The sequence below is a fragment of the Elgaria multicarinata genome, chromosome 15 (genome assembly GCF_023053635.1).
Source record: "Elgaria multicarinata webbii isolate HBS135686 ecotype San Diego chromosome 15, rElgMul1.1.pri, whole genome shotgun sequence".
Lineage (NCBI taxonomy): Eukaryota > Metazoa > Chordata > Lepidosauria > Squamata > Anguidae > Elgaria > Elgaria multicarinata.
The window spans coordinates 23,555,227-23,624,804 of record NC_086185.1 but is presented as its reverse complement, the minus strand read 5'-3'; the positions used below and the strand labels follow the sequence as shown (position 1 = coordinate 23,624,804).

The window sequence follows — 69,578 nt, the reverse complement described above, 5'->3', positions numbered from 1 at the left end:
TTGGGTCTGGAGCTACATTCCAGCCCAAGGCCTTCTGGCAGCTGCCCACATCTCTTTCAAGTGGCCTTGCTGGGTGAGCCTTGCACTTCCGTGGTGCTCTTTGCATTCTCCCCATCGAGAAGAGGATCTCTTCTCGATCCTCCCAGAGTGCAGGACACGGAATAATGGGCTCAAGTTAAAGGAAGCCAGATTCCAGCTGGACATCAGGAAAAACTTCCTGACTGTTAGAGCAGTACGACAATGGAATCAGTTACCTAGGGAGGTTGTGGGCTCTCCCACACTAGAGGCCTTCAAGAGGAAGCTGGACAACCATCTGTCAGGGATGCTTTAGGGTGGATTCCTGCACTGAGCAGGGGGTTGGACTCGATGGCCTTGTAGGCCCCTTCCAACTCTGCTATTCTATGATTCTATGATTCTTCCAGTCTTCCATGCCTCTTCTCCTAAATCCTCACCCTCCCTGGGGTCCTCCCCCATCTGGGTGGCCCAGACATAGTCTCAATGATTGTGCAAAGTAGCCATGCCTTTTAGAAAGGACTGGATGGAGAACAGGTGTGTAAGGAGGAGTTCCTTCTGGTGTTCCCCCCGTCTGTCTGGCTGCTGACCCGCCCTCTTCCTCCCTGCCAGTCTGCATCCTGGCTGAGACAGATGACATTAAGGCCCTCTTGCAGAAGGAGGACATTGAAGTGGAGACGGTGGCAGATGTCTACCCCATCCGTGTGCAGCCAGCAAGAATCCTCAGCCACATCTATGCCCGACTAGGTGAGGTGGGGTGGGATACGGGAGAGGCGTCAGTGCAACCATCCAAAGGAGATGCATCAAGACCTTCCAGAGGCAGCATCGCTGGGTCTGACGAGGCGTTGATGGCCTCTGGGCTGGGAGCCATATTTGCTTCCATAGGACCCGCGTTGGGTCACCTGCTAGGCAGGTCTCTCCTCCCCCCATGAGATCTGTTGGTGCAAGATGGATGGAAAGGTGTGTGTGGCCAAGCTGGTTCCAGGACCCCAGCTGGCCCCAAGATTCTCCACTGAGGGGAGGGGTCTTAAGCCTGCGTCCTGAGCAGTTTGCAAGGACATCATGGAAAGCGACATAGCTCAGTGGTGGAGCCCATCCCAGGAGCCCATCCCAGGTTCAATCTCCAGCAGCATTTACAGGTAATATTGGAAAAACTCCTGGCTGAAGTCCTAGCGAGCTGCTGCTGCCAGTCAGTATTGACAATATTGGGCTACATGGACCAAGAGAGAAGTCTGACTCGATATAAGGCCATGTCCTACGGATGCTGCCGGGAGGGAAGGATTTGTGAACTGGCCAGAGAGCTTTGGCTCTTGGGCGGTATAGAAATGAAAATCAATCAATCCATAATTTGGGGGTTTCCCTCCCTCTCCCCTAGATTTTACCTCTGAGTTCTACAACAAGAGGACAGTGTGCAGAGTGGGTCTGGCCCCCTCTCATCTCTTGAGGCAAAGCATTGGTTTCTGCAGCGCTGTCTAACCCGTCTCTTCCCTGGCAGGCCGTAACAAACGCATGAGCCTGAGCGGGCGGCCCTTCCGCTACATGGGCGTCCTTGGGACCTCCAAGTTCTACGACATCAGGGACAATATCTTTGCCTTCACACCACAGGTGGGTACAGCAAGAGGTACCCTCGGGCCACAATTCCCAGGAGCACAGAGTCTCCCATGGGTGACCACAAGGGGAGAGAAGCAGCAAAAGGCCCTTCCGTGAAGGGAAAATTGATCTGAGAGGCTCTCAGTATGTTGGCTGTTGAGCGCATGGGGCAGGGCGGGGAGGTGTTCACGCTGCTCTTTGAAATGAGACTCTTGGCTTGGAGCTTCGTCACGAGAGCCAGTGTGGTGTAGTGGCTAAGGTGTTTGACTGGGAGTCAGGAGATCCGGGTTCTAGTCCCCACTCGGACATGACAACCCACTGGGTGACTTTGGGCCAGTCACAGACTCTCAGCGCAACCTACCTCACAGGGTTGTCGTTGTGAGGATAACATGGAGAGGAGGAGGATTATGTATGCCGCCATGCGTTCCTTGGAGGAAAAAAGGTGGGATGTAAATGTAATAATTAAATAAATAAACTTGGTCGGGGGAACAAGGAAGGAGTGGTCTGATCCAGCCATGCCTCCTCTTTTGCACACATAATTAAGCTCTCACAAGGCCAACATAATAAAGCCTTCTTACTAGTTAAACCTTTAAGAGATATAGAGGACATACTGTATGTAAGATCATCTACATATATGACACAATCTGACCTCCCTCCCTCCTCTTGCCCCAATTTTACAAACCACAACCAGCAACCTAGATTGGCTTGCCAATTGTACTTGCACACTCCTTAATCACCGATTTGTGAGCGTAGCTTAAAGGTTTTAAAGGGCAGCTAATCCGGCTGGCTTCTTTCCCCTTCTGGGCTCCTTGGCTAACCCCTGCTTTCTCCCATCATTTTCTCCCCCCACACACCTTTTTGAAACTCCATCGCACAGGTATAACGCAGGTATATTCCTCTACACTGGGACTGTTTGGCTTAGGAATATATGAGAAAGGGGAGACCGTTTTCTCTCTCTCTCTCTCATAATACTAGAACCCAATGGGGCCACATCCCAGAAAGCTGATTGGTGGGAGATTCAGGACAGACAAAAGGCAGGACTTCTTCACACAGCACAGAGTTAAATGATGGAATTTGCTACCATAGAATGTAGCGATGGCCACTAATTTGGATGGCTTTAAAAAGGGGTTAGGCAAATTCCTGGAGGAGAAGGCTATCAATGGCTACTAGTCCTGATGCCTCGATGCCTCTCCATCAAAGGCAGTATGACTATGTACACCAGTTGCTGGGGAACATGAGTGGTGTGTGTGTGTGTGTGTGTGTGTGTGCTGTTGCACTTGTGGGTTCCCAGTCAACAGCTGGTTGGCTGCTGAGTGAACAGAATGCTGGACTAGATGGACCCTTGGTCTGATCTAGCATCAAGTCTCTTCTTGTGTCCTTCTGTGCCTTACCTGCAGTTCGTAGACCAGCAGCAGTTTTACCTGGCGCTTGACAACAAGATGATAGTGGAGATGCTGCGAACGGACCTTTCCTACCTGTGCAGCCGCTGGAGGATGACGGGGCGCCCAACCATCACCTTCCCCATCTCCCATACGATGCTCGGTGGGTTTCTTATTAGGTCTCTCCAAGGAAGCAGGCGGTGGAGAATATTGACAGCTGCAAAACGTGGCTGAGCTGTTTCCTTCCTCTTGCACTGTTATCATCTCTTGTGGTTTTTTCTCTCCATGTTAAAAGATGAAACTGGGACCAGCATCCATCCAGCTGTCCTGGCCACACTGCGGAAGCTGCAGGACGGGTATTTTGGAGGGGCAAGGTAAGCAGCGGTGGCTTATCCCTCGGAGTGTGGACCTCCAACGCAGGGCAACCAAAAGTGTATGTGGGGGGGGGTGTGATCCTCTCATCTAGCCCTCCATGGGCTAAAGGATGGGGCATGCTTATGATCCCTAACATCAACAGGGTGTGGCTATGCCCTCTGATGTCACTGGGTCATGTCCTGCCCCCTGGAAGAATCCTAGAAGCCTTTACAGGCTGGAGGGGCAACCTCTGTGGGTTGGGTTAGGCCGGAAATGGCCCTCCTTGCTCTGATGCTACCAGATGGTAGCATTTGTGGACTCTTGTCTGCGCATCAGGAATGATGCATACAGCACTTCAGGAACGGTGGAGTGCTTTACAATGAGCTTTTGAAGAGGAGTAGGACAGAGCCAGGTGTGGAGTGGGAGTTTTGGACATTCTGGAAAGATGCATTTTCCAGAGCCAGATGTGTGGCCGGCACTTGGGCTTCCTTGATTTGTCCTCGCGAACCAGAAGGGATAGGTGTTCGCGGTGGCGGAATTCCAGCTGCTCCTGTTTCCTCACCCTGCCCCTTCCGATTCCCACAGGATCCAGACTGGTAGGTTGTCAGACTTTCTCACCACTTCATGCCGCACCCACCTCAGCTTCATGGACGCTGGGCCGGAGGGTAAGCTGTATGCTGATGACTATGGGCTCAGCCTTGACAGCTTCAGCGAGTTAGACCCTGAGGACTGGCTGCATGGCTTTCAGTTGGCAGAAGATGGTAAGGAGATGGTCACCCCCACCCCTTCTTGCACTTGGAGAATGCTGTGGTCAGGAATGCCGGATTTCTTAATCCAGCCCGTAACGCCACAGCCCTCTCATCTGCGCCTCACTCCTCTCATTTAACCACTTATCTTAATTTCTGTCCTCCTTCTCTCTAACCTCCTTCTCTCTAACGCTCACTGAGGGGTTAGTAAGACAGAATTGCAAAATTGGGCAAGTCACAGCATTGGCTGCTAACAGAAGCAGCAAGGATGCCTCTCCTAGAACCCTTTTTTGAGTGGGGATCTTTTCCCAAAGGTGGACGTGTTGTTCACTGTTCAGCTAAGTAGCATTTTTGTAGTTCAGAAAGGTTCCATCTCTCTGTAGCTCTTGCACACTTGGCTCTCTGCACTTAAATCTCAGTGCAGGTCAATGCTTAGGAGCCAGCCGGCTGACAAAGCTTGTAAGGCCAGACTAGAGAAGGAGAAGGAAGGGGCTTCATCAAGGGGCTGGTGACAAACCTCTGAAGGCTTGTGTCACGACACAGGCCTCACACACCAGGCCTTGTCGCACACAAACCCTCCTCAAGCCAAGCGCCACCACTTGAACGACCTGAGGGTTGGATAAAACACAACCTTTCCCTCATATGAGAGGGTAAAGGCTAGAACCTGAAAAGGTTTTACTGTGTATGTAATAAGCTGAAAGTTATACATAAGGTGTTTACGATAGTAACTGTAGAGCAGGTGATAAAGCCAAGCAGACATGTGGTTTGAGGTAACAAAACAAAATAAAACATTTATTTTTGTTGAACAGATCTTAGTTACTTCAAATTCAAGTTAACCTGCTTAATCTACTAGTTCTAATAATGACCATAATCTCAAGTCTCTTAAAATCTTATCTCCTTTCACTCTCCACACCACTGACAATCCTAACTGACACTCCCCACTCCCAACCAACTAACCCACCCACCCCAAGCTCTAGACTCCTCCATTTATACTCCTCCCCTTTCACAGCATCATCAGCCACGCCCACTCAGTCCAACATTCTGCACTCACTAGACATACAAAGGCAGGCATACCTAAAGAATAGAACTGTGGGGGTAATGCCACAGCTTGTCTTTTGCTCCCAAGAGTGTTCCCTCTACCCCCCGCCCCAGGATAGTATGTGCTGAACTGGGGCCTTAGTCAAAACAGTTGCCAGAGAGCAATGCTCTGGCCACCCTTAGGGTCAACTGGGATAGACATCTGTGGCCATGGTTGTCCCAGAGATGGATACGGCAGTGTCTCTTATAGGGCTGACCAGAGCAGTGAGCTGCACAGGAGACTTTGTTAGGCGGAATGGAAAGAGAGCAACATGCAGCAGTACATAATGAGCCATGTTTACGCAAACAAATACAGATGTGCTATGGATTACCATACCTTCCTTGGACGACAACACAGTCTGGTTAAAGTGTTCTCCCCACACACACACTTAGCTCCCTTTCTATTCTGCATGAAGAAGAGTTTCATGTATTTTGAAAGAGAATTTCTTCTCACACCAATGAGAGCATAAGAAAAGCCCTGCTGGATCAGACCAAGGGTCCATCTAGTCCGGCATTCTGTTCACACAGGGGCCAACCAGATGCCCACGGGATGCCCAAAAGTACGACAGGAGTGCAATAGCATCCTCCTGCCCATATTCCCCAGCAAATGGTACACATAGATATACAGCCTCTGATACTGGAGGTAGCATATATAGCCATCAGGACTAGTGACCATTGATAGCCTTCTTCTCCAGGAATTTGTCTAATCCCCATTAAAGCCATCCAAATTGGTGGCCATCACTATATCTTGTGACAGCACGTAGTTACACTATGGAATTTGCTATGTGAAGAAGTGAAGAGATGCTGTGTCTAGTTTATATTCTCTACAGCCATGGGCTAGAAGGTGTGTCCACTCCAGTGTAGAAGGATAGAGACCTCTCTTCTTCCTCCATCCTGGGTCCTGACTCTCCTCCCTGGAGCTGTCCTTCACCGTGTCCTTGGTCCCCTGCTTCCCTGCCTACTCATACCTTCTCCTTAACTCTCAGTCCCTTCGTTCCATTAACGGTCTCTGTAACCGGCTTGTGGTCGCACCCTCCCTACCACCTCAGAACACTGGTATGGATTTCGTGTGTTTGCAGTGTCTTTGCTGTGTGCTCAACCCACCCCTTGAGTTGGTGGTGCATGAGTGGTTCATCCAGGTTACTCGTTGCCCCCAGCAGCTGCTGTCCATGTCCAGGGGTTGAGCAGGTACCCTGCTCGGCCTGCCGATCGCTTGAATGTTTTTGGAGTGGTGCACCAGAAATGCCTGCCAGGCTCCGGGGGCTACCTGGGAGCAGCTGCTCTGGGCAGGTTGCCCCTTTTGGCATGGAAAGATTCTTCCAAGCTCTGGCCGACGTGCTGCTCATTTTGGAGGGTGGATGGCCTCCGGCGATGCAAGATTGAGCATGGTCTGGGTGGCGGCTGGTGTGGGCACTGGTGGGAGCAAGCGCTGCCAAGCGAGGGGGGACCTTGTGGTGACTTGCCGCTCTATGGCTCTCGGGCTTGCGCACCTTCCTCCGCCTCTACCAGGAACGTGGAACTGATGGCCTGCAGCCACAGATACTCCTAGTCCTGAAATGAGATGTGACTCCTATTCCAGGGATTGAGTTATCTGCATGGCCAGTCATTGTAGGTGTCTGCCAGTTTGCCTAGCAAGCAGGGGATCGCTGTTCTCTCTCTGTCTTCCTTCACCTCCCTGCTTTGTATAGTTTGTAAAGCAGGAGTAAGTGCATCCCAGGTGTTTTGGACTCCAATTATCCCAGATCATTGGCTATCATGGATAGGGCTGTTTGGAGCTGGAGTCCAAAGCAGCTGGAGGGCACCAAATTGCATGCCCCTGCAGTGTGAAAATGCCCTCTGTATCAAATGTGTTACAAGCAGTGCTGAAGACAGGGATTATTTTATTTATTTAAGCATTTTTATGCCGCCATTCAGCCAAAAAAGGCTCTCACGGCGGCTTACAAAAGTATTTCTTGACAGTCCCTGCCCACAGGCTTACAATCTAAAAGACATGACACAAAAGGAAAGGGGATTGGGAGGGAGGAGGAGGGGGAAAAGGAAAGCAAATTCAGGCACTACAATCTTAGTTGCAAAGTTCAGCAGTGACGGTTGGTAGGAGGAGGGAGGGGGGCTGTCAGCTGGAGCTGGACCCAGGCACGATGGAGAGGTGCCTGGCTGCTGCTTCCTCCCTCACTGGTGGCCTCTGCAGAGACAGTTGGTAGCAGGAGGAAGGGGGGCTCTCAGCTGGAGCTGGACCCAGGCACAATGGAGAGGTGCCTGGCTGCTGCTTCCTCCCTCACTGGTGGCATTTTGTTGGGTGAAAGTGGCCCTGCCATTGCTCTGTCCCTTTCGCAGTCTGGTGCCGGAGAGAGCGCAAGCGTGGGCAGGCCATGCCGTGTCTCTCCCCCCACCCCCAGGGCTGGCCTCCTCTCTGGGAATTGTGGGTGCAAAGTAACACGAGGCTCTTTTCCCCCTTGCTGCTCTTCCAGCCGACATTTGCGACGAAGTGGCTCAGTACTTGGAACACCTTTTGCAGAGCACGGCTCCCAAGAGCAACCTCCCCCCCGTGGCTCCGAAGGGCGGGCTGGATCGCTTCCGTGCCGCGGTGCACAGCACCAAGGACCTCATGTCTCTGGTGTCCAAGGCCAAAGAGCTGCACGTTGAAAGTGAGTGGGAACCTACGTATCAGCGTGGTGGGCTGCCATTGCCTGTTCTCTGCTGTCTTCAGGCTTCCTTCTGTGTCCTGGGGTGAAATGGTTTTCTGAATGCCCCTCTGGGCCTGGGCCTGACAGCTCTACAGGGGTAATGAGTTCATTTCCTGGTGCAGTGAATGCCTACTTCTGTTTCTTCATAGAATCATAGCATCATAGAATAGCAGAGTTGGAAGGGCCATCGAGTCCAACCCCCTGCTCAATGCAGGAATCCACCCTAAAGCATCCCTGACAGATGGCTGTCCAGCTGCCTCTTGAAGGCCTCTAGTGTGGGAGAGCCCACCACCTCCCTAGGAGGTTCAACCTCAAAGAGGAGGGGGGGTCTTGGATCCCACAGCAGCTGCATGCCCAGCCCTGGAACCCCCTTCTGCCCCAGAGACACAGTCCTGATAAGGGAAATGCAAAGCCAGGATGGTGCCGGGGCCTTGCTTGAAAGGCGACACGCTGCGATTCCCGAACCCTTTGTTCTCTGTCTGTCTGTCTTGCAGATATCAACATGTACATCCCCTCCAAGCTTTTCCAGGACTCTCAGCCGTCCGTTAACTTGCTGGGCTCGGCACAAATGCCAGAGACCAAGGTGAGTTTCCTGGACTGCACTTCTGGACTCCCTGCCTTGTCTGAGACATGGCTGCTGTCAGAGTTGAGGAGTCTCAAGGCACAGAAACAGCTGAATACCAGTGGGCTTCTGGAGCTCTCCCCTTTCCTGTTGGGTGGGATCTTAGTTCAGGAGAAGGGAACAGGCAGGGGCCGTTCGGGATGACTGGCTGTCTATACGCCCTAGCATTTTAAGAACATAAGAAGAGCCCTGATGCTGGATCAGACCAAGAGTCCACCTAGTCCAGCACTCTGTTCGCACAGTGGCCAACCAGCCATCGGCCAGGGATGAACAAGCAGGGCATGGTACAATAGCACCCTCCTGCCCATGTTCCCCAGCAAGTGGTGCACACAGGCTTATTGCCTCGAATACTGGAGAGAGCACACAACCATCAGGGCTAGTAGCCGTTGATAGCCTTTGCCTCCAGGAACTTATCCAACCCCCTTTTGAAGCCATCTAGATTGGTGGCCATCACTACATCGTGTGGTAGTGAGTTCCATAATTTAACTATGTGCTGTGTGAAGAAGTCCTTCCTTTTATTTGTCCTGGATCTCCCACCACTCAGCTTCATGAGATGACCCCATTGGGTTCTAGTATTTTGAGAGAGGGAGAAAAATGTCTCCCTGTCCACATTCTCCACACCATGCATCATTTTGTACACCTCTATCATGTCTCCCCTTAGCCTCCTTTTTTCCCCAAGGTGAGCAATCCCAGTTGATGTAATCTTCCCTCATAGGGGAGATGCTCCAGCCCCTGAATCATTTGTACCCACTTCTAAAGGAACCCTGGATAATGACATCTCTGGTACTTTTACTGTGGGGTAGAGAGGGAAGGCATATTTGATTGTAGCAGAATTGAAATGATGTGGAATCTAGACAGCAGATTTGGTGAGAGGCAGGTCTTCCTAGCTGACAGTTTAATCACCAAGCCTTGCAGTCCAAAACTATCTGTAATTTGTTCAAGTGGCTGCATCTTCTGTTCTTAAGCGCCTAAGCAGAAATTGACATGTGTCTGCTTGGAAGGACTGCCTGCCTGCTGTGGAGAGCTGGGTCGGGAGGTGGCTCCTCTAGCTAGGAAACCCTTTGCAGCTCTTAGCTTTGTCAAACTCTGGCCTTGGTTGAAGCCTGTGAATTCTCAATGGAAGCTCTCCGGACTCCAGCCAGGAGACAACCTTGGCAGGAGTCTGCATCCCTGGGGCAGTTTAGCCACGTAAGGCATGTGGGGAGGGGTTCAGGGGGAGGTGTGCACAGGGACTTTGGCACAGATATGCCCTCTCTGAAGGCTGCCTGTCCTCCTTTTCTTAAGAAGCCAACCCCCCCTGCTGAACTGAAACTCCCCAAGGATGTGGACGGCAACGTGGACTGCCGGGCCCTGGTGGATGAGCTCCGCAAGTGTCCAACCCTGCAGGACCAGGCCAACTACCTCTACATGCTCCACACTCTCAAGTAGGAACACAGGAGGGAGGGGGGGTCCTTTTTCTTGCTTTTTAAATGCAGCTTCTATAGGAGTCCCACTGGGAGACAGGAGGGCTTCTCTGCTTGTTGGACGTTTCTTTCGGTATCTGCAAAACACAGCCTCAGTTAGCTGGCTGCCTCCCCTTCCAGTTCCGAGAGAGCTCCATGTTTGAGGCTGCCGTTGATCCCTCTGGGCGTAGACGAAGGCAGGTGAACCTCTGCCTCGTTCCAGGAGGGCTCAGAGCAAAATTAAAATGGAAGAGGGGAGTTGCTAGAGATAAACCCAATCTCCACACATCTGCAAGGCAAATGTGAGGAAGCTTCGGCCCTCCAGATGTTGGATTCCAACTTCTATCAGCCCCAGCCAGCATGGTCAACAGTCAGGGATGGTGGGAATTGTAGTCCTACAACTTCTGAAGGTTCCTCTGCTTTAAGGTCACGCCAGCTTCCCAGGCTTACAAGAGCATCTGCTGACTCCGCCAACACCTGTCTCATGGGTGGCACCATCTTGGATTGCTCTCGATGGCCAATACCCAAACGTCTACTCCATTGGCTCATATGGTGGTGCCAATGTCGAAAAGGGCAGTTGCCATCTTGGAAGTGGCAGTGAGGAGAATGCCAGGCGTGGGGAGCTCGTCTGGAGTCTAGTCGTGGGAGTCAGGAGCCCTCAGTTGCCTGAAGATCTTAGCTGGGCTGGAAATGGGAGGCACCTGAGCGGCTCCTTTCCTGATGAGCAGGTGCGGTGGTGGTTCTGTTGTTTTAGGGGGCCGGACTGGGACACGAAGATATATGGTGAACCAGGGACTACAGTCAGCAGTCTCCTCATGGAGCTCTACGGAAAAGTTGGGGCAACGCGCCAGTGGGCTTTAATCCGCTACATCTCTGGGATCCTGAAGAAGAAGGTGGAAGCTCTTGACGAGGTAATGGCTCCTCCAGTGGGGACGTGGCGGTCTCTGAATTTCCTTGGGGGGGGTGCGCACGTGGATTGACTTGACTGATTGAATTGAATTGCCTTTGGGGAATCGATTGATGATTGGATTGCCTGATGGAATGGAATTGCCTTTCGGGGTAGGCAGACTGAATTGGTTCCAGATTGAGAGTGGCAGAGAGAACCTAGGAAGCTGCTTAGAGTGTGACCCATCCAGCCTAGCATGGTCAACCCCGAAAGGGTTCCTGGCAGATTTTCCAGCCCTACCTGGAGATGCTGGGGTTCAGTCCTGAGATCTTCTGCCTGCAAAGCAGAGGCGCTACCCTTGAGCTCCTTCCTAAGGCCTTCTTCCCTGCCGTTCCTGTGATGACAACGATGGGCTTCATCCCACGTACCCGTTTTCCTCGAATTATCCCCATAGTGTAAAGCTGTTGTTGTTGCTAGCTAAATCACACTCCGGGCGGCAGCACTCCTAAGATCCTTTGCATACCAGGAAAGGGTTTAAGGGGGAGAAATGTAAAAAATCATTCAAAAATCAAGGGATGGCCCAATCCGATTCAAATTTGGTATGCTTAAAGCCCTCCTGGCGCAGAGCGGTAAAGCAGCAGTTTCTGCAGCTGAAACTCTCCCCACGGCCTGAGTTCGATCCCAGCAGAAGCTGGTTTCAGGCAGCCGGCTCAGGTCGACTCAGCCTTCCATCCTCCCGAGGTCAGTAAAATGAGTACCCAGTTAGCTGGGGGAAAGGTAATAACGACCAGGGAAGGCAACGGCAAACCACCCCGCTATAAGGCCTGCCAAGAAAACTTCAGTGAAAGCTGGCGTCCCTCCAAGAGTCAGTAATGACTCAGTGCTTGCACGAGAGCTTCCTTTCCTTTCCTAATACTGTTCCAATTTTGATGACTTTGTCTTTAAAACTTACGCAGATGTAAGCATTTGTTTAATTTGTACTTTAAACATATCAAATCATTCTCCTGCGCCCCCAGTGGCCGCTCGGAGAACAGCAAAAGATTTGCTCCTAAAGAGGTAGTTAAACAGGTCAGTTCTTTTATATATGAAGCACGATTAAAGCCGGATGCATGGGAGTACTTCACAGTCAAAGCAGATTATAAAACTGGAAAACTTCGGCGTCCTTTGCAACGCAATTCGCAGTGATTGCACAGTATAACCCTGGTGTGATGAAGCTGGATAATGGCTCTGGGATTAAGAACTGGAGAACTCCCCCTAAAGGTAGGCTGACTTGGCTTTGCATTGTTGACAGTAGCTTCTTCCCCTGTGTAGGCCTGCACTGACCTGCTGTCCCACCAGAAGCACCTGACTGTGGGGCTTCCCCCAGAGCCTCGTGAGAAGACCATCTCCGCGTGAGTCTCCCCCCCTGCCTGGGCTGCTTTGGAGGACGAGTGTGTGCACACCTATAGGCATCACTTTGGTCTTGGGCCAAGCCGCTGGGTTGGTGTGGGGTGCATGTGGGCCTCTCTGAAAGCTGGTGGAACATGTCTGGGGAAACTCTCTGTGTGTCATCCTGTGTGGCAATTGCCTTTGCCTGTGTAATAGTAATAAAGAAGTTTATTTGTGTAGCCAGAGCCATTACAAACATATATAACCAAATAATAATAATAAAAAACCAGAATAGTCAAATATATTACAAATATATAAGATTACATTACATTCTGGGCTCCACAATTCAAGAAGGATGCAGACAAGCTGGAGCGTGTTCAGAGGAGGGCAACCAGGATGATCAGGGGTCTGGAAACAAAGCCCTATGAGGAGAGACTGAAAGAACTGGGCATGTTTAGCCTGGAGAAGAGAAGATTGAGGGGAGACATGATGGCACTCTTCAAATACTTAAAAGGTTGTCACACAGAGGAGGGCCAGGATCTCTTCTCGATCCTCCCAGAGTGCAGGACACGGAATAACGGGCTCAGGTTAAAGGAAGCCAGATTCCAGCTGGACATCAGGAAAAACTTCCTGACTGTTAGAGCAGTACGACAATGGAATCAGTTACCTAGGGAGGTTGTGGGCTCTCCCACACTAGAGTCCTTCAAGAGGCAGCTGGACAACTATCTGTCAGGGATGCTTTAGGGTGGATTCCTGCATTGAGCAGGGGGTTGGACTCAATGGCCTTGTAGGCCCCTTCCAACTCTGCTATTCTATGATTCTATGATAAGACTAAAATCATCCAAAAACATTGTTCTATAGACTCTATTCAGTCACAACTTAAAACCTGATCGTCATCATTAGAAAACTTCCTCCTTAAAATTGATGCTTTCAAAGCAAAACAGGCTACTTTTTCAGAAATGGATGGAGTAATATCCCCCAATAAAAATTTAATCAAGTATGGATGAGATCTATTAGGTCTTTAAACAAAGCTATCTTACATCTTTATAAATTGGGCAGACAAGCAGGTAGTGAGTTAAATCTTCAACTATATTAGATCCACATGGACAAACTCTTTCCTCCCTGGGGATCCGTTGGTAGCGTCCCTGAATCACTGCTGAGTTCATTGACTGGCACCGAAGAGCTGTAAATGCATATCTCCACTTAGAATTAGTTATGCTATTTAAATATTGAGGGTAAGGCATATGAATAGGCAATTTAGCATACCAGAGGACAAGTTTTGACAAGCAGGCAGAAGTGTGGTCAGCTTGGAAATAATATTTTAGGATATGAGACTTCAAATAATGTGCTGCTCTCTCAAAACTTAGAGCACCTAAAGAATCCAGAGAAAGACCATACAAATCAATAAGATGCAGAATTTCCTGATTCCAAGGCGGATTTATCTTATAATTGTATCTCGACATTTCTTCAAAGGCAGCCAAAACTAAAGCTGAGCCTATTCCTTTTCTCAATTTCAACCAGTATTTAATGGCATGTATATGAAGTATAGCCTTTGCCTGTGAGAATGCCCAGACCGAGGGGTGCACCATGGAGGAGAGCAGGTTTTGCCTGTAGGTGCTTTCTCCACCTCAGTGAGTTTTCGGAGAGGCGACTGGCACGCCCCACGTGCCAGCTGAGGTGAGGCCTTCTGTGTGTCTCCCAGAAGCCAGGAAGATCCTCGTCCTCTGCCCAACACATCTCTCTCTCACTCAGCATGGTGGGTCAGGCAGAGGGCACGCTTGTGGAGGCTTCACAAATGAGCCCAAATCTGGCACCCTGGAAACCCAAATTCTGTGCAAAGAATGCATGGCATATAGGCTCTGTGCAATTTTGTTTTGAAATCGAGATTTGCAAGAAACGTTTCGCCCCAAAATTATATATGCAAGAATCTGGTGGCAGAGGGCAAGTGGGGGAAGGGAAGGTTGTGAGGAAAGAACTTGGGAGTATGCCTTGCAGTGGGGTGAGGAGAGTATAGGCTTGCAAAATCTACTTCCCTCCCCGCTAGATTCCAGAGATCCACCAACCAGAGCCTGGCTTAAAAGACACACACTTAGAATTAAAGAGTTCTGAGTCCAGGATTGAACTGAACTCTCTCTCCTTCCACGCACAAATTCAGGCCTGCTCACATCCTGCTTCCTTAGTTCCAGGAGTATAATTTGAATAATTTGATGTGTGTTAGGGGGTGCAATTTGTTGTCATCTTTGCTAAACAATTGGGAGTCATGCTTCATATCAAACCAGGAGACACCGATTTAACTTCCGCTCGTTCCTGGAATACACAACACCCTGATTATAGGGTGTCTGAGCAGGCAGTGTCTGTGTGTTGTGCCTGGCTCCAACAGGCAGACAATGCCACCATAGTTGTAGTACTTTAGTTCTAGTTTTTGTGAACCGCCCAGAGAGCTTCGGCTATGGGGCAGTATAAAAATGTAATAAATAAAATAAAATAAAAATAAGTAAATACCAGATTTGTGGTTGCGCATGCTGAGCATAGAATAATATTTATTTATTTATTTATTACATTTATATACCGCCCCATAGCTGAAGCTCTCTGGGCGGTTTACAAAAGTTAAAAACAGTAAACAGTAAAAAAGTATACAAAATTTAAAACCATCAAAAACATAAAAACAACAGTATAAAAACAACAGTATCCCTTTAAAAACAACAGTTCTGGGTTCCCTTAAAAAAACGAACTTAAATGCTGTTAAATGCCTGGGAGAAGAGAAAAGTCTTGACCTGGCGCCTGAAAGATAACAGTGCTGGTGCCAGGCAAGCCTCATCGGGGAGATCATTCCACAGTTGGGGGGCCACCACCAAAAAGGCCCTCTCCCTTGTTGCCATCCTCCGAGCTTATTATTATTATTATTATTATTATTATTATTATTATTAATAATAATAATAATTATTATTAATTATTTATTACATTTCTATACCACCCAATAGCCGGAGCTCTGGGTGGTTCTCTGGAGTAGGCACTCGGAGGAGGAAATGATTTATGTCTTACCCGCCTCTCCACTTAGATCGAGGCAGGGAACAACAGCGAATATAAAACACATAGAAACTGATTAAAAATGTAGTATACATGATTAAAACATCCTTGAAATGGCTCTGGGGATGAGGCCGCCCTCATATCTCGCACCGCTACTTCCACAGCCCTCTGCCGTACGAGGAGCTCACCCACCTGATAGATGAAGCCAGTGAGAAGAACATGAGTGTTTCCATCCTGACTCAGGTGAGCACTGAACCCACTCTTTCATGACATTTTATTTTGAAATAAGGGTAACGAAATAAAGGCCACCAAAGGAAAGTACCTAATGGTTTCTAGGTACTAAACAATCCCTAAAGAAACAAAGGAATTTACTAATTATAAATCTTAAGTCTATAACTGATATTTTATGGAACGTTTACAATTAAAAAGGCCTAAACAGGAGCTCAATTCCTAATGAAAGTTAAAAAAATACCAAGTTCTACAACATGTAAAAGGCGTGTGTGCAGGTGTATGCCATTGTGTGTGTTTGTGCATATTAATCAGAAAAAATATATTGTGCATATTAATCAGAAAAAATACTTTGTTGGAGCTTTACTAAATGTTTGAAGCGCCTCAGCAATGCGAGACCCACTTTTATCTCCTGTCTGGGGCCCCACGGAGGCTAAGAGCCATGACCAGCCACTCCTCTCTCTGCACAGGAGATCATGGTTTACCTGGCCATGTACATCCGGACGCAGCCTGGCCTCTTTGCGGAGATGTTCCGCCTGCGCATTGGGCTCATCATCCAGGTGATGGCGACAGAGCTGGCTCATTCGTTGTGCTGCTCAGGTAGGTGGGCCTGTAGCCAAGCGCCCCCTCCCCCCCCCCCCGGTGCTGCTGCATCACCTGGTTCTGTCTGACGTGAACTCCTCCGTGTTCTAACCCCGTTGCGGCTCTGAACGGTCCCCTGGAGTGCCGCAGCGCAAGGATTGCCTCTCTAGGAAAGGCTGCTTCTGCCTCCGCATCGATCCCAGCCGTTGGGAATGGTGCGGCACCATGGTACCCACAAGGCCCAGGATCTGCCCACGAGACCCTCTCCCTGGAAACTCTTGTAGGGCTTGTTTCTCAAAAGGTGTGGGATTGTAAGCGAGTGGGCCAGGGCCGTGGGAAACTGCCTGTGATTTTTCGTGTTTTTAATCCTCTACTTCAGCTGAGGAAGCTACTGAGAGTTTGATGAATCTCAGCCCATCCCACATGAAGAATCTTCTGCATCACATCCTCAGCGGCAAAGAATTTGGAGTGGAGAGAAGTGGTGAGTTGGACTGCTTTAGGGTTTGGGGCCAGAAAAGGGGGCGACCCCTGGACACAGCGTAAATGGAAGCCAAACCGGAGCATGGGGAGGCTTTGACGTGGGTCAGCCCGATCTGCCTGGCCTTTGCTACAAAACACCTCCTCTGCTCTCCTAAGGATGTCAGAAGGGCCCTGATGGATCGGGCCCAGGGTCCATCCAGCCCAGCTTCTGACAGTGGCTTGCTTGGTGCCTCCGAGGAGCCCTTAAGCAGGGCGTGAGGGAAAGAGGCCTCTTCTGCTCCTTCCCAGCAAGGTGGTATTCAGCGGCACATGCCCTCCCAAAAGAGGAGTCCCAGGTAGCCAAACTCATGACAAACAAGCCACCATTGCGTTCCATTTGTGCCATCCACGTTTGCCATTACTTATTACGAGCGATTTACCCTCTTAAGCAACACGCCCCGCCTGGCGTGGTCTCCTTATTGCAACTTCTGCTGCCAGGCAGTGAACATCCCTCGGTTCCCCTCAGGAATGGTCTGTCGTGCTCTATTACTCCTTCCCCTATTGAGAACCTCTCCAAATCAGAGGTGTGGAGGTTGAACTTCCCTGACTGTCTCTGAACTCACCTTCAGCTAGATGGCGCAGATTGCTGGTGGGATTGAAAAGTTCTGATCGGCTTGTAACTTTTCCATGTGTGAATGTGCTCCGGACCGCTTTACGAACTGAAGTTGGCTTTCAGTTGTCTGGAAACAGGGATCCAGACGGGGTTTTGCCAATCCAAACCCCCCAAGGACGAAGCACATTTGGTGCTTACTCTGGGTGGGACTTCTGGACGTTCCGAAGGAAGGCCTCCTGGAGCACAAGGCGCAGGACGGTGGGTTGGGAACTCCCAAAGTCACGGTGAATGACGTTCTGGCGGTGCCTGCCCCTCTCCCTGCAGTGCGGGCCATGGATTCGGCAGTGACCCCAGCAGTTTCCATCCGCGAAGTCGGCCCCGCTGGAGCGACAAAAACGGAGCGTGCCGGCATTGTCAGGCTCAAGAGCGAGATCAAACAGGTAGGGCTGATCCCGCACCTCAACTGCCAAGGGTGTGTGTGATGGTGGAGGCCATGCCGCACTGTTTCTCTGTCCTCAAAGGGATCATAGTTTGGGGGATGTCTGGTTCCACCTCCTCCCCTGCACTGTAACGTATTTTCCTCCCTCTGATTTTATTCCTTGTTTGTGGGTGGGGCGGGTGGCCTTCTGTAAATTTACAAGCCGTGTTTTCCCACTTGCCGTTTTGCCGAAGAAAGGGAGCCAACGGCACGAGCTGCCGTTTCAAACGACGCAGGGTTGGCGGGCAGTAAGGCGGGGCCGCCGTTCCCCTCTAAAACGGCATAAACTCCCTCAGCTGATGCAAAGACAGAAAACTCCAGGTGGCTGCATGAGACGGCACCAGCATCTCCGCAGGCCAGCCAACGTCCTGACCTGGGTGGATGAGTCTGGTGAAACACACCCTACACTGAGCCATTTTTGCCAGTGTGGGTTCCACCGCCACCCCCTGGGGCGGCAGGCGTTGTCTGGCGCGCTCCCTGCAGCCTCAGCGAGGGCGCTCTGCTCTTGGGAAGGGGGCTGCAGGAACACCGTGGTTTGATCTCATTTCCTGTCTCTCTATCTCCTCTTTTCTCTTTCAGCAACTGGATAGGCGTAGGCAGTCTTTGTCTGAGATTAAGGTGAAATTCCTTCCTCCTCCTCTTCTTCCCTTCCTTTCAAATGTCGGCTGAGTCTGCCTTCTGCCCCTTCTTGGAAGTGTCTACGCCTGCGTGAGCAAACGGGCGAGGGAGGCTGGTGCAGCAGCGAGCTTGCGTCCCCCTTTCTCCACATCTCTTCTGTCCCTCGGCGACAGCCGGCCAAAAGAGCCGTTGGTTTGGCAAAGGCATCGTTTTCTTGTCTTCCACCTACGCAGCCCTTAGGAGTCCGGGAACCCTCTCCTAGAATTTAAACCGGGTCTGCCGAAACATAAGCGGCCAGGTGGCAGATCAAAAAGATGGCCTTGGCTCACAGTTCACAAGCCCTCTTGTCGTTCGGGCTTCTAGTTTGGGAGATGAGCTTACCTGGGGGAAAGGAAGGGTGGCAGGCAGCATCTTCCCTTCCTGCGTACTTCTTCACCTCCACTTCCGTTTCCAGAAGGTGGGGATTCCCAGGCTGCTCTGGAGGGAATGCCTGGAACCTTGGGCCTCAACCCCTGTAGGACCTCCAGCCTTTTTCTGCAGTGTGAGGCCTTCTTTGCCGTGATTTGGCACTGCCATCCCTTCGGAAGGCCGCAGCTGCGCTCAGCCTTACCTCTGGCAGCTTCCACAAGAAAAGGGTTCCAGTGTCGGAGCTGCAGGTCAGAGGAGAGTCCATTCCCAGCGGGGTCCAAGTGCAAGCCAGGTCATAGCCTTCTCTTTGTAGGACAGAACACTCTTGCTCCGGAGCACACTGAGCCCTGTGCACACGGCCGCGTTCCTAACACTCAGCATGCACGTCTTACAACCCGCACCTTATGATGCTACACAACAGCCCTGTGAGGGGTCACTGCTGCTCCCCTTTCACAGATGGGCAACTGAATTGCCTTGCCCATGACACCCAAGGACTTCATGGCTGACCAGGGAACGAGAACACCTAGTCCAGCTTCCTGCATTGATCACCCGACGGCCCTGTTCAGACAACACGCTAAACCATGATGGCTAACCGTTTTGAGTGTGTCATGTGAACCATGACTTACTGTGCTGTGTGAACTATTCCTAACCATGGTGGCAACATAACCACGGCTTAAACATGCTCACCAACTACTTGCTGCAAAAGGCTTAACAGCCTAAGCGTGACTTAGCGTGGTGTCTGAACGGGCCCTTCATCTCACTTCAAATGGTCACTTCTCTCCATTGCAGTTACTCCGCAGTTTTCACCACCCCTAATGCTGGCTTTTTAATCGGAGCGTCCATTAATCTTCCTCCCAGCTTTGCTTTTAACAGAAGATAAACCGTGGCTTCGTGTCCTAAACTGGCTCTAATTCTGCCGCCTTGGGAGGCCTGCCCAGTGGCCCGCTGCTGTGATTGTGATCTGTGAAGCAGCCTCTAACACGTTCTGCCTTTTCCTTTCCCCTCCCCTTTGTTTTTCTAGTCTGCCGGCTTGCACTCCTTGGAGGGCAGCGTCGAACCTTCCCAGGTAAAAATCTCATGCTGAATCTCTGCCTTTTTTTTGGAGGGCTGTGGATGGAAGCTAGGGACTCCCTGGATGTCCGGCCATGTGATTGACCCAGCGTAAGCACTCTTCTCTTCTCAGTTGTCCAAACACCCCATAGCTCCGGGCAGAGGCGTTGTGCATGGTAAACTGGAGGACCCACTCTCTAAGGATGGACGCCAGGGCCAGTGGCAGCGGAGACGGCGGCTGGACGGGGCTCTCAACCGGGTCCCAGTGGGATTTTACCAGAAGGTCTGGAAGATCCTGCAGAAGGTGAGACCTGACCCAGCCTCACTGGAGGTGGGGCGGTTTCTTCCAGCTTAGCTAGAAGTTGTCTGCTCTCGGTTGTCTGGGACTATTTGGTTTTGCTGACATTTTGGAGCTGGGGGTCATAATAGCAGACATTCAAGCAGGATAAACATGTGAGGCTTGCAGAATACTGAGCAAACAAGATGCTTAACTATGTCACAGGCTGCAATAAAAAGGATCATTTTCCTGTGACTGATGGGGAGGAAAAAAGATCTCTAGAAGAGTTGCTGAGGCAGGGAGCATATCCTGATGGGAAGAGAGAAAGTTCTTGGGCGTGGATGGTTTTTAAATAGATTGGTAAATATTCGAGGGAGACAGACCACGGAAGGCGATATTGAACTGGCTTCTGAAGATATGGGGATATTCATGGTCCCCAGCCACGCAGGCCTCCTCCTTTTCAACCTAGGCAGTGAATGCTGAGTTTTAGGCAAATTTTAAACCATGTGCCGTGTCCACTCCAATGTCCTCATGCCTCTCAAATTCGGACTGAAGGTAACAGTCCTCCTTTCTGGTCTTGTCCTCCAGTGCCATGGACTCTCCATCGAAGGCTTCGTTCTTCCTTCTTCCACCACCAGAGAGGTAAAAATTGGGGATTGTCCTCTTTCCCCTTTTAGGGAGGGTGGGGTTTCTTCCAAGACTGCCACACCTGCAGGGTGTCAAGCCATCTGCCAGCCATCGCCCTCATAGAATCATAGAATAGTAGAGTTGGAATCCAACTCCCTGCTCAATGCAAGATCCACCTTAAAGCATCTCTGACAGATGGCTGTCCAGCTGCATCTTGAATACCTCTGGTGTGGGAGAGCCCACGGCCTCCCTAGGTCACTGGTTCCATTGTCGGACTGCTCTAACAGTCAGGAAGTTTTTCCTGATGTCCAGCTGGAATCTGGCTTCCTGTAACTTGAGCCCATTATTCCGTGTCTTGCCCTCTGGGATGATCGAGAAGAGATCCTGGCCCTCCTCTGTGTGACAACCTTTCAAGCCCTCCTTGTATCGGAATGATGTTCTTGCTCTGACGCCTGGGTGTTGAAAGGAACGGCAAACCACAGGCTTCAGTGCATGTTTGGGGAGGTGTTGACTTTTCTGCCCTTGGGTGTCTGCTTGGGATGGGACTGATTTTCCCGAAGGTGCCAAAAGAAAAAAGGCAGGATATAAATCATTTAAATCAACCCGTGGCTTACCCCTCCCATAACAGATGACTCCAGGAGAGATCAAGTTTGCAGTCCACGTGGAGTCCGTTCTCAACAGGGTTCCTCAGCCGGAGTACCGGCAGCTCTTTGTGGAAGCCATCCTGGTCTTCACCCTACTGACAGATGTGGACATGCCCAGCATCGGGGGCCTCATTGCTGTGGAGAAGATCGTGCACATAGCAAACAACTTGTTCTACGAAGAGCAGGTGCGGGAGGTCTCTCTTGGCTTGGCCCAGGGCGTGGAGTAAACACAGATTTGGTGTGCGTGCCTGCGCCTGCATGAAGAAATGTTCCATCTGCATAACCTTCCCCACATTTAAAGCTTTTGCCGAATCGACAACCAAAGCAAAAAGTGAGAGCAGATGCTGCAAAAGCAGAGCGCACAGGGAACATAGACATGTAGGAAAGGCGGGCACGCTGGTTTCGTTTGCAGAATAGCAGAGTGGCAAAAGTTGGTGGGGCGTGTTGTGGGTATGGAAGCATCAGTCCAGAATTCTGGACTCTGGCAGTAAACTCCCTCTTCTCTTTCTCTGCTGGAAACAGAAAATCCTGGGTGCTGATGAGAACATGCTGGAGAAAGACCCGGCCACAGGCATTTGCAACTTGCTCTACGACAGTGCCCCAAGTGGCAGGTTTGGCACCATGACCTACCTCTCTAAAGCTGTGTTCACCTACGTGCAGGAGTTCCTCCCCAGCGGCGGTTGCACCATGCAGTAAGCAGGTCTGGATTTCTCAGCACGTTTGCAGAACAGCTGTGGGATTTAAGGCCAGCCTTAAGCCACCTTGTCAGTAAGTGCAGTCTGTCTCACCTATAAGCAAATTCTGTTGCGATTGAACTATTTTGGCACTGCGCTCTGGACACGAGCGTTGTACTGCAAATGGGCAGGCGAAGAAGGGTTCTTCCAGGTATTACAGGAGGACAAGGAGTGGTCTCTCCACAGACAAGAGTGTTTCACACATAACTCCCTTCACTCCCAGGGGAGGATCTATGCTTCTGGGAATGGATCCCCTCTGACTCTGGGGGGTTGTGGCCATTTGCACTGTTCCGGGTAGCTGCAGAAAGTGCCCGAGGGTTTCTCCGACTCCACATGTCTGTTTTTGTGGGTGCTCCTTCTCCTATGCAGTTTATTACTGGATGGGGTTTTCTCCCCATAGTGCTGGATTTTTGCTTGTGTCTGTGTGATTTTAATGAAAGCAGGGTCTTCCCTCGGGTCCCTTCTCTGAACCTCCCCCAGTAGTAACATCCTGAGTGCCTTTTAATGCAACCTTTGCATTTAGAAGTAGAACCAGCTTCATCACTGGTGACTCCCTCTTTTTGCACAGATGCAATGAACAGGATGCCTAAGCCATGGCAAGCAAGGCCTCTGGGCCTTTGGCCACCTCTGTTCAGGTGTCAGTCTGGACTAGATGGTGCTGCTAACCTCTCCAACATCTGCACTTTTGAAACAATCAAACAGCGGCCTTTATTTTTGTTTTAAGACAATGGCTTCTTCAGAACGCCTTTGCCAGCAAGTGCTTCATAGGGGAAAGGGGTTTGGGGAGCTTGACTTTCTTCTCACTGGGGGCTTTTGTTAGATCAAGATGCTGAAACTAGCCAGTTCTGCTAAAAAGCTTGGAGCAAGTGCTTGGCTCCCGTGGCTGCTTTTGGAGGAGGGGATGGTGGACGTGTCCCCAGGGAGAAAGTCTCTGGATGCCCCCATTCCAAGGAGGATTGGTGGGAAGGGGAGCTTCTTGGCTCAGGGGAAAGGATCAGTTGCTTTGGAAGGGCACAGAAAATGCCTGGCAAGCGGGGATCCTGTGTGTGCGGGAGTCCTTCTTGCCAAATATTTTAAAATGTCAAGCTGGCTTTCTGGGAAGGAGTCTACTGAGTATCCATCTACAGCAGGCAGAGAAGCTTAATATGCCGGAGTTTGAAACCCCTGTAGAGTGGCAAAGTTGGAGTTTTGGGAATGTTTTGCTCCTTGCTCCTTGCTTTAGAGAGGAAGTCTTGGCACTCCAGGGGAGAGCTCGGTAGCTAAAAGCCAACAGGATGTTAATTTCTTCCCTGGGCTAGCAACTGGGTCCCTTTTTTTGTTTGAAGCCACTGAGCTGCTCTTTGGTAACTGCGTTTGCTTTGCTTGACTCATGCCAATTTTTTTTGAGGGGGGGAGGCAGGGGATGGGATCTCGCCAAGTCCCAAACTGGAGTGCAACATTGAGTTTCCACCTAATTTTAAGGAACTGTGTTTGGGCTGGTTAATGCAATGCACTTTTGTGATAGTTTACCATCCCAGTCAATTGCACTTTTTGTTCCCTTTTCTTCAACAAGGGCTTTTAAACACTGCAACTTTTTGAAAAAAAAGACCTTGGTTTTTACATATGTGTGTGATGTTGAATGCAAGCCGCATTTTGGCTTTGGGTTTGCCCCACAACATTATTTAAAGATATACTGTACCATTGAATATGTTTGGAAGATTGAAAGCCTAGAATAAAACATCTCCATTTCATGATGTCTGATGTGTTGTTTTTTTACTTACCACTGGTGGCTGAAGGCGAACAAAGAGTAGGAAACTCAACTCCAGCAGTGATCATTCTCTACACCATTTTTGGTGGAAAGACAGGATATACATTTAATTAACAAATCAAGCAATCACCTGAGTGTGGTTCTTTATGTAATCAAAACAGAACCATCCATGCACAAGAGGAAGCCCAGAGAGCTTCTGCTATGAGGCGGTATAGAAATATAATAAATGAAAATGAAAGTATTAGCAGGCTCAGGGAAACAGAACGCCTACAGAAGTACAAAAATACTTTAGGAAAAGCCCCTAAGGGTGGGGGGATCCAAAATTGCTCAATGAAGGACTGCACATGCTCCGTGACCACAGAATGCGGACTGAGAGGAAAAATAATAATAAAGGGAAAGGGTGAATATAGTGGAGCTGGAATCCTGCCCAAGATCAGTCCATGCTGCAACACTGTGCTGCAGCGCCCACTTTAGTCTGATTTTTGTCATATAAAACCACCCAATAGGCTTGAGGAAAGTAAAAATGTCCCACAGATATTGTGTGGTTACTTTTTCTTATAAAATTACTGGCTTGGGAAGGAGGAGGTGTATTCCCTTTAATACATTTGCATAGATGGCGCCTGGAAATACCCAACATTTCACATGGGGCTGAGAGTGACCGTTGGACATGTGAACACAGGCAGATGTGAGGCTTGCTGTAGGAACTACAGAGCCAGGCTTGCCCTGATGCGCCCTCTGTGAGTGGCAGGTGCTGCTCCTGTGTTAGTGATGGATGAGTGACACTTGAGAGGAAGTGACAAAAGAGCAGCAGTCATGGCTTTGGAGATGTAGCCAGCAATGGAGTCTGGATGCTTCCATCTGCCTGAACACCAAGCGGTTATGTCAGTGTGGTGTGGACTCAGGAGAGCCCCAAACTGTTAAAATGACTTATTATGCTGGAGTATGGGAACGGCTGGAGTATTGGAACATTTGTATTATTGTTGGTTCTTCTACTGAAATTTTTTAATCACACATCCTATCTGTCCTGTCCTTTATCGGAGTTCTTTCTAAACCTGCCTGGCGTCCCTCAGCTGAGTTGGACTTCAAGTCCCATCATCCCCAGGCAGCAGAGCCGTTGGCCTTAATGGGAGTTGCCCTCCAGCAGTGTTGGACTACAATATATCATGTTGAGGAAGGCGCTAAATCTGAAGTATTTCTCAACCCCCCTCCCTGTCGCCAGAAAGCAAACGCTGGCTGTTGCCGCTGCCCATTGTGCAAAAGTTACTCTGCACGCGCTCAGGGGCACTCTGTTCCACTTAGAAACCGAACACTTCCGGGGACTGAGCCCCGCCCCTGGAAGAGGATGATGCCTGCTTGACATTGAGGCGCCTCTCTCAGGGGAAAAAAGGAAAAGAAAAAAGAAAAAGAACTACGCTTCCCGGCATGCTGCGCGGCAGGAAGTCCGTTTCCCGGAAGCGCCCGGGCAGCAACAAGCGCCCGGTTCGCCGGGAAGACCGAGGCGTGTGCTCAGCGGGTCTGGCTCGGCTCGCTCCCGGGGCGCCAATGGCCCAGCCGCCCCCGCCGGTCTACGTGTACAGCGCCGAGTACGTGGCGCGATGCGACGACCTCTGCAAAGTGCCCCAGCGGGTGCGTGAGCGGAAGTGGGCCCCGGGGGGAGGGAGAGGGAGAGGGAGGGAGGGGGAGGAGTGGGTGCGAGCCAAGCGTCATGCTGCTAGTCCTCAGCGTTTCTGCAGCGCCTTGCGGGGCGCTCCCAGCGCGCCCTCCAGCGGCGGCGGCGGCGGCGGCGCTAGGAAAAAGAAAACAGCCTCTGGGGAGTGGGGCTGGAGGTGGCTCTCTCCCCCGTGGAGTCATCCCTAGCTAGCCCCACATTGCAGGTCCTGGGGCGGAGGGAGCGGGGCTGGCAGAGGCGTCGCTGGATCCAGGTATGCTCCCGGCTGAGCACTTATTTTGGTGGGGCGGAGGAGCAGGCAGCTCGACTTCCTCCTCATGGGGGCGGGGGGGAGGCTTTCATAGCAGGTTGAAATACTGGGGATAGGCTGACCATATGAAAAGGAGGACAGGGCTCCTGTATCTTTAACAGTAATGTAGGAAAGGGAATTTCAGCAGGTGTCAATTGAAGTGGGTGAAATTCCCTCTTCATCACAACAGTTAAAGCTATAGTAGTTGTAGTAGAGTGGCCAGATACAAAAGAAGGCAGGGCTTCTGCAGCTTTAACTGCTGTGATGAAGAGGGAATTTCACCTTCTTCAATTGACACCTGCTGAAATTCCCTTTCCTACATTACTGTTAAAGATACAGGAGCCCTGTCCTCCTTTTCATATGGTCACCCTAACTGGGGACCCCCACACACACCTTGACCAGTCGCACATTAGCATCCTTTCCAGGTATAAATGTGTGACTGGTCAAGGTGTGTGTGGGGGTCCCCAGTATTTCAACTTGCTATGAAAGCCCCCCCCCCCCGTTTTAACTTCCTCCTCGGGGGGGGGCTTTCATAGCAGGTTGAAATACTGGGGACCCTCCCCCCCACAATTTGACCAGTCACACATTAGCATCTTTTCCAGGCATAATTGCACTGTTGTGAAAGACGAGGGTGGAACTGGCCACAGTGGCTCAGCTGTGCCCCCCCCCCCCCGTTTTAACTTCCTCCTCATGGGGGGGGGGGCTTTCACAGCAGGTTGAAATACTGGGGACCCCCCCCACACACACAACTTGACCATTCACACATAAGCATCCTTTCCAGGCATAATTGCACTGCTGTGAAAGACGAGGGTGGAACCGGCCACAGTAGCGCAGCTGTGCCCCCCCCCCCCCGTTTTAAGTTGTCCTTAAAGGCACCTTTTGTCATTGCTTCACTCTCACATGGCAGGAACTGGAGTTGCTGCTTTGGGGTTGGTCCCCCCAAAACAAGGAACAGGTGGACTTCAAGGACTTGGCTGCTGCTTGGATCCTCCTTTGCAAATCCCAGGGGCTCTTGGGGAAAGGCAAAGGGGATCAGTTGCTTTCCTTGCAGGGAGGAGCACTTTGAGAAATATAACATCCCCCTAAAAAAAGAAAAGCAAGGTAGCTGGTTGAAAGTCCACTTCATACATTATATGTTTCCTGTATTGGGTGCATCGGTGTGGAAAAAAATGAAACTTTTCTAAAAATCATAACACACGTGATTCTACGTGGAGGCATGTTATTGTTCGCACACTAGGAAGCCACAAACGATGTGGCCAGAGCATCCATGTATGGTCACTTGTCAGGCGCAATGATCTACATATGGGTTTGAATCGGGCTACCTCCTGCACAGAAATGCTTTTCGTGTGGGAAAGCAGCCCCAGAGAAAGGTCATAAATTTTGGGAAGTATGTATTATGCAGATGTGTTGCTTAGGCCCAGCTTTACGTGGCCTGGGAAGGTTGCCTGGCCCTGAAGTGCTCTGAAGCTGATGGGATTCCGCTCAGTGTCTCTCTCTGTTAATCTCTCCCTCGCAGGCCAGCATGGTGCATTCCTTGATCAAAGCCTACTCGCTGCTGGATCATATGAGGTAGGCAGAATCAGCACAGCTTACCACAGACCAGTGAGGTTCTGTGAACTCAAAAGGCGTGGATATTTCTGCCGCTTACATTCCTCCTTAATTTTTCTGCATATCCCTGAAGGCGGCCCTTGTGTGCAACTCATTGGGGCTTTTCAGATGTCACTTCAGGATCTGTGGTTAGTGAAAATGTGGTTCTCTGGGTTTAGCACTAACCACAAGCCGTGCTGTCGCACACAACACTTTAAACCACAGTTAGAGCCGCAAAGCTTGCTGTAGACAGTCCGACTGTGGTTAGTGAGTGAGCAGGGTTTAGCAAAATGCACCGCACAAGACACCTTAAACCGTGCTGCTTAACCAAAAGTCTTAACCAGCAGGGTTTAAGGTGTCTTCTCAACAGGCCCACTGTTTAGTAATATGTAGGCCCCTTTGTGATGAGAGAGAACGTCATTTTAAAAACATTAATCTCTATCTTTGCTAACATAAAGATTGTCATGATTCGCTTTGTCTGCCCAGAACCTGTGTGTTTTGCCCAGAACAAGAGTCAGAGCTGAGTCAGATGTGACCTTTTGTGTTTTTGGAAATTGGGGTCAGCCATTGCTTCCCAATTCCAGAATCTGCAGTGTCGTCTGATATTTGCAATGCCTCCCAGTGACTTTATTCATTCGATCTGCAATCTCTGTTTTGAAACTGAGTCTAATCTGCAGACTTTATAGCTGCAACACCTTGCCAAATTTTTGGATTTTTCCATTGCTCTCTCTCCCCCCATCCCCTGCCTTTTGTACTACCTGGCCTGATGAACAGTTCTGGAGAACTCAAAAGCTTGCACAATCTTTTGTGGCCATCTGGCTGGTCCAAATAAAGGTATTGCCCAATTGTAGATTTTGTTCCCCCCCCCCCCCCTCAGGAACCAGTGCAGATGACTTCAGGCTTTTTCCTACTTCCTTTAAGACCTTCTGTTTTCTTTTCTTCAGAGCAGGGCAAGTCTTCCCAACTGCATGCAAGTAGGAGTACAGACTTCATTGAGGAATGCTGCCCTGGAACCAAAAAATGTCCCTCCGTAGTCTGGGAGATGCAAATGGGTCTCCTCAAAGCAGCCACTGAAGGAGGCCCAGGCACTCCGGGATCTGCCTTGTTCTCTCCTCCCTCCCCATGACAGCTTTCTCTCCTTTTTCACGGCTGTGAGCCGTTCTGCAGTTGTGGGACTTACTCGTCCCCCTGTTCCTTGGTCTTCCCAGGGTCATCAAGCCCAAAGTGGCTTCCATGGAGGAGATGGCGAGCTTCCATACCGACGCTTACCTGGAGCATCTACAGAAAGTCAGTGAAGACGGCGATGACGACCATCCAGAATCTGTGGAATATGGACTAGGTGAGGAGATTGCAATTTGGGGCTTTTCTTGGAGGAGTCCCGTGCTAAATGCCGGGGCAGACAGCACTCGCCCGGGGAGTGGTGACGGGCTCACGTCCGCTTCTGACCTGCTGCTTGCACCAGGGATCTCCTCTACAGCTCCCCTCTGCCTGCGATCTCTGCAGGTTACGACTGCCCAGCCACAGAAGGGATCTTCGACTACGCGGCCGCCGTGGGAGGGGCCACCATCACGGCAGCCCAGTGTCTGGTGGAGGGCAAGTGCAAAGTAGCCATCAACTGGCCCGGAGGGTGGCATCATGCAAAGAAGTAAGGAAACAGGCGTCTCTGTCCGGGGTCTGTCATAGGAAGCTGCTTACAGTGAGAGGAGAACTAGATTCGGCCACAGGGGGAGGCCAGGTAGGTTATTGCTCCTTTTGGAGGAGGAAAGAGGCTGGATCGCACCACAAGAATCAGCCGAGGGAGGAATGTGTTGAGACGTACAGGGAGGAGGACCTGCCGTTCTAGCTTGCTACAAACATGATTGGAGGCATGAGCCATTTCTATCCTTTGAAATGTTTGTCTTGGATGCTAGAAATGGGGGTGGAGGTTGCCCTCTAAGTCCCTTTATTGCTCCGTATGCTGACTTGAGACTGGTTAAGAACATAAGAAGTGCTAAGCTGGATCAGACCAAGGGTCCATCTAGTCCAGCACTGTGCTCACACAGGGGCCAACCAGCGATTGACCAGGAACCAACATAGCAGGACATGGTGCAGCAGCGCCCTCCCACCCATGTTCCCCAGCAACTGGTGCATATAGGCTTACTACCTTGGATACTGGAGATAGCGCATAGTCATCAGGGCTAGTAACCCTTGATAGCCTTCTCCTCTAGGAATTTATCCAACCCCCTTTTAAAGCCATCCAAATTGGTGGCCATCACCACTTTGGATGGTTCATTTCTCTGATCTGCGCAAGACACAGGTGGGGAACCTCAGCCCGGGGGGCGGGGCAAATCTGGCCCTCTTGAGGCTCTTCAAATGACCCCCAAGCTCTAATGGTTTGGTGCATTCCCAGCTTCTGTGAATCCCCCCCCCCCTTTCTAAAAGGTTGAAGGAAAAGGAAAGGAACCTCTCGTGCAAGCACTGAGTCATTACTGACTCTTGGAGGGACGCCAGCTTTCGCTGAAGTTTTCTTGGCAGGCGTTATAGCGGGGTGGTTTGCTGTTGCCTTCCCCGGCCGTTATTACTTTTCCCCCAGCTAACTGGGTACTCATTTTACCGACCTCGGGAGGATGGAAGGCTGAGTCGACCCGAGCCGGCTGCTTGAAACCAGCTTCCGCTGGGATCGAACTCAGGCCGTGGGGAGAATTTCAGCTGCAGAAACTGCTGCTTTACTGCTTTGCGCCACACGAGGCTCCTTAAAAGGTTGAAACCCCTCTCCTAAAGCTTGAATGAATAAAATCTTTATTGCTATAAGCGATAAGCCATCACAATTTGACATACAGCTTAGCTACTGGCTCTAAGCTAAAATATCCTGGTGCTTTTTACTATTTGTCACCATCTCTTTTGCTCCACCCCTTTTTTTGCCTTTGGCCCCTCCCACCACTGGAGCGTGGTCTCTGACAGCTTCCCTGAAATGAAACTTGGGCTTTGGCCTGAAAGAGTTTCCTCATCCCTGCCATAAGACAACCTCCTGTCCCATGCCGCCTCTTTTTCTGTATTCCTTATGTTTCTCTATGAAATCTGCCTTCAATGCAGGGTTTGAGGCTGGTTTCTTTATCAGTGTAGGCTTCATTTGGCAGCCTCCAAAACTTCATACTTCACCAGGAATGTTTTTTTGTAGAGATGAAGCTTCCGGCTTCTGTTACCTGAACGATGCTGTCCTGGGTATCTTACAGCTGCGACGAAAGTTTGACCGCGTCCTCTACATCGACTTAGATCTCCATCACGGGGATGGTAAGGATCCTTCCAGCACCCTATTAACCATGCCTTGTCTTGTTATGGTTGCATTCATCAGCCCCCCCAAATAAAGCTGCACCCCAACTTGAGTGAGCAAGGCATCCATTCTTCCCTTACACGGGTTCTGGTGGGTTTCTGGGCTGCAGCCACAAGGGAAGCATGTCTGAACCTTGAACATGAAACCAGTTCTTGCACAAGGAAAGCAAGGTGTGATTTAAGTACTTTGGAATGGAAGCTCTGGTTCTGGGGGTGTGGAGGGTGTGGCAGCAGCTGCACACAACCGGTCCCTCCTTCCACCCAGTTCCTGCTCTTTCAAACACTCATCCTCTCTGATTCAGGCTAGGTTTGCGGCTGGCTCTCTCTTGGCTAAAGGCGGACAGGGGTCAATGTTTGGCTCCACTTAGCTCCCTTGCATTGCTCTACAGGCTGTCCTCTTGGATGTCACACCAGGGCTAGGCAGACTTCAACCTTGTGGGATTTACTTAGTCTTTCCCCTTAAAATCCTGAGATTTACCAGTTAGAGTCAAGTGCAAAATCATGGCTTAATAAAAGGGGTGGACATTGAGGAATAGGGCACCTCTGAGTGGATCTCTGTCCAGGATTTTTTTTTTAGTTCCGAAACAGAGCTCACAAGCCCTTTATACAAAAATCAATTCCTGGTTTCCCCCCCCCCCCCCCCCCGCCCCACAAGTTTTCTTTGTTTCAGCAGCCTGGTTGTGTGGAGGAGGAGTAGGAGTAATAATAATAATAATAATAATAATAATAATAATAATAATAATAATAATATCATCTCGCCTTTTGTCCAGTGCTGAGCCTCACGGCGGCATTACAAAATTTGAAACATACATTTAAAACCTATAAATAAAAATATACAAAGTTAAAAATATATTAAATATATTCCAATATTTAAACATTTAAAATGACAGTTTTAAAAGTCCTTGGCACAGAGGTCCTGATTATTCGCCAGAGGCCGCTGGAACAAAAAAGTCTTTGCCTGCTTTCGAAAGCCCATCAAGGAGGGAGCCAGCCTAGCTTCCCCGGGAAGAGAGTTCCAGAGCACTGGAGCAGCCACCAAGAAGGCCCTCTCCCGCGTTCCCACCAGATGTGCCTGTGATGGTGGTGGGACTGAGAGAGGGGCTTCCCCAGAAGATCTTATAGCACAGGCAGGCTTGTAAGGGAGAATATGATCTTCCAGATAACCTGGACCCGAGCTGTATAGGGCTTTATAGATCATAACCAGCACTTTGAATTGTGTGCCCAGAAACAGACTGGAAGCCAGTGGAGCTGTTTTAACAGGGGAGTCGTGTGCTCCCTGTAACTAGCCCCGGTCAACACTCTGGCTGCAGCTCTTTGAACCAGCTGGAGTTTCTGAACACTCTTTAAAGGCAGCCCCACGTAGAGCACGTTACAGTAATCCAATCGGGATGTAACTAAGGCATGTGTCGCCGTGGCCAGGTCTGACGTCTTTAGTTGTTATTGTTAAACAATTAGGAGTCAGACATCCTTGGGGATCCTATTGCAAATCACCCAGAGATCTTGATCCTGGCTTACACGAGTGGCTGATGATAGTGAGATGCGCTGTGAAGCTTGCATTTCTTTTTGTCTCTCTTGCCCCACCCAGGTGTAGAAGACGCCTTTAGCTTCACCTCCAAAGTCATGACGGTGTCTCTGCATAAGTTTTCACCAGGATTTTTCCCAGGCAAGTCCTATGTTTACTGTGTCGCACTCTGCTTCCTTTAAGCCTACCTACGGTTTCTCGTGCCACCACTAACCGAAGTCTCTTCTCCCGCCATCTCTCTGAGCACCTCTGCTCCGTGCAAGAGAAAGCAAACATAGGAACCCTTAGAGCAAGTGTGGGCAATTTGTGGCCCTCCAGATGTTTGGGCCTACATCTCCCATCATCCCTCACCATTGGCTTCGCTGGCTAGGGCTGTTGGAGCTGTACCCCAATACTTCTAGAGGGAGACAAGCTGCCCACCCCAGCCCTAGAAGTTTTGCGGTATTCCCTGTTGCTTTCCATCTTGTGCTGGCTGCAAAATGATGGAGCATTTCAGTTTCCTCTTTCTCTACATTCATTCCACTGTACCTTCTTGCAACTGGCCCCTGATTGCGAGAAGGAAAAGTAGACGTCGTGGGTCTCTTTCTTTGATTCCATCTTGTCTCTTGGATCTGCATGTAGCACTCCTGTTTTCATTAGAGTCCTTTCCAGAGCTATGGGTGGTGAACTTTTGGGTTTCTGTAATGGGAGGAGAAAAGGAAATGGGTAGGAGAGATGGAGTCCCAGAAATGCGCAAAAATAATGCTTTAGAAGCCCTGCGTGTTTCTAAGCTATTCTTCCTCAGGGACACTACAAATAAAAATTAATGATGGGTATGAATATGATATAATTGGTATGAAAACGTACACAAAAGTTAGACGCAACATTTATTAAAAACGTAGAATATTGTTGAAAAAGGAAAGAGTGGATTTCTTGTCCTTTCGCTTTTTAATCATGTGACTATATGTTTTTATAAATTATATGTTTTTATAAATTACATTATAAATGTATGTAATTTTTGCAGAAATTTGAGTGCCGATTACATTACATGAATACCTTTTGTCAATTTCCCCTGAGGAGGAATATCGTTGAAAAGCGTTGTATTCTTGGGTCTTCATTTTTGAGATTCCATTTCTCATAGAATCATAGAATAGTAGAGTTGGAAGGGGCCTATAAGGCCATCGAGTCTGACCCCCCTGCTCAATGCAGGAATCTCCTTCCTTTCACCAGACTACCTCCCCACCCCCACCCCCGGTTTATGTTGCACACCTTGTGCTGCAAATATTTGGAGAGCTCAAAAAAACAAAAAAACCTCTGCTGGTTTTGCCAAATTGGGTTTGTGTGTATAACAATCGCCTGGTCCTCAGGCATGGTGCTTGGAGATGTTCAGCCACTCAGCTAGGCAGCTGTGGTCAGAATATGGCGCCCAAGCAGCAAGGACAGTGAAAGCCAGGATGTGGTCTGAAGGCACAGGAGGCAGCCGCCTTGCTGAAGCTAAGCAGGTCTGGGTCTGGTCAGGGCTTGGAGGGGAGTGTGGCGTTACACCCCACAAGTCAGTTCCCAAATGTATGTCTGCAGTTTGTAAGTCTGTGGTTTTTAGAATGTTGGCCTGAGTGGGCGGAGTTCGAATGTCTTGGGAAGGGGAGGAGTGATATATAAGGGGGGGATTGAGGGGATTGGGAAGAGACTTTTTAGGTACTCTTAGAGTCTTTAGTGCTCTCTGTGTTTAGAGTACTTAAGTTCTGGGAAATTTGAGGTTCAGGGTAGAGAGTGGTGACTTTGGAGTGTGGTGTGCACGTAGTTGATGTATATTAATCAATACAGATAATAAAGAAAGCTCAAGAGTGATTGTGTGAGAGAAAGAAAAACGCATATGTGAATGAGTGAAAGGATTGGTTGAAAGGTTTCAAAAAGGTTTTAAATGTTTTATTTGAAACAAAACTTGTGAACTTTTAAAAACAAATTTTAATTATTTTGTTTTTAACTACCACAAAAATCCCACGTGTCCGTTTGGCATTTATCATCTGAAGTTTACGCATTTAGCACCCACTCTGACAATAATTCACCTCAGCACATATAACTCACAGTGTTTTATTTTTATATTGAAATCCTTCTCCATTTAAACCCCTTTCTCCACATAGTTTGGAGGAAGGTGGTTTTTATCCCTTGCCTCAGACGTATCAAGCGGTGGTGCTTGGCCAGGCCCGGTGTTCAGAGCCTGTGTCGTGGCAGGGAGGCCATCTGGGAACCATATGTAGCCACCTTGAGTTCTACATTGGAAGAAAAGTGGGATATAAATGTGATAATGAATAAAATAAAAGCTCAGCCCAGCAGTCCAACACTTTGAGGTGCAGCTGGACCAGAGGTTGCTGTGAGCACTTTTCTAAGTTCCTTCAGGTGTGGCTCAGCTCCTGTGCTGCTTTTCTTCTGCCTCAGCCCAGCTCCATAGGTTCTTGAGGCAGGTATGACCCTGAGACAAGGTAGTTCACGTGTCACTTACAGAGCAAACAATACTGGCACGCTTATGTGTCCCACGAGGCACAGAACATTCTTCCCGGTCTAAGGCTGTAACATTCTCTTTTGCATCATGCCCAGGGACAGGAGATGTGACGGACGTGGGACTGGGGAAGGGGCGCTACTACAGTGTCAACGTGCCCATCCAAGATGGTATTCAGGATGGGAAATACTACCAGATCTGCGAGACGTAAGCATCCACCCAGAAGCCCTGTCCAGAGCCCGTCCTCAGGCTGGGCTGCAGCTCTTTCAGAACCATGTCTGTCTTTTGCAACGGTTTTCATGGCTCACCAGCCTGGCCTTTTCTGCATTTTTTGCTAGTTCAACCTTAGGGTCCCACAGAGGCCTCAACGGGGGAAGCCCACAGTTAGGACACAGGCACAGTGGAGCCCTCCTGCTTGCGTTCTCCGTCAACTGGTATGCAGAAGCATACTGCCTCCAACAGGCAGCCAGCGCAACTAGTAGCCATCGATAGCTTTCTCTGTGAATTTGTCTAATCTCCTTTCAAAGCCTTCCGAAGTGGTGACCGTCACTACATCTTGAGTTATCAAATGCTGTAGCTGTGGAAACGAGTTCGAAGTCTGTGCTTCCCTTTAACTGACTCTGCACTTCCTTTTATCTGTCCTGAATTTCCCACCAGTCAATTTCATAGGATTGACACATACCCCGCCACCCACTGAGAGGGGAAAAAATGCCTCCCTATCCCCTTCCTCCACACCAGGCATCATTCTGTTTGCCTTTATCATATCTCCTCTCACTTGCCTTTTTTCTAAGCCCCGGACGCAGCCTTTCCTGCCTCTTCCCCTGCACCCAATACACACCCCTTGCTTTCCCCCTGCCCTCCTACTGTCAGGGCCCTGGTGTCTTCTGCACTGCCTGGTACAGCTGGCAGTGCAGTCCTCGTTGTAAGCAGGAGTCCTGTCGCATCTAAGAAGACGTCTTTGCCATTTCCCCAGGTTAGCTGCTAGTACGTGGCCGACGGTCGAGGATAATGGGGAGTAATAATCCAGGAGCGGTCCCCCACCTCTGAACTAAGATTTCAGCTGTTTTGCTTCCGTTGGCTCGGCAGCCTGACAAATGGAGGCCAGCCCATCGAGAGCAACGCAGTCCTCCCTCCGTACCTAAGACAAGTCCCTAGCCTGTGCCCAGAATTCTCCTGCTCCAGATAGAGCCTCAATGCAATCAGGTTGGGTGGGTGGGTGGGTGGGGAGGAAACCTGGCATGCCATGCTGGGCTCAGAAAGGCGTGCGTGTCTGTGTGTGGGGTGGGCGGTGGGCTTTAGCCGATGCTCTGTTGAGAACAACACCCTGTCTTGCTGCTCTCATGCTAACAGGGCGGCGGGGGGCCTTACCTTTCCCCCTGCAGGGTGCTCAAGGAGGTCCGTGTGGCGTTCAGCCCCGAAGCCGTAGTCCTGCAGTTGGGAGCGGATACCATCGCCGGCGACCCCATGTGTTCGTTCAACATGACCCCCGAAGGGATTGGCAGGTGCCTGTGTTACGTGCTGCAGTGGCAGCTGCCGACCCTCGTCCTGGGAGGAGGTGAGTAAGTGGCGGGATGCTCAAAAAGGATCGGAGGGGTTTTGAAGACGCCACTCACGACCCAGCACTTGTGACTCCGGGATGCTCTGAGAAGTCTCGGGTTGCTGCCGTTGCATAAACGCCTTTCAGCGGGTTTGGCGTCCTTGCGCCATTGATCTGCTCTTTTTCTGGTCCTGCAGATTACAGCAGGGGCAAAATGCGATTGTGCTTTTGTTCCCAGGGCTGGAAATGGGTGTATTGATAAAGCTCGAAGGATGCAAAAGGGCTCTTGCTGATATGTATCATCCCGACATGAACCTACCCGTACACTGCGCTCAACATCTAAGGTCCTCCTCCGAGTGCCTACTCCGAGGGAAGCTCGGAGGATGGCAACAAGGGAGAGGGCCTTCTCAGTGGTTGCCCCCCGACTGTGGAATGATCTCCCCGATGAGGCTCGCCTGGCGCCAACGTTGTTATCTTTTCGGCGCCAGGTCAAGACTTTTCTCTTCTCCCAGGCATTTTAACAGCATTTAACAACGTTAAGTTTGTTTTTAAAGGACCTCAGAATTGTTGTTTTTAAATGGATACTGTTGTTTTTATACGTTTTTTATGTTTTTGATGGTTTTAAAATTTTGTATACTTTTAATGTTTATCATTTTTAATTGTTGTAAACTGCCCAGAGAGCTTCAGCTGTGGGGCGGTATATAAACGTAATAAAATAAATAAACAAATAAATAAATAAATGTGGTCCTTTCGGTCACACCCGTCACTCTTTCTTCTTTTCTCTCTTCCCGCTTTCGGACTGGGCGCTTGTTCGCTTCTGGAGACAGGAGGCTACCATCTTGCCAACACAGCTCGCTGCTGGACGTATTTGACTGGGGTCATTCTAGGCAGAACGTTAAGCTCCGAGATTCCAGATCATGAGGTAAAGCTCCAGCAGGCCTTCCTCTGGGCGCAAGAGCTGAGACCTGCCACTTAGCCAAAACCAGTCCTGGCCATTCAAAGCCATGTTTGTTTATTTATTTATTTATTTATTTATTTATTTATCATATTTATACCCCGCTCCTCAGCCAAAAAAGGCTCTCAGAGCGGCTTACACTTAGCAAAAAAGACAGTCCCTGCCCTCAGGCTTACAGTCAAATAAAGACACGACACACAAGGAACAGGAGTTCAGGAGGGAGGGAGGGGGGAGGAGAGAGAGAGAGTCCAGCAGGAGCAGGCCATGATGTTTCTTCTGCCTGCTCCTGTCCCCTTGCTCTTTCTTCTTCCCCACAGGGCCAAGATGACAGTTTGCCCTGTGGGGGTGGGGGAAGAGTCCAACAGGAGCAGGCCGTGATGTTTCTTCTGCCTGCTCCTGTCCCCTTGCTCTTTCTTCTTCCCCACAGGGCCAAGATGACAGTTTGCCCTGTGGGGGTGGGGGAAGAGTCCAACAGGAGCAGGCTGTGATGTTTCTTCTGCCTGCTCCTGTCCCCTTGTTCTTTCATATTGTTGAGAGGGCACCAAACCTGGCACGGCTTTTAGTGTCATCCAGACCCAAGCAGCATGGCTTGTTGGAGGAGAAACAACCCTCGAAGAATCCAACAACAGCCCATGGATTATCTGCAGGTTGTTTCTTCCTCCATCGAGCCATGCTGCTCGGGTTCAGATGATACGACAAGCTGTGCCCAGGTGTGTGATTGGGCAAATGTTGCACTGCAGCATAAACAAGCCAGCACGACTTGTTTAACCCAGGGAGATCGTCTAAACCAGGTCAATGGAATGAAAGTGGGTGTGCACACGCATGATACAATTCTCAGATTCAAGCCCCAAGAGCACAGCGTAAGTCAATGTCTGCGATGGACAGCTTCTTAAGAACATAAGAAGAGCCATGCTGGATCAGACAGAGGGTCCATGTAGTCCAGCACTTTGTTGTCACAGTGGCCAGCCAGCTGTCGACCAGGGACCCACAAAGCAGGACACGGTGCTACAGCACCCTCCCACCCATGTTCCCCAGCCACTGGTGCACACAGGCTTACTGCCTCGGATACTGGAGATAGCACACAACCATCAGGACTAGTAGCCATCAATAGCCTTCTCCAGGGATTTATCTAGCCCCCTTTTAAAGCCATCCAAATTGGTGGCCATCACTACATCTTGTGGTAGCAAATTCCATAGTTTAACTATGCACTGTGTGAAGAAGTCCTTCCTTTCATCTGTCCTGAATCTCCCACCATGGGGTGACCCCACAGAGTTCTAGTATTATGAGAGCGGGAGAAAAATGCCTCCCTATCCACGTTCTCCACACCATGCATAGTTTTGTACACTTCTATCATGCCTCCCGTTAGCCTCCTTTTTCCCAAGCTAAACAATCCCAGCTGTTGGTCCCTTAAGTGTTGCGCTTTGTGACTGGTAACATTTTGTTGAAACCTGCCAAATGGCAAGATCGCTGTGGCTAGTAGCACAAGGGCGTTATCCTGCTTGGTGGAAATAGGGCTGCATGCAGTGGGGAGTGGGGGAGGCAGAGATGGTGGACAGAAAGAGAATGAGGCTTCTCAGCAGGAGATGTCCAGAGGAATTGTTTCTTCCCCAGAGAGATTGACATTCGTCTGGGAAATCAGAGACTCATCTGGAATGGGGTGAGGGGTCTCGGGGTACCAGGGTTCATTCCCTTCCACCACCACCCCCAGATCTCCACATGCTCCTTGCCCTTCTCCCACATTTCCCTTCCTCTCTTCCTTTGCAGTTCTTCACAGAATACGGCCCTGATTATATCCTGGAAATCACGCCAAGCTGCAGGCCGGACCGCAACGAGCCACAGAGAATCCAAGAAATTCTCAACTGTGTAAAAGGTGAGTCCTCTGCCCTCCCCCTCCTTTGCTTGGCTTGAAAGGGAGCTTGCTTGCCTTCCGTTTCCTCCCCAGGTGTGACGAGAGACAACACAAGGCTGGTGTTCACGTTACACTCGCCATGGGGAGTGCAACCTGAGAAAAACCTCCTCTTGGTGCCACACTTTTCCCCAGCACAACAGTTTTTAAATTGTACTAATTAAACCATAAGAACATCAGAAGAGCCCTGATGCTAGATCAGACCAAGGGTCCATCTAGTCCAGCACTCTGTTCACACAGTGGCCGACCAGCCATTAGTCAGGGACCAACAAGGCAGGACATGGTGCAACAGCACCCTCCCACCCAGGTTCCCTAGCAACTGGTGCACACAGGCTTACTGCCTCAAATACTGGAGATAGCACACAACCATCAGGGCTAGTAGCCATGGATAGCCTTTGCCTCCAGGAATTTATCCAACCCCCTTTTAAAGCCATCCAAATTGGTGGCCATCACCACATCTTGTGGGAGTGAGTTTCATAATTTAACACACTATTTTACACACACACACACACACACACACACACACACACACACACATCAGAGGCCACCAGGAAACCCTCCCCATGGTGAGAACAACCTGTGTGGGCACATCTAAATGTTGTGGCTGGTGGAGGCTGCAAAGTCATATGGACATCATTGCTAGAAAGCTTTGTAGTAGTTGCTTCCTTCCTGCCTTTTGCAATCCAGAGGCAGTGCTCAGGCTGAGAGGACAAAACCCACCGTCCTCCCCCAGGCGAAAGAGACCTTTGTGATGACCCCTCTGATAACACCAGCCTCAAGCCGTAAAGCAGCATTAGAAACACAGTTAGGTACTGCAAAAATTTGTCTGAGAAATTTGGTCTGCACAATCTCCAATGATTTGAAATAATTTAAACCCTGAGTTTATATTATATAATTTTAGCCTTAACTGTATTTAATGTTTTATTTACGTGGAGACACGGAATTTTATATGTTAAGGACTTTGTTTTTTTCTTGAACTCTGGACGTTTATTGTCTGTTTTATAACTAATGTTCATGGCCAACGGCTTGGTGCAAATAAAATATGATTGATTGATTGATTGATTGATGATCTCTCTGCTTTCAGGGAACCTGAAGCATGTGGTGTAGCAGGGAAGTACCGGTCCAGTGTTCGTCGCTGCCAGACATCTCCTGAGCCAAGCTGTCATTTGCTACTGGGGGGATTCTGGAAAAAAAAACCTCTCAGGAACTCTTAAGAAGTCACCAGCCCTGCTGCCTCCCGGAGATCCCCATGACCACTGCCGTTGTTTCTTACTTACTCACTCACTTTTCTACAGCAGCTGATCCACGGGAGGGAGGGAGAGGCCTGTGGCAGCACCACTAACAGGGAGGCAGCATTTCTGGTGTCACGTCAGAGTTTGGTTTTTTAAAACTTTTTTCTACCTTGGGGGACCAGAGTTGCAGCTCACTCAGCTAAAGGAAGGTGTGAAGTACCCTGTACAATTAGGGGTGTGTGTGTGTGCTTTTTTGGATTGGTTGTAGCCACACCGGAGGGGGAGGTTAAATCTTTTAAAAAAATGTTTGCCTTGAAAATAAAATATTTGATATATTTGCTGCTTGGCTTAGCATGTGGTCCTTGACTCCTCCCCTGCCTGCCTGTCACAGTCTATATGTTATTTATGGTCATCGGTTCCTCAGGTTCCACTTCAAGTTACAAGTTCATTCCAGACATTCATTTTAAATTGTGCAGTAAATAATAATAATACAACATTTATTTCTTACCCACCTCTCCATCCTGATCAAGGCAGGGAACAACCACAAGAATAAAATACATAAATGCTTAGAAGATCCCCATAACCCTGGCAAGACCCAATTTTTCTGGTCTTACGAGGAGTATAACAGGACCCAGGGCCAGCCTCAGAAATTCTGGTGTGGGCTGATACCCACAGTCACAGACTTCCTTTAAACGAGGCGCGATCAGTAGTATGCTTTATCGGAAAGGTAGGATATAATGCTAAATGTAAGCTCCTGCATTTAGACACACACAATCAACAGCACAACTATATGGAGTGGGGAATCCAGCTCAGCTGCAGGGCATGTTAAAAACATCTAAGTTTCTTAGTGGTGATCGTAAGCTGAACATGAGACAGCAGTGTGATACAGCTGCTAAAAGAACTAATGCAATCTTGTTACATTAACAGAAACATAGCGTTGAGATCATGGGAAGTAATGCTTCTTCTACCCTATTTTGGACTCTTATCTGGACTATTATGTCTATTTTTGGGTACCGCCTTTTAAGGAGGGCAAAGTTATCAGTGGCTTCTAATCATGATGCCTGTATTCTACCCCCTCAGTATTCCAGGCAGTATGCGTCTGAATTCCAGTTGTTGGGCAACAGCTGTTACCACAGCTGGAATCAATGGCACATACTTTCAAATAATGTGGGGAGGGGTTTATTGTGGTTTTCTCTTCAAGAGGTGCATGTTGTGTGAAGAAGTGCACCGTTTTCTCTCTCCTAAATCTCCCACCGTTCAACTTCATGGGATGCCTCTGAGTTCTAGCATTATGGGAGAAAGAGGTTTCTCCCTATCCACCTTCTTCTACACATAATACATGATTGTTGTTCACACCTCTATCGTGTCTCTCCCCCCCCCCCCCCGCCATCCCTGGATCCTCATTCTTTTTGTAAACAAAAAGTCCCAAATCTTATAACGCTCACAGAATAGGCTGTTTCTCTCTGCTCTGATAATCTTGCTGGAACTTTTTGAAGGAACACCTCCTCCCATATGTACCTGGTACAAAACAGGGCAGCCCGTTTACTAACAGGGACTGGCCAGCGAGATCACATTACGCCAGTCCTTTTATAACTTCATTGGCTGCCAGTCCAGGTCCGGGCCCGATTCAAAGTGCTGGTATTGACATTTAAAGCCCTAAACGTTTTGGGGCCAGGTTATTTGAAGGAACGCCTCCTCCCCTATGTACCTGCCCGGACCTTAAGATCATCTACAGGGGCCCTTCTCCGTGAGCCCCTGCCAAAGGAAGTGAGGCAGGTGGCTACTAGGAGGAGGCTTTCTCCGCTGTGGCACCCCGGTTGTGGAACGAGCTCCCCAGAGAGGTCCGTCTGGCGCCTACACTGTACTCCTTTCGTCGCCAGCTGAAGACCTTTTTATTCTCTCAGTATTTTAACACTTAATTTTAACTTAAATTTAAATTTTACTGTTTTAACTCTGTATTTTAATTTTATGTCAATTTTGCTGCGTGGTTTTTATCCTGGTTGTGCTTTTTATGCTGTATTTTGTACTTGTGCTTTTAACCTGTTGGTTGTTTTATGATGGTTTTAATTTTTGTGAACCACCCAGAGAGCTTCGGCTATGGGGCGGTATAAAAATGTAATAAATAAATAAATAAATTTCCAGCTCTGGAATACTCTCGTCGTCCCCAGCAGCGGCCAGCCTGATACCCCGGTTGCAACAAGCTCCAACGCAGGGCGTGCGTGCATGCATGCATGCATGCATTTCAGTGAAGTCACAGACTCCTTCCTCTGTGCCCAGTGTTGCATTTGCATTTGGAAGGTCTCCTGAATATTAGCCTGTGCTGCTGGCCATGGATTCTCCTATTCAAAGAAGCAGAGAGGAGAGCAGCCGAAGCAAGGGCCCCGCTCCCTTGCCTTGCACGGACCGAGGTCTTCCTCCAGGAGCAGCGCTGCTATCTAGGACACGAAGTAAATCCAAACGCCCTTACGCGAAGCACCGCCGGCCGGTAGGGGGCGCTGTTAGCCAACGCGCATTGGCACCGCGAAGCCGCCGTAGCTCGGCCGGATATCCACCCCGGAGCGGAAGCGGCGGCCCTTTCTCGGCGGAGCGCAGCCATGGTGAGTGTGTGGCTCTCGTCTCTCGTCTCTGGGAATCCCTCGCCATCCGCGGGATCCCCCCCGAGCAAAGCGTCCCGGACTGCGGAGGAGGGAGCGAGAGGCTGTGCACGAACGCGGGGCGCCCATATGGCAGGGGGGCGCACGCTCCCTCGGCGGTTGGCGGGGTCCCGAAACCTGGGCCCAGATAGCGCCCCAGCCCTGCTAGCTATGTGGGGGGCCGGGCCGTGCCAGGGAGGGAGGTAGCGCATTGAATGGCCCTCGGGGTATGATGCACGTCGGGGAGGGAGCGAAGCTTTTCGCCCTCCACTCCAAGACTAGCAATGGGAATCGTCCCAGGCGCTTCAGCGCAGGAAGCCTTCCTTTCTTTAGTACATAGTTCGCCTGCGGGATTCATTGCTACAAGGAAGAGGAGGAAAGACTTGCCCGTGGCAGCACGAGGGATGTATGGTCAGCTCTAGAAGTAGCCTCGATAGGGGTTGTTGAGGGGGCAACAGAAAGGGAGGGCTAATGCCCTTTCGTCCTGCTCCTGGGCTTCCCGGAGTCATCTGGTTCGGATGCAGGACTGGATGAAGTCCCATCAGCTAAAGGCTCTTGTGAAAAGAGCTTTAAAGACATAAATTTAGAGTCCTGCTGGATCAGAATCAGAGTCCATCATGTTCAAGTTTGCTATTGCCAGTGGAGGACTTCGGATTCCCACATGGGAGCTGTTCCTGGAATGTGAGTCACGGGCTTTGAGCCATGAAGAGGCAAGGCTTTCCTCCCCCCACCCTAAAAGAAATTGGGGAGTGTAATGTTTGGATAAATATTGAGGTTGTCACCCAGTTAAAGAAAATCCAGTCGATTAAATTGTAGGGATTATTTAATGGGTAAATGCAATGGTTCTGAAGCTGGAAGGATGCATGCTTCATTTTGTGGCAGGTGCTACCTTAGAAGAGGCATTCCTCCTGAGTGGCAGGGGGAACGCATCTTCTAAAATGCTTTAATGTATTAAAAATAACATACTAAAGCTCTCTCTGAACATGGGAGTCTTTTTAGTTGATCAAAGAGATTAATTTAGCCAAGTATAGTTTTGGCCATGGTAAATATAAATATCTATCGTTTTTGAACAAGTCTTTAACTTGCCTTCTCACACTCTTTTTCTTAGGCTCGTGGACCTAAGAAGCACCTCAAGCGTGTAGCGGCTCCAAAGCACTGGATGCTGGATAAACTGACGGGAGTCTTTGTGAGTATCTTCTGTGTTGCATTTTAAAGATTGGATTACTGCAACGCGCTCTATGTGGGGCTGCCCTTGAAGCTGCTCCGGAAGCTGGAGCTAGTGCAGAATGCTGCAGCTTGGCTGTTGTCTGGAGCTGCCCCTTTCCAGCATGTAACTCCTCTGCTGAGGGAGCTGCACTGGCGGCCTGTTCGCTACCACGCCAGGTTTAAGGTTTTTGTACTGGTGTACAAAGCCCTAAACAACTTGGGACCAGGATACCTGAGAGAGCGCCTTTTCCCTTACCAACCTGCCCGGTCACTGAGGTCATCTGAGGGCCTGCTCCTGGTGGTTCCACCTAGATCCATCCTCCGTTTGGAATCCACCAGGGGAAGAGCCTTCAGCGTGGTGGCCCCCCTCCTGTGGAATTCCCTGCCTCTGGAGATCAGGCAGGCTCCGACCTTGTACTCCTTTCGGCGCCTCCTGAAAACATCTTTATTCCAAGAAGCCTTTCTTTAACAAGCAGCCTTGGATTACTGTTATTGCTTCTTTTAAATTTTGTTTTAACTGTTTTATTCTGTTTTTATTTTCATTTTACCTTGTACACCGCTCCGAAATCTTTCAATGGGGAGCGGTATATAAATATTCTAAATAATAATAATAATGATGATGATGATGATGATGCCCTTTTGAAAAAGGAATATTGTTGATAGTTGTGCCTCACTTTCAGAAAGGTCCTACTGAGCCTAGTGTTGATGCTTAATTGGTTCCTGGAAGTGCAATTTTGTTAGTTTCCCACCCTCAATAACACCAGTCAGTCCAAGTAATTCCATCTGGCTGGAAGCTGACATTGAGGCATGATGGCTTTATTTATTTATTACATTTTTATACCGCCCAATAGCCAAAGCTGTCTGGGCGGTTCACAAAAATTAAAACCATGAAGAACATAAAAACAACAAGCAAATTTAAAACACAAATACAAAATACAATATAAAAAGCACAACCAGAATAAAACTACACAGCAAAAATTAATATAGGTTAAAATAGGAGATTAAAACAGGAAAGTTTAAGTTAAATTAGGTGTTAAAATACAGAGAAAATAAAAAGGTCTTCAGCTGGCGATGGAAAGAAAACAATGTAGGTGCCAAGCAAACCTCTCTGGGGAGCTCGTTCCACAATCAGGGTGCCACAGCAGAGAAAGCCCTCCTCCTAGTAGCCACCTGCCTCACTTCCTTCAGCAGGGGCTCATGAAGAAAGACTCCTGTGGATGATCTTAAGGTCCAGGCAGGCACATATGGGAGGAGGCGTTCCTTCAAATAACCTGGCCCAAAACCATTTAGGGCTTTGAATGTTAATACCAGCACTTTGAATCGGGCCCAGACCTGGACTGGCAGCCAATGAAGTTGTAGAAGGACTGGCGTGATATTTCTCTCTGTGTCTCGTTTAAATCATATATTTGAAGGCTGCAAGCTGTTGTGTTCATATTGTTGGTGGCAGATTAAAAACCTTTGTTGGATTCAATGTAAATGTGAAAGAAACCGCTTCAGTATCAGGTGGGAGTTCTGTTGTGTTTGTAATTAATTTTTCATCTGTGGGTGTAGAATTGTCCTCTTGAGTTCTTTATTAAAACTCCTTTGAAGGTTAAACTTTGTGTTTGCCTGATATGTATAGCACTGAAGGGAGCAACTTCCATATATTTCCTTCATAAACAGCTCTCTTGAATTCTACTTTGTGAGCATTGCGAACTTCTGTGCAGTTGGTGCCTTGACTCTACCCTCTGGGTGTATGTGGGCTGCGTTCTCCGAATGCATGTTGGGTGGTCTATGAAATGAGTAGGGCTGACCATGCAAAATGCCTGGGAATATTACTGGTTAAAGAGTGACAGAACTAGATTTAGGGAAATAGCGGTATAGACAGAGTTGAAAGTGGTTTGTGGCCTGCATTTTGCTAGTTTGTGGGGTAGGCAGTGGGGGATCTCAGCATGTTCAGCTGCAATGTTGCCAGGGCTTCTAACAGATCAACTGTCAGAATTAACAGTTGATCTGTTAGAAGCCCTGGCAACATCAGGGCTTCCAACACAGCTGCCCAGTAAAAACGTTTTTTAAAACCAGCACTGGCTCGTAAAAGGCTGGGAGACCAGTGAGACTTACAAGTATGTGCCATGGTGTCTGCGGGTGCCATGTTGTGGATAACAGCATTAGAACTTGAAGACAGCTGTGGTCTTGAACAGCCAGTGTCTGTGCTTAAAGCGTCTGCTTTTCTTTAAGCAGGGCCCTTTACACAGCCCTTGCTTCTGTGAGGTGGCTTTGCTGGAAAGTAAAGGGCTTGCTCATGACTGTCCTTGGTCTTCCGGTTTTTAGGCACCCCGTCCGTCAACAGGTCCCCACAAACTGAGGGAATGCCTCCCGCTCATCATCTTCCTCAGGAATAGGCTCAAATATGCCCTGACCGGTGATGAAGTCAAGAAGATCTGCATGCAGCGGTTTATCAAGATTGATGGCAAAGTCCGCACCGATATCACCTACCCTGCTGGCTTCATGGGTGAGTGAAGACAAATTTCTGGGCTCATGGTGTAGAGAACAATATTTAGCTCCCTAAAGTGGCAGACTGATAAGAAAATGACCCCCTTCCCCGTTTTGTTGGAATAGGTGCTGATCTCAGGAAAAAGTTCACAGTGGCCTGGTTCGCACATCACAACTACCCAGGTTTTTTTAAAAAAGTCCTGAGCTGTTGCACATGCTGCCTAATAACTTCCGCTGCCAGCAGGACATTCTGCCCCTAGGTTGTGCAGTGTGATGTGTGAACTTGGAACTCTGGTTTGTTAGGGGAGAGACCTGGGTTCCAATAAGAAGTGCCCAGTTTAGTCTAGCAAATATCCTCCTGCTGGTACCAAGTACAAAACTTTGATTCGTTGCAATTAATGGGTAGAAGGTTCAATAAGCCTTATACAAGGCATCGGCTAAATTACTATGCCGTTCAGAACTGATTGTTGGTAGTGTAATTTAAAAGAATTCAGCATATCTAAAGATACAGACTAGCAGGGCTCCCTGAAGCCGCTTTTATTTCCTAATCTGGAGAATAGATACGTATTTGTGTCACTGCATAGAGAGATGGTTCTAGCAACCAGCCAAATTTATCAAAGAGTTCTCACAGCCCCGCTCTGCCTTCCTACAGCTTGTCCCAGCCGACAGCTTGCAACAGTTCGTTCGTTCTTGAGGTGTGCTGTAATTGACGCTACCTTCATCTGACCTTCTGAAGGTGGTGGGCAGGGTCAAAGCCATGAGAGCTGCCTGCTTTCTCTCTGAAGCCAGGGATGAGTATTTACGGGGTGTCTTTGGCTGACTGGTGCATTCTTCTTGCCAGATGTAATCAGCATTGAGAAGACGGGCGAGCACTTCCGCCTCGTGTACGACACAAAAGGGCGATTTGCTGTTCACCGAATCACACCAGAAGAGGCAAAGGTAAGCAGCCCCTTGACCCACCAGCGTTTGAGGATCATGAGACAACGTGGTGGTTCTCTTGGCCTTGAGATGGAATGCAGTGCTACCAGAAAGTATATATTCGGAAACCTCATCTTGTTACATTGTGCCCTTGGTTCTCCTATCTGAATGCTGAGGGTACGGAATCTGGGAGGCTCGCTTTTCTTCAATAAAGACAGCCAGGAGGATGAGGTCGTTTCTGTATCTCCAGAGATGAATCCTCAGAAAAGATTTTGGACCTTGGCTTGTGCCGAAGGTTGTTGATATTCTTCTAAAATGGCATTTTTGGGAGGTTCTGGGATTGCAACCTCATTTATTTATTATTTATTACATTTATATACCGCCCCACAGCCGAAGCTCTCTGGGCGGTTTACAACAGTTAAAAATGGTAAACATTAAAAAGTATATAAAATTTTAAAAAATATCAGAAACATAAAAACAACAGTATAAAAACAACAGTATCCATTTAAAAACAATTCTAGGGTCCATTAAAAACAAACTTAACGTCGTTAAATGCTGTTAAAATGCCTGGGAGAAGAGAAAAGTCTTGACCTGGCGCCGAAAAGATAACCGTGTTGACGCCAGGCGAGCCTCATTGGGGAGATCATTCCACAGTCAGGGGGCCACCACTGAAAAGGCCCTCTCCGTTGTTGCCATACTCTGAGCTTCTGTCAGAGTAGGCACTCTGAGGAGAACCTTAGATGTTGACTGCAGTGTACAGGTAGGTTCATGTCGGGAGAGGCGTTCCATCAGGTATTGCGGTCCCAAGCCATGCAGGGCTTTATAGGTTAAATCCAGCACCTTGAATTGGGCTCGGATTTAAATAATAATAATAATAAATTTATTTCTTACCCGCCTCTCCCTTTGGATCGAGGCGGGGAACAACATTAGAACAGGAATCAATACATCTTAAAAAATCATGATTTAACATTGATCTGGATAGGCCTGCCGGAAAAGGCTAGTCTTTAAAGCTGCCTTAAAATCACACATAGTGATTATTTCTTGTGGAAACTTCTTCCAAAACTAAATGTATGGCACTAGGGTCTACCATCTTGTAAATAGCAGGGCCCATCTAGTTGGCTATAGCCCTCCTGGAGTGACCATGGTGATAGACCTCCCACTGTCTGTCAGGCAGCAATGATGGCAGCCCAGCCCAAGGCTAAGTCTGCAATTCTCCCTCTTTATCTTCCCAGTACAAGCTGTGCAAGGTTAGGAAGATCTTTGTGGGCACCAAAGGAATCCCCCACCTTGTCACTCACGATGCCCGGACAATCCGCTACCCAGATCCCCTCATCAAGGTCAACGACACCATCCAGATTGACCTGGAGACAGGCAAGATCACAGACTTCATCAAGTTTGACACAGGTTTGCTTTTAAACAACTTAAACGTGTGGTCATTGAACTAGCTGTGTCTTCGGAGTTGAACAGCAAATGCATTTAGCAGAGACTATAATGTGTATTGGGGTGGGTGGGGTGAAGATAGTGTTTGAAGCACCTCACAATGCTCTGTGTCTGGGTGGTAATGCTGACTAGGTTTGACTAGGCTAGCAGGATTAAATTATGGGCACATCCATTTCTGATCTTCCTCCCTCCCCATGACAGGCAACTTGTGCATGGTAACTGGTGGGGCCAACTTGGGTCGTATTGGTGTGATCACCAACCGGGAGAGACATCCCGGCTCGTTCGACGTGGTCCATGTGAAGGATGCTAATGGCAACAGCTTTGCCACCAGGCTGTCCAACATCTTTGTTATTGGCAAGGTAAGAGGGAGCATCCTGAGGGATGTGAGGGTGAGAGGGTGAGAGGGAAGGCAGAATTCATCGTGAAAATTGAGTAGTACACTCCCTGCAAGAGAGGCCTTTGTCTGTTCACAAAACCCTTTATGCCGAGTGGATGTGATTCCAGCTACCTACCTGGCAAAGGGAGAGCTCTGCAAAGTCCTGTTCTCTTTTTAAAAATTATTATTATTATTATTATTTATTTATATAGCACCATCAATGTACATGGTGCTGTACAGATTACACAGTAAATAGCAAGACCCTGCCGCATAGGCTTACAATCTAATAAAGTTGTAGTAAACAATAAGGAGGGAAAGAGAATGCAAACAGGCACAGGGTAGGGTAAACAGGCACCGGGTAGGGTGAAGCTAACAGTATAAAAATTAAAAAATGCAGAAAAACAAGACTGTACTACATTATAGCATTTGAAACAAATCCTCAATAATTCAAGAATCTCCATAAGACCTTATCCAAACCAATATATTCTACCGCATAATCGTTCTGTAGTTGCAATTTCCACATAATAAAGTATCTGATTAGCAGTGTCATCTTATATATGTTCAGCCCTGTGGAGTTCGTAATCATTGTATAGGATTGTAGTCTAAATGTGGCTTTTTTGCATGCTGGCATTCTGGCTGGCTCTGGCCCAGGGTAAGAGTGGGTTAAAGTGTACTCTGGTGAAGTTGGGAGAGCAAGACCTCTGGCCTCAGGTTATGATCTCTCCTCTTACTCTAGGGTAACAAGCCTTGGATCTCCCTGCCTCGTGGAAAGGGAATCCGTCTCACCATTGCCGAAGAGAGAGACAAGAGGCTGGCAGCCAAACAGAGCAGCGGTTGAGCCGCCTGGAATGATGGCACAACGCCCCACCCAGAGTTCCCTCTTTGACAAATAAAACCTTTTCCAAACTTGGTTCTGGGCTTGTCTTTCCTTTTTCCAGGCCAAGGTGTATTTGTGCAGGTCAGGCATTGGTGTCCTGTCCCCCCCCCCCCCCCCCGATGCACCTGGTGTCTTTTCCCTTAGAGGAAGGGGGTCCTTCGCCCATTATGTGTGGCTTAGGGGAGCTTCATTCCTGCTTTAAGGCCACATCAGAATGAATGGTCTTGGGCTGTCCTGTTGAAGATCAAATTCAACAAGAGATGTGTGAACAGCACCAGTGCTGTCAAAGAGCAGTATCCCGTCATATAATCTACAGGTTGCTTTCCTATCCTCTTACAGATTCACCCACATCTTCCCAGTTATAGTGGGCTCCTCTAGGCCATTTTGGCAATTGACCAACAGCGGTCTGTCCAAGGCCTGTGTTCTTCTTTTGGGTGGGTGGCCCAGCCACAGGCAGCATGGGGGCAGGGCTCTCGGCTTCTGTATGTGTTCAGAACTGCAGTGTATATACGGTACACATTTGTAGAGAGCGTGCACGCAATTTAGACAACCTGTAACTGATCTGACATGATTATTTTCTTTATTTATTCATGAAAGAAATTAGAAGAATGCACGTGACCAAGTGTGGCTTAGGTGTTTTGTTTTCTGAGTGGAAAATGGAGGGTGGGGGTGTTATGCCAAAAGCATGATGTGTGCATAGAGGAGGTCTCATAAGTTAGGATTTACTAAAGGAAGTGTAACAGGTTATAATTATCACTAGCAGTTCTAGTATATTGACACCACAGTCTACCTCTCTTGTGACAGACCAGTAAGGGAGTGGCGCTCTAGGCTGTCTAAGGATCTGAACCCAGTTCCACCTTAGTCAGTAGGCTGCACAGCAGGGTGAGTGCACATGAGCGTGCAAACCTTTCCCGTGCCCCTTGGCCGCAGAGTCTCTTCACCCTGAGATGCTCTTGCCATGTAGAGATGGATGGTGCCGTTTTGGCCAGAGCAGCCAGCAGCCATGCCTTTAACCCGTTTCAAGTGCTAGTATGGGCTAGCCAAGGCTTCTGAGGTTCCAGAACGGGATCCCTCAAGCTGCTCTTGTGTTACATCCCACTTCCCCTTCGCTACTGTCCAGGTCCAAGAGCTGGTAGCAAGCCGCCAAATGCTCAGAATCTTCCGAACACAATCTCTGCTCAAATGGGGACTGCAAGTCCCTGAAGTTGAAGCTGCCATCGTCGCTTGCGCAAGAGCTGTCATCGCCTGTAAAACAACACCATTCCAAATACCACGTTCTTGATCTGTGGCTGACCCTTCTGCTAGTGCGCTGCTGAAGGGGTGCATGGGGCTTCGAATCAGCCTTTGGCCATACAGCTGAAGGTGGCAAGGGATGTGGTGGATGTGCTTCCAGTAGACCTGAAGTGTGCTAGGGCTTGGAGCGTTTTGAGGTTGCAAGGGAGCCCCGTGGGTAGGTGGGCCAAGGGGAAGCAAGCAGCAGGGGCCACCTGAGGAAAAGGGTCAAACAATTTGGGAGCTTTGGCAGGGAAGGGGGTCTGAAGTGGCTGTGCGAAAAGGGAGCCCTCGGGACTTGTCAGGAAGACTTGAAGAGAAAAGAGGCCAAGTTTGGGGGCGAGGGAAAGAAAAGCTGCCTCACCTCTGCGCTTCTGCAAGCCGTCCAGAGGGGAAGAAGACTTGCCGTCCTGCACTGCCTGGATGGCACGCTCAAGGGCATCCGCTGCTTCCTCCAGGTCCCCCTCTTCTGAATCCTCAAAGTCATCTGGATAATCTGTCAGCTCTGACTCGTTATTGGACACTGCAGGGGAGGAAAGGGGAGCAAGGCACAGGCTGTTTCCCGGGGTTGACATTTGTGAGGTGGTGGCCAGTTGCCACCACACTGCAACCCCGCAGGATATAGCTTCGACCCTAAAAGAGATAAAAGAATAATGTCCCCCAGCAAGACTGCTGCGGGTATGTGCTCTCTGCAGCCAGAAATTCCACAGGTGAAACTTCTAACATGTAGAAAGTGGCCCATGCACAGGCACAGGAGCCCGGCCTGCTTGCTTGCACATTGCCAGGACTATAAATATATTAAAAGAGAAAGCAAAAATCAGGATGGAGAGTAAGAGTGCTCTGACCGAGAACTATTACGTGGGAGCACAGAGAGGTGACGTGCTACTCTCCTTGTCTACAAGAGGATAGGAGGTAGGTCAATAGATGTTAAGTTTTGATTTCATAAGACATCTTTGGAGGACTATAAATATATTAAAAGAGAAAGCAAAAATCAAGATGGAAAGTAAGAGTGCTCTGACCGAGAACTATTACGTGGGAGCACAGAGAGGTGACGTGCTACTCTCCTTGTCTACAAGAGGATAGGAGGTAGGTCAATAGATGTTAAGTTTTGATTTCATAAGACAACTTTGGAGAGGGAGATCACGGTTGGGGCTGAAAACGGCAAAAAAATCCTCTGGAAAGCTAGTTCAGCTTACACAGGCAAGAAATTCCAATTGGACTCTTGATTCTTTGTATGTGTTATGAAAATCTGCTCTCTCTATAGAATCACAGAGTTCAGAATCAGACTATGCAGGACCTCTAAAGTCACCATGAGTTTCTCTGGTTTTATTCAATGGTCTCCCATGTCCATTGCTTGACTCTATAGAGTAGCAGAGAACATATTAAACTCCCCCGTTCATTTGCAAACACACACTTTCCTTACCGGTCTCTGTCAGTGTCTCAGTGGTCTCTGTATTGGTGGGCACATCTTCATCGGAGCTGTTGTCCGTGGCGGAAGTACTGCTGCCTTCAAAGTCTGCAGAGTAATGAGAGCCACTGCTACAGATGCTCAAGGCATCATCACAGTCATGGTGCTCCGTGAACTGCTGTGAGATGGATCCTGGTGCCAAGAGTTCCCTGTCTGAACAACCCAGTGGGCTCTTTTCACACGCCCCAGGCGGACTGAGCCCGCTGCTAGCTCCGTCATGGAACACCTCTGGCTGTGGCTTTTTCAGGAGCTGGGGGTCTTGATGGAGGAGGAAAAGGCTGAGATGGTCTTGGATGTAAGGGATAGCAAGGATGCTGCTCGCACAGGGCCTCTCATCAGGGTCCTTTTGCAAGATGGCCTGGATCAAGCCACGCAGGGATGCTGAGTAACACTCCGGGACAGGAGCGCAGTTGCCATTCACAATCTTATTAAACAAGCTGATGAGGCTGAGGGCTTGGAAGGGAGGCTGCAGGGCGCACAACTCAAAAAGCACGCAGCCCAGAGCCCAAATGTCTGATTTGGAGCTGTAGGGCACGTCCTCGCACAGCTCGGGGCTCAGGTAATAGGGCGTGCCCACAAATGTGCTGGCCAAGTCCATGGTGTCGTCCATGATCTTTGAGATGCCAAAGTCCCCCAGTTTCAGGATCCTCATCTGAGTGAGGAACACATTGGATGCCTTGATGTCCCGGTGCAGGATTTTCAAGGCATGAATGTACTGGACGGCCATGGCTAGCTGCACAAACCATCTCATAATGGTGCTCTCGGGGAAGTGGCTGCCTCTTTTGGTCCTGATGTGCTCGTCCAGGGAGCCACCATCACAGTAATCTTGCACGATAAAGACGTGGGCTTCATCGGCATCCCAGAAATGGTCGTGGCAGGCCACCACGTGGGGGTGCTGGAGCTGCCTGAGAATGGCCACCTCCTGTAGCACAGCCTCTTTGCTCCGTAGCCTCTTCCCTGGGATGGTCTTGACCTTCTTCACAGCGAAGAGCTGCTTTGTCTGGGCATCCCGCATCAGGAAAACCTCCGCACTTGAGCCCTGACCGATGCTCAGGATCTTCTCATACTTCTCCATGCTCCCTAGGAGAAACGGCACCTCAGGTTACCATGGCGAGGTGCCTCCCCACCATCACGCCTCCCCCCGTTCGCCACTGCCCAGGAGCAGGGAGGGATGGAAGGAGGGTGGGGGGCTCTGAGAGGGCAGCTGCTGTCACCCCACCATCATGACTTTGGCTTTGGGACCAGAGTAAGGGCAATCAGGCAACCAAGGAGCAGATGCTACATCATAGAAATGACTATGACACCAGGGTACCACTTGCTGCTCTAGGCTGATAGGCCCACAGGTGCTACCAAGGCCAAAGGAACCAGTGCTTGGTGGAGTGTGTGAGGAAGACGTTGGCCTTGCGCCACTCTTCTTTGGGGCTGTGGGCTACCATGGCCAATCCCACCATTTGACACCCATCCAGGAAGCTCTCAGGTCAGATGACATTAACCACCTTTGAACATAACAATGTAAGATCCCTGCTGGATCAGACCAAGGGTCCATCTAGTTCAACCCTCTGTTCGCACATTGGTCAACTAGCTGTCAACCAGGAACCCACAAGCAGCACCCTACCAACCATGCTCTCCAGCAACGGATGTATCATGCAGCATGCAAGGGCATATTCTTATTAGGGTGTTCAAGGAACCAGGCAAGTAGTCCTCATGGAAATAACTGCGACAAGGACCACAAATGTTCAGGCATCTCTCCTCCAGGGAACGTGAAGAACATTCACCAACGAAAACAAGCTGACTTCTTGCTAAACAATGGCCTATTTCCAGTATTCCAGTGCTATCTCCAGTATTCAAGGCAGTAAGCCTGTGTGCACCAGTTGCTGGGGAACATGGGTGGGGTGTGTGTGCTGTTGCACCATGTTCTGCTTGTTCATCCCTGGCCGACGGCTGGTTGGCCACTGTGTGAACAGAGTGCTGGACTAGATGGACCCTTGGTCTGATCCAGCAGGGTACTCCTTATGGTCTTATTTAGGCTCCACCGTGCTGTGAATGTGGAAGCGTCAGGTCCAAGGAAGTCAAATGCAGAACCAGGGAGAAGAGAAAGTAAGCCTAGGGCCTAAGTGAAGCTCTGTGGCAGCAGGAGGCCATTGTTAAGGGATTAGGCCCAGCTTCTGTGGGGATAATCTAATTATCTAGAACATGGCAGGATGGGCACACTGCTCGAACTCTAAGGTGCATATCTTAATAAGAGATGGCAGGCCTCTCTGCGCTGGGGTTTCAGCCAACTTTTTCCACATGCCCCGTTTTTGTTGTTTATTCGTTCAGTCGCTTCCGACTCTTCGTGACTTCATGGACCAGCCCACGCCAGAGCTTTCTGTCGGCCGTCGCCACCCCTAGCTCCCCCAAGGTCAAGTCTGTCACCTCCAGAATATCATCCATCCATCTTGCCCTTGGTCGGCCCCTCTTCCTTTTGCCTTCCCCTTTCCCTAGCATCAGCATCTTCTCCAGGGTATCCTGTCTTCTCATTATGTGGCCAAAATACTTTAGTTTTGCTTTTAATACCATTCCCTCAAGTGAGCAGTCTGGCTTTATTTCCTGGAGTATGGACTGGTTGGATCTTCTTGCAGTCCAAGGCACTCTCAGAATTTTCCTCCAACACCACAGTTCAAAAGCATCTATCTTCCTTCGCTCAGCTTTCCTTATGGTCCAGCTCTCGCAGCCATAGGTTACTACAAGGAATACCATTGCTTTAACTATGCGGACCTTTGTTGTCAGTGTGGTGTCTCTGCTCTTAACCTTTAACAGCAGGTGGAATGCACCTGTAAGCAGGTGCAACTATGCTTTTTTCCCTACCATCAAAAGCATCCACTGCCTGTCACCTGAGGTCAGTTGCTGAGGTGTGCCTTGCCACCTTCTAAGGTGCCCTGGGCAGGAACGTGTGAAATTAACTTTTCGGTTGTGACAACGAGATGAAGTAAGCTTTTGGCTCGTCTTCTGATTGATTTGTTATTCTCTCTCTCTCTCTCTCTGGCCCTCACCATTTGCTGCTTTTATAGCTTCGTTATATTGTTTTATGACTTTATTGATGACGATAGCTGCCTCAAGTGCTCCATCTAACTGGAAAGGCAGTTAATAAAATTAATGCCTGCCCGTCAAGGTGCTATAAAGACACAGGGACAGGACAGGCTAGTTCTTCTGCTCAGTTGGCAATTCTATCTCTGCCTCCGGTAGGGACTGTCGCTCCATGGTAGAACCCCTGCTTTTCATGCAGAAGTTCCCAGGTTCAAACCGACAGCCATCTCCAAGAAACCTTGCCTGAAACCATGGAGAGTCATTGCTGCCAGTCCGTGATGACAATACTGGGCCAGATGGGTCAAGGGTCTGGCTCTGCATAAGGCAGCTTCTGGGATTCCTATGCTTAGGTAAGGGCTTTAGCTCAGTGGTAAGAGCCCTTGCTTTGCAAGCAGAAGGTTCCAGGTTCGATTCCCGGCAGCATCTCCAGGTAGGGCTGGGAAAAAGCTCCCATCTAAACCTCTGGAGAGCCACTTCTGCCAGTCAGTGTCGACAATACCAGGCTAGATGGCCTGGTGGGGTGGGGGCCTGACTCAGTATAAGGCAGCTCCAGATGTTCCCTGATACTATGTCATACCTCGTGAGCTGGGAGGAGGCAGCCCATGAATCTCTCCGGCTTGGGAAGGCTTCGAAAGCAGCGCTGGACTTCAGGGTGTGCAGAAAATGCCGGGCAGGGGGAGAACATGGATCCCAACTGCCCTCTCCCTCCGAAACAAACACACAACCGCCGCTCGCTCGGGGAGTGTTTCTTGTTGGCCTTCGTCTGCCTGGGCCTGGAAAGCCTGCCTAGGTCTCCATGGCAACGCGGCTCCGCTTGGCTGGTGATGATGCCGGCAGTAACTTAAGACTTCGCTGCCCTCCCCTCTTTGCCTTGGAAGGGAAGTCAGGATACGGAGGAAGAGGGGTGGTGGTCTTCCTGCCATTAACACCCCCGCCAGATTATCTCTCTGTGTGTGCTTTTCATTATGCGCTTCAGAATGCCGGGCGCTCCATGCTCCCTTGATGAGAGAGATCGATGCTTCCGGGTGGAGGACTCCAGGTGCTACCCAACTCAAGGCCTCGTGCAGCTATTCCAGTGGCAACATGGTGTAGCAGTTAAAGTGTTGGTATAGGGCGACCATATCAAAAGGAGAACAGGACTCCTTTTTTTTTTTTTTTATTTTTTTTTATTTTTTAATTTTTATTCATTTTCAACACTATATAAACATAGATAAACATTTCCAAAATATAACTGAAACTAACACAATAAGAAAAAAAATACATCAAATATCTGCTGCATACATATTGAATAATTGTTGAGTACAAATATCAAAAACTATTACATATGCCTTATCACTCTACAACATCTTCATTCTTAACATAAATGTGCACCCCCCACCTCGGGATCATTCTTGAGTCCAAAATCTAATCATTTCTTCTGCTGGTGGTTTCCCACTTCCCTTAGTAAACACGAACACTAGGAACTGTTTCCAGATTCCTTCGAACTCATTTATTTTAGTTACGCCTTTTCTCCACTTAATATTACATGTCAGTTTATCATTAATGGCTATGTCCCATACTACTTTATACCATTCCTCAATAGAATATTCCCCTTGGATCTTCCAGTTCCTAGCTATCATCAATCGTGCTGCAACCAACAAACTCGATATCAGCTCTATAGTTCCTTTTCCACACTTTATATCTTCAAATAGTGACAGCAATGCTATTTTTGGTGTTTGTTCTATTTTCATTCCCACTATTTCTTCAATTTCTGAAAACACCATCTTCCATAATCTTTGTACATATTTGCATTGCCACCACATATGTAAATACGTTCCTTTTTCCCCACATCCTCTCCAACAATTTGCTGAATGTTGATCACTTATCTTATTCAATCTAACCGGGGTTAGGTACCACCTCCATAAAATTTTAAAATAATTCTCCTTTATTCTTACTGATAAACTTCTCAACACTCTTTGTTTCCATAGTCCCTCCCAGCTCTGTCGCCCTATTTGTATCTTCAAATCTGATTCCCAAATCATTTTCTCTGTATTCTCTCTAAACTCCTTCTCTAACAATATTTTATATATTTCACTCATTAATCCTTTTGAAACTATACTACTTCCTTTTCCTTTCTCCTTACTTACTACCATAGGCGTGCGCAGCACATTTCATTAGGGGGTTCAGCCAGGGGTTGGTTTTTTTAAGGTAAACATTGATTAAATATATAGTAATAAAGGACTTTTTTCCATTCATCAAACAAACAAAATAAACGAAAACTGAAGTAAACTGTATTTTTTTTAATTAACAAGTAATCTGTACTTTAAAAATACACATTTTAAAATGGAGACTCTGAATACTGTTTTTTGCTGTAGTGATAACCAGGCATATATAAAGATATAGTCAATTTTCACCATCTTTAAATTTAATCAGATAATGACCTAATCCAAACTTACTAAAACAGATTCACATTTAAAACAGATTCTATCACATTAACAACAATGAGTGTCATCTTAAGTTCCAGCACCATACATAGAATACACCATACATCAAATGCCCTAATAATGATTTTAAAAGATTGCCCTGTGTGCTGCTGAGCAAAGAATTTGGAATGAGGTCCAGGAGAGAGACTTCTGGGGTGAATATAGTGAGGACGAGGGGTGGCTGCGAGCCTAGCATAAGAGAGGGCTGGCTGGAAAGATTTGGAAAACTTGGGGGAGTGTAGGAGATCTGGAACTAGGGGCATCTCTGGAAGGCCGCGAAGGGGCTATTGGCAGAAGACAGGAGATGAAGGAGAAAAGAGAGGATGGGAAACCGTCACAAGGGCACATCAGTCTTCTTTACTGATCAATTGTAAGCCGCTCCGGGAGACTTTTAGGCTGAGGTACGGGATAAAAATACTCTAAATAAAAATACTCTAAATAAAATAAGGGCAAAAGAAGAGGATTGGCGTAGGGGGAGCCCTGGGGAAAGAAGAGAGAGAAATGCCCCTATGTGTGGGGCTAGAAGAGGGAGAGAGGGTGCGGACAGGAGAGGTATGAGTGTCCCGGAGGGGAAAGGAAACAGAGGTAATGTTTAGCCTTGAGGAGAAGCCTGAGGGGAGACATGATAGCACTCTTCAAATACTTGAAAGATTGACACACACAGGAGGGCCAGGATCTCTTCTCGATCATCCCAGAGTGCAGGACACGGAATAATGGGCTCAAGTTACAGGAAGTCAGATTCCAGCTGGACATCAGGAAAAACCTCCTGACTGTTAGAGCAGTATGACAGTAGAACCAGTTACCTAGGAAGGTTGTGGGCTCTCCCACACTAGAGGCATTCAAGAAGCAGCTGGACAACCACCTGTCAGAGATGCTTTAAGGTGGATTCCTGCATTGAGCAGGACTTGATGGCCTTATAGACCTCTTCCAACTCTATTATTCTATGATTCTATGAAAACAGTAGTGTAGATCCTGCCTGAGACACCTGGGCCCTGTACACCTAGGAAACCCAATGCATATTGTTCAGTATCTAAATTATAGCCAGCTCTTGCCAGGGCTGGTCCAAGACATTTTGCTGCCCAAAGCGGAATAGCAAATGACATGACCCCCCACCCCACCCCTAAACTCACAGTGCCAAGCCAGTAAAGTCATTTTGGCACTTGAGGCCAGTGGACAACAGCTTATTTTGCCATAATAAAGTTGTGAGTCTTCCAGATCTCACAGGATACTTTACAGCTTTTAAACACAAAAGAAGAAGAGGACTATACCACAACCTGGGCTTGTGGGTCATGTAACCAGCAAGTCCAGTCCAGAAAGGAAATCCAGACACAAGCAATTCAAGCCAAACCACACCACATACCCACATACTGTATAAGAAGTCCTACAATTCTCAGCATACCCCAGCCAGCCATGCTGGCTAGGGGATTCTAGGAGTTGAAGGACTTTTTTCTGTCTAAACATGCATAAAATTGTGCCTTTAACTTATCATGTCACACTAACAGGAATACAGGAATCAAATAGGATTTCCTTCTTCAGTGGGACACACTTACTTAGGAGTAAGTACCATTTTGTTATAGGAAAGGATAATATATTTTTAATTAAAATTTAAAAATAACTATCACCTGGTACAGAGTTTTCCTATGGAAGACCTGGCTGGTTCACTGTTGTAATTATTTGATTGGGACTGAAGTAGAGGGGCACTAATTTTGCTGTACTTATTGTCTTTAACTATGGTTAAATATCCCAGTGTGGGATGTACTTACTGTCTTTAAATATGGTTAAATATCCCACAGTTACCTTGCTATTCTATTTCTACAATTCTTTTTCTCCTGTCCTTTCTTCATCCTCTCTTCATTTTCAGGCTGCATCCGGTGCACATTTACCTCAGAGTAAGTTTTATTGATCTCAGTGGGGCTTACTTCTGAGTAGACATACATAGGATTGTGCTGCAGCTCTGTTTTAAAGTGACACAAGAGACACACATACCATATTTACCAAAAGAATGGCTTGAAAAATAAATATTGTAGAGCTAGGAACAGTGTAGGCCCCTGACTGTAAGCCCCACCGCTGGCCGGCCTTCTCCCCCTCACCTCCTTCGCACGTGGTGCTCTTCTCTTCCTCCTCGTTGCTGCTGCCAGCTCTCCTCTGTGAGGAGAGCTGGCAGCAGGTCTCTTCCAGTGGTCTCTGTGAATTGGAAATAGGAGAGCAGCCCTTCTCCCCGAACATCTGTCTTTGCCCCTGAAGGAACGCGCCTGCCTGACGAGTGAATTGCGGGAAGCGCGGCAGCCCCTCGCCCGCCCGCCGGCCACTCTCCCTGCTCTGGCCCTTCGCAGGGAAAGAGAAAGGCGGAAGGAGGTAACTGGGGAAAGCAGCGGAGAAACGCACCCACAAAGGTCTCCGCTCCGCAGGGAAGCCCAAACGGCACTTACTGGCCCCGCCATACACCTAGCCAGGCCCCGCCCCCGCCAGGCCCAGCAGCAGGAACCGCAGCTGCGGCCACAACGAGGCGCGGAGCCGGAGGAGGAGCAGGAACCGGAGTGGGGTGGGCGCAGCCGCTGGAGGCTTCTGACGGGCGGCACTGCACATTTCCCTCTGACCCGTCTCCAGAGTGACGGCGCCTGGCTCGGCCCGCAGCGGCCTCAGAGGGGGTTCAGCAAGGACGGGGCAAACATGGCGGCGGCGGCACATTAGGGGGTTCAATGGAACCCTCTGCATCCCCTGTGCGCACGCCAATGCTTACTACTAATTCTTCAAACCTCGTCATCTTTCTGCACATTCTATTATCTTTAATCCACTTTTTATTCCATTGCTCTAATTGACCATATTCTAGCCAAGATAGCTTCTTCTCCTTTAACAAATTTTCCATATCTTCTCTTGTTTTAATATCTCTTACCCAATCCTTTAATTTTATTTTATTTTTCTCTTTTAATATTTTACATAATCTACCCTTTAGATCCTCTGGGAAATTCTTTAACATTATTATCGGTGCTAAGGGAGAGTTGCTCGGAAGCAGCTTCCCTTTAAATTTACTCCAAATTTCCCATTGAGTCCTCAGGAGTGGATTATCTATACTTCCAACCCACTTTCTTCCTCCATCTTTAAAAAAAACATTCTCCAGATTCATCTCTACCTTACTTATAATTTTTTCTTCCATCCAATATAAATCTCCTACTCCCATAATTGCTTCTACAACATGTCTTAATCTATTTGCTACGTAGTATAATTTTATGTTTGGGAGACCCATTCCCCCCTTTTTTTGGCTTAGGTACCAATTATTTTTATTCACTCTTGCTCTCTTTTCTCCATTACAATATTTATTAATAATATTTTGCCAACTTTTTATCTCGGTTTCTGATATTTTTATAGGTAACATCCTAAATACAAAATTAATTTTAGCTAATATCTTCATTTTTATCAAAGCTATTCTCCCAAACCAAGATAAATTTAATCTTTTATATTTTTCCAATTTCTCTAGTACCTCCTTCTTTAACCTCGTTAAATTTTCCCTTTCTAAATTCTCTAGATTTTTTGTAATTTTAATTCCCAAATATTTAATCTCGTTCTTAACTTTCAATTCCATTCCCTTAACTTCCCAATCCTTTTCTTCCCTCTTAGTATAGTTAAACAACATCATCTCTGATTTAGACCAATTTATTTTTAACCCTGTAATTTCCTCAAATTCCCTCAACTGATATTTAATTCTTTCTAATTTTCTTAATGGATTCTTAATGGTCAATAAAGTATCATCCGCAAACATGTTTAGCTTTATTTCCCTTACCTCTCCAATTCCTTCTAATTCTTTATCCTCCCTTAGTGCCTTCGCCAAAACTTCCATAACCATTACAAAAAGGACCGGCGAGAGCGGACATCCTTGTCTTGTTCCTCTGGCTAGTCGTATCTTTTCAGTAAGTCCGTCATTTACCACCACTACCGCCGTATTTTGGGAATATAGCTGTTCTATTACATTTTTAAATTTATTTCCAAATCCCAATTTATCTATAATACTCTTTAGTGCCTGCCAGCTCACACAATCAAAAGCTTTAAAAATATCTAATGCCATAATACCTGCCTTAATATTTGCTTTTTTTATTACATTTATTACATTTAAAACTCTACCCACTAAATTATGCATATGTCTTCCTACCACAAACCCACATTGATCTGCTCCTATATATTCTGCCAAGAATTTATTTAATCGTTTGGCCATAATAGATGTAAAAATTTTAGCATCCTGATTTATTAAAGAAATAGGTCTATAAGAATCGGGATTAGTCAAATCTTTATCTGGTTTTGGGATCAGAATTATCACTGAATGTTCCCATGATTCAGGTATCTTCTCTCCTGATAATATCCTATTATAAAGTTCCATTAATTTTGGAACTAGACAATCTTTGAAGACCTTATAATATTCTGGACCCAAACCATCTGCTCCTGGTGATTTACCCACTTTTAACTTATCAATAACCTCTTCAACTTCTCTTTGAGTTATTACTGACTCCATTAACTCCTTATATTCTGATTTTATTTCCTTCTTTATAAACCTTCCAATATACTCCTCCACCTTTCCTTGTTGAATTTCTTTACCCTTGTACAATTCCTGATAAAATTCCTGAAAAATTTTTATTTTAGCTTTCATTGCATGACAATAATTCCCTCGGCTATCTTTCAACGTTTCTATCCCATTCCTCCCTTTTTCTTTTTGTGTGAGCTTGGCAAGCAACCTCGAGTTCTTATCACTATTTTCAAAATATTCCCTTTTCATATACATTAAATTCTTTTGAATCTCTTCTATATTTAAATTTTCTAATTGTTTCTTCTTAGCTTGTATTTCCACTAATTTATATTTATCTTTACTTCGCCAATATCTTTCCTCCAAGTTTTTAATTTCTATCTCTAACTTTTCCTGTTCTGCACGTTGTTGTCTTTTTAAACTACATGTTTCTCTAATACAGATTCCTCTTGCTACAGCCTTCATGGTGTCCCAAATGACTGACCCAGCTGTTCCTCCTTTTTCATTAATTTCCCATGACTCCGACAGTTCCTTCCGAATTTTATCTACTATTTTATTGTATTTCAATATCTTTGTGTTCAACTTCCATCTATATGCCTCTTTATAATCTTTCTTAACTGTAAATTCTAAACTTAACAAGGCATGATCAGTTACTCTTATTACCCCCATTTCCATTTTACAAATCCTCGTTGCAAAGTCTTTTGAAACAAATATATGATCTATCCTGGAGTATGTATGATGAACTGGGGAAAAATATGAGAATCCAGGCCTATTCCCGTTAAGTAAGCGCCACGAATCTAAATAATCATTTTCTTTTATTAATTTATTCAATATAGTCATATTGTTTCTCTTTTCAACATTAGTGGGATTTGACCTGTCTCTTTTATTATCCATAACCATATTAAAATCCCCCGCTAATATAACATACCCCTCCTTAAATTCTTCTATTTCTTTAAACAACTTTATAAAAAACTCTCTATGCCTCTCATTTGGGGCATAAACATTAATCAAAGTATAGACCTTTCCCTCAATTTTACCTTTTAACATAAGATATCTACCCTTATCATCCTTTTTTACCTCTTCTAATGTAAACCCACTTTTTTTTGAAATCAAAGTGGCCACTCCATTTTTTTTTGATGTCCCTAATGACTTTTCATAATAGGCTAGCCACTTTAATTTTATCATATTCGAATTCTCGGAGCCTTGGTGTGTCTCTTGGATCATTATAATATCTGATCCCTCTTTATTAAGCATTTGTTCTATTCTCTTCCTTTTCACGACTGCCCCTAAACCTTTAACATTGAGTGTTGATACCTTTATCTTTTTATCCATAATCACCCTTTTGAAATCTCTTCCGATCCCTTGTGCTCAGCAGTTCAAACCTGCTTACATAAAAACACAAACTCCATACATAAAACCCCCACCCTCCTACCCCAATCCCTCCTCCCCTACCTTCCCCCCCTCCCCACCCCCCCACTCTAATCCCCCCCCCATATCCCCGTGAGTCTAGTACTCCAGCCATCTACTTTAAAGGGGGAGGGGGGAGGCAGTGCTGTGCCTGGCCGGCAGGTTTCTATATTAGCATTTTTATTTGCAATTATCTCCAAACAATTAACAATTCTCTTACTCTCCAGATGTCCCAGCCTCATTCCCTCCCCCACCCACTCCAGCCCCATCTGCTTCCCCATCCAGACCCAGCCTCTTCAGCAAATCTTTACCTTGATCCAATGAGGTTACTCTGTGTTCCCTCCTCCCATATGTAAATCTTAAAAAAACCCGGGTAACCCCATGCATAAGGAATTTCATTCTTCATTAATGTTTCCATTATTAGTTTAAGACTACTTCTCCAATTTAATGTACGTTGAGAAAGATCATTGTAAATTTACACTGGTTTGCCTTTATATTATATCTGATTCTTAAATCTCAATTCTTTCATAATTTGCTCTTTTTTATAATAATTACCAAATTTCACCAAAATGTCTCTTGCCCCTTTGTGGTTTTGCCCCCCCACACGATGGACTCGATCCGGATCCAATCCGTCTATTGATATATCGGCATCAGCTCCTTGAACCAGTTCACGATGATTTCTCTAAGATCTTCTCCCTGCGACTCCTTTAGCTGCTTTATTCAAAAAGTAGATCTACTAGATTAATCTTCCGAGGCAATCGATCACAGTACCCATTCTTTAAATTGTATATTAGTTGATTTCTCAAAAGCCTCTTATTCCTTCTGGTCCAAGTCCGCTTTAGCCTCTATCTTTTTGATCTTATCCGAATTTTCCACCTTTTTTATCCGCTAAATACACAATTAATGTCTAAATTCACTCATATGCTGATCCATTTTTTTAAAATATAACAATGTTATTTTCAGCTATAATGGGCCTAATCTCCATCAACGAGGGAGGGTTACTACCACTTTCTCCTCCTTCAGTCATATTTTTTCTTTATTTGGTATTGTATCCAAAGGGACTGGGTCTTTATCTTCCTCCTCTTGCTCAACTCCAGGGGCTGTCCTTTCCAGGAGGGAGAGGCATGCCAAATTATGATTTGAAAGTTCCTTTTTTTTTTTTTAATTTGAAGGTTTCTTATTTTATTTTTTTCTTCTTTTTTTCTTTTTTATTTTTTTTTTCTTTTTCTTTTTTTGTATATTAAGCTTTGCCCAACTTTTGATCTTTCTTTTAATGTTAGGCATGGGACTCTTCTGGGTAGGGCATAAATCTTAGAGTGTAACTCGCTTCCTTAGCAACTTATGCTGGCTTCTCTGTTATATATCAAACACTTTTTCTTTCTTCATGAGGGGGGGGAATATCCAGTTCACAACAGCATTCACTAGAGGGGATCAGTTTAATCATTCGCAGCCTCTCAGCTTCCCACATCTCCCTCACCGAATGCCGAATGCAGCTTCTTCCACCTTCTCTCCCCCCCTTCTCACCACGCCAATAAATCCAATCAACAACTTCCGCCTTACAAAGCCAGCATTTCAATCTTTCCCATGTGAGATAAGAATGAAAGGTTATAACACAAATCAATGTCCAGCAAGCATAAATTCCTTCTTTTTAAACTGCGTCAGTGTTACTTTCGGTTTCGATAGTGTTGCCGTTTATACAGACATTGTATTAAATATCAATCATCTCACCTCCCTTCTTCAAATCTCTCAGCTTTTCCAGCTCCTGTGACTTTTATAATCATTTTCTGTCGTTTGCTCAAAGATTTATGCCCATTAGAAGAGAGATAATTGCTTTTTCCGGCAAACGCCGCTTAGAGCCTCAGAAGAAACCCGCCATTGCTCAGGCGGCCAGCTCCGCCCCCCCGAGAACAGGACTCCTGTATCTTTAACAGTTGCATAGAAAGGGGAGTTTCAACAGGTGTCATTTTTGTATGCATGCAGCACTTGGTGAAACTCCCTCTTCATCCCAACAGTTAAAGCTTCAGGAGCTATACTAGAGTGACCAGATGCAAAAGAGGGCAGGGCTTCTGCAGCTTTAACTGTTGTAATGAAGAGGAAATTTCACCAGGTGCTGCATGCATACAAATGACACCTGTTGAAATTCCCTTTTCTACACAACTGTTAAAGATACAGGAGCCCTGTCCTCCTTTTCATAGGGTCACCCTAAACAGTGTTGGACTGGGGGCTCTGGCGATACGGGTTCTAATCCCCGCTCAGCTATGGAAGACTTTGGGCCCATCACTGACTTTCAGCCTAGCCTAACCAGACCTACGTCACAGGATTGTTGTGAGGACAATGGAGAGAAGGAGGAGGACAGCCCTGTGAGTATCTTGAGGAAAAGCAGGGAGTAATAGCCATGCTAATACTAGTACTAATACTAATGGATGACAACAACGCCTGGACCCCCTGTAAAGTTATGTGAATAAATCTAGGTGATTGCACCATAAATGCCTTGTCTGGAAGTTGGGGGCAGGCAGAGAAGCCCAGGTGGTGGACACAAGGGGGTTGCCTATAAGGGCCTGTCACCTACCCGCTACCTCCTCTCACCAAGATATTCCAGGCCCCTTCCCTAAGTTTCAGCTTTAAGAGAGAGAGAGAGAGAGAGAGAGAGAGTCCTCTGCCCTTTTTATCTGTTGAGATACAAAGAGAAGTGGGCAGGCAGGATTGTACCTAAACACCTCTGTCAGCTGTATGCAGCTGCTCTCATTTTCCAAGGTCCTACTGACTAGTGCTAGGGACTTCTTTGCAAACGTAATACAGTGACCTTTTAATTGCATTATTCTTTAATCCAATGAAAGAACTTTAAACACATTAAAGTACAGTTTTAAGGCTCTGAATGGATTCCCCTACTTTTATTGTCCTGCCAACTAGCGCAGCATCATGTGCAGAAATATTGGCCCAAAGAGTCGGAAGCGAATGAACGAATAAACAACAAAGACCTTGAATATGAGCTCATGAGCACCACACAGCATAAAAATCTATTCAATTTGTATGCAGAACACATCATGCGACGTGCTGGGCTTGACGAATCCAAGGCTGGAGTTAAAATCGCAGGAAGAAACATTAACAATCTCAGATATGCAGATGACACCACTTTGATGGCTGAAAGCGAGGAGGAGCTGAGGAGCCTTATGACAAAGGTGAAAGAAGAAAGTGCAAAAGCTGGGTTGCAGTTAAACCTCAAAAAAAAAAACCAAGATTATGGCAACCAGCTTGATTGATAACTGGCAAATAGAGGGAGAAAACGTGGAGGCAGTGACAGACTTTGTATTTCTGGGCGCAAAGATTACTGCAGACGCTGACTGCAGCCAGGAAATCAGAAGACGTTTACTTCTTGGGAGGAGAGCAATGGCAAATCTTGATAAAATAGTTAAGAGCAGAGACACCACACTGACAACAAAGGTCCGCATAGTTAAAGCAATGGTATTCCCCGTAGTAACCTATGGCTGCGAGAGCTGGACCATAAGGAAAGCTGAGCGAAGGAAGATAGATGCTTTTGAACTGTGGTGTTGGAGGAAAATTCTGAGGGTGCCTTGGACTGCAAGAAGATCAAGCCAGTCCATACTCCAGGAAATAAAGCCAGACTGCTCACTTGAGGGAATGGTATTAAAGGCAAAACTGAAGTACTTTGGCCACATAATGAGAAGACAGGATACCCTGGAGAAGAGGCTGATGCTAGGGAAAGTGGAAGGCAAAAGGAAGAGGGGCCAACCAAGGGCAAAATGGATGGATGATATTCTGGAGGTGACAGACTTGACCTTGGGGTAGCTAAGGGTGGCGACGGCCGACAGAAAGCTCTGGCGTGGGCTGGTCCATGAAGTCACGAAGAGTCGGAAACGACTGAACGAATAAACAACAATGTGTAAATGGCCATGCTCCTTGCTTGCCACACGATGGAGCACTTTCCCCGCAAATTGAGGCCTTCGGTTCAGGAGGGCGGAGTGCAGATGTTCCCTGGTGTTTTTCCTGCAAGGAGCCAGGGTACATCGTGTTCACTTCCAGCCCCAGCTTGCAATCCTGGGAAGACAGCTGTACTTCTGGGAGACTTCCCATCTGGTAGGAGGCTTCGGGAGGTCTGCAGCATGCTAACCCTTGAAGCCGGAAGCTTCACTTCCTGCTCCTGGTAGTGTCTTCTGAAATGCCTTTGACCCATTCCCAGAGGGAGACAGGAGGAGGAGGAGGAGGAGGAGGAGAAAGCAGGGTTGCCACCTTTTTTCCTTGGAAGAGCTCTTGTGCTTTTATCAGCTGCTTGACAGGCGGAAAATCAACCAGTGAAGCATTCTGAACCTCCATTCTGGGGAAAGTTTCCTTCTGCATTTCTGCCTGTAGGTGATCGCCTCAGAAGCAAGAACCTTCTGCTAATGACCCACTTCTAGGCATATGGAGGGAAGAATTGGAGTCACCGCCACCTGTCCTGTTAAGGGCTGCTCCTGACCTCTCCATTCACTTGCAATGTTACAAAAGCAGGACAGCCTACATGACATGCACCAGACAGCCGTGCAGCCTCATTCCACCAAGGGAGAGCCAAAAAATGGTTTCTTAGCACTCCCTGATCGCCTGTCCTTTAAAAATAAATAAATGCAAATATAACATAACAAACAAAAACAAAGATTGCTACAAAGGGGGTTGGCGAAGTGTTCCAGTCCTTGAGTTCCTGAGTGGGTGCCCATTTTCCAAGGAACTGCCGGGAAAGATTTTGATTTTGAATGGTCCTGAGGCCCTGTTCTTTGGAATGGAAGACCTCCCTTTGATCGTGGGCTAGCAGAGTCATGAGTTGTGTGACCCTCAAATTCCTTGTTCATGCTGTTCATGGGTCAGGTGGAAGTCTTCTCGATCATCCCAGAGTGCAGGACATGGAATAATGGGCTCAAGTTACAGGAAGCCAGATTCCGGATGGACCTCAGGAAAAACTTCCTGACTGTTAGAGCAGGACGACAATGGAACCAGTTACCTAGGGAGGACAAACCATTCCTGATGCCCCTGGATCATCTCAGGTGATACAAATCTTCCTACATATCTATACAGAGAGGAAGATGTGCAAGGTGACCACAGTGAGCTTGTGAAGATATGAACCTTGCTGAATCAGACCAAGGGCCTATCTAGTCCAGCATTCTGTTCACACAATGGCCAACCAGCTGTCGACCAGGGACCCACAAGCAGGACATGGTGCAACAGTATCGTCCCACCCATGTTCCCCAGCAACTGGTGTATATAGGCTTAATGCCTCTGATACTGGAGGTAGCATACAACCATCAGGACTAGGAATAAAATCCTTCAAGAAGTTATCCAACCCCCCCT

The 69,578-nt window shown here is 47.9% G+C and overlaps 3 protein-coding genes across 4 annotated transcripts in view; all 3 read left to right on the top strand.

Annotated features, from left to right (window-relative positions):
- PHKA1 (phosphorylase kinase regulatory subunit alpha 1) overlaps window positions 1–23,635 on the top strand; it is a 40,378-nt gene extending 16,743 nt beyond the window's left edge. Inside the window, exons 14-33 of the mRNA XM_063141983.1 lie at window positions 625–759; window positions 1,508–1,617; window positions 3,000–3,144; window positions 3,277–3,355; window positions 3,921–4,096; window positions 7,627–7,803; window positions 8,337–8,425; window positions 9,752–9,888; window positions 10,661–10,817; window positions 12,104–12,183; window positions 15,352–15,430; window positions 15,886–16,015; window positions 16,377–16,478; window positions 17,394–17,509; window positions 18,127–18,165; window positions 19,595–19,639; window positions 19,757–19,927; window positions 20,489–20,542; window positions 21,156–21,356; window positions 21,694–23,635. Of these exons, the coding sequence (XP_062998053.1) occupies window positions 625–759; window positions 1,508–1,617; window positions 3,000–3,144; window positions 3,277–3,355; window positions 3,921–4,096; window positions 7,627–7,803; window positions 8,337–8,425; window positions 9,752–9,888; window positions 10,661–10,817; window positions 12,104–12,183; window positions 15,352–15,430; window positions 15,886–16,015; window positions 16,377–16,478; window positions 17,394–17,509; window positions 18,127–18,165; window positions 19,595–19,639; window positions 19,757–19,927; window positions 20,489–20,542; window positions 21,156–21,356; window positions 21,694–21,867 (2,396 nt within the window). The 3' untranslated portion in view covers window positions 21,868–23,635. The remainder of the gene's footprint in view (window positions 1–624; window positions 760–1,507; window positions 1,618–2,999; window positions 3,145–3,276; window positions 3,356–3,920; window positions 4,097–7,626; window positions 7,804–8,336; window positions 8,426–9,751; window positions 9,889–10,660; window positions 10,818–12,103; window positions 12,184–15,351; window positions 15,431–15,885; window positions 16,016–16,376; window positions 16,479–17,393; window positions 17,510–18,126; window positions 18,166–19,594; window positions 19,640–19,756; window positions 19,928–20,488; window positions 20,543–21,155; window positions 21,357–21,693) is intronic.
- Window positions 23,636–25,157: 1,522 nt separating this feature from the next.
- HDAC8 (histone deacetylase 8) lies at window positions 25,158–40,480 on the top strand. Of its 2 annotated transcripts, XM_063141763.1 has the most exons (11): window positions 25,158–25,278; window positions 27,127–27,179; window positions 28,406–28,536; window positions 28,701–28,842; window positions 30,355–30,467; window positions 32,092–32,169; window positions 34,603–34,711; window positions 35,887–36,059; window positions 36,869–36,963; window positions 38,761–38,866; window positions 39,987–40,480. In XM_063141763.1, exons 1-11 carry the CDS (start codon window positions 25,195–25,197, stop codon window positions 40,007–40,009), a joined length of 1,107 nt encoding a protein of 368 aa, XP_062997833.1. In that variant the 5' UTR covers window positions 25,158–25,194; the 3' UTR covers window positions 40,010–40,480. The 2 variants fall into 2 exon arrangements, with proteins under 2 accessions (XP_062997833.1, XP_062997834.1); XM_063141764.1 differs by lacking the exon at window positions 39,987–40,480 and having other exon boundaries at window positions 36,865–36,963; window positions 38,761–38,848.
- A 2,204-nt stretch (window positions 40,481–42,684) lies between these two features.
- On the top strand, window positions 42,685–50,089 carry LOC134409100 (small ribosomal subunit protein eS4). Its single transcript, XM_063141678.1, has 7 exons — window positions 42,685–42,731; window positions 43,876–43,953; window positions 46,284–46,464; window positions 47,287–47,384; window positions 48,596–48,767; window positions 49,005–49,162; window positions 49,916–50,089. Exons 1-7 carry the CDS (start codon window positions 42,729–42,731, stop codon window positions 50,015–50,017), a joined length of 792 nt encoding a protein of 263 aa, XP_062997748.1. The 5' UTR covers window positions 42,685–42,728; the 3' UTR covers window positions 50,018–50,089.
- The last annotated feature ends 19,489 nt before the right edge of the window (window positions 50,090–69,578 follow it).

What these genes read in the sequence shown, in the direction of transcription:
- LOC134409100 (XM_063141678.1), top strand. An exon ending in TCACACCAGAAGAGGCAAAG is followed by an intron (nt 47,385 to 48,595) that starts GTAAGCAGCCCC and finishes TTATCTTCCCAG; the next exon opens with TACAAGCTGTGCAAGGTTAG. An exon ending in ACATCTTTGTTATTGGCAAG is followed by an intron (nt 49,163 to 49,915) that starts GTAAGAGGGAGC and finishes CTCTTACTCTAG; the next exon opens with GGTAACAAGCCTTGGATCTC.
- HDAC8 (XM_063141763.1), top strand. Translation starts at nt 25,195, where the DNA reads ATGGCCCAGCCGCCCCCGCCGGTCTACGTGTACAGCGCCGAGTACGTG. An exon ending in TCGCTGCTGGATCATATGAG is followed by an intron (nt 27,180 to 28,405) that starts GTAGGCAGAATC and finishes TGGTCTTCCCAG; the next exon opens with GGTCATCAAGCCCAAAGTGG. An exon ending in AGATCTCCATCACGGGGATG is followed by an intron (nt 30,468 to 32,091) that starts GTAAGGATCCTT and finishes TGCCCCACCCAG; the next exon opens with GTGTAGAAGACGCCTTTAGC.